This window comes from Spea bombifrons, chromosome 2, assembly GCF_027358695.1.
Source record: "Spea bombifrons isolate aSpeBom1 chromosome 2, aSpeBom1.2.pri, whole genome shotgun sequence".
In the NCBI taxonomy this organism is placed as follows: Eukaryota; Metazoa; Chordata; class Amphibia; order Anura; family Pelobatidae; genus Spea; species Spea bombifrons.
Genome location: NC_071088.1, coordinates 121,451,192 through 121,523,280, shown reverse-complemented (window position 1 = coordinate 121,523,280; position 72,089 = coordinate 121,451,192). Strand labels below are relative to the sequence as shown.

General features: G+C 41.1%; 1 protein-coding gene across 1 annotated transcript; it reads right to left on the bottom strand.

The window, feature by feature from the left end:
• Positions 1 to 17,414: 17,414 nt before the first annotated feature.
• FOXO1 (forkhead box O1) lies at positions 17,415 to 51,534 on the bottom strand. Its single transcript, XM_053456327.1, has 3 exons — positions 50,683 to 51,534; positions 18,165 to 19,500; positions 17,415 to 17,646 (listed from the first exon to the last, which is right to left on the bottom strand). Exons 1-2 carry the CDS (start codon positions 51,262 to 51,264, stop codon positions 18,178 to 18,180), a joined length of 1,905 nt encoding a protein of 634 aa, XP_053312302.1. The 5' UTR covers positions 51,265 to 51,534; the 3' UTR covers positions 17,415 to 17,646; positions 18,165 to 18,177.
• Positions 51,535 to 72,089: the final 20,555 nt, after the last annotated feature.

Below are 72,089 nucleotides of genomic sequence, written 5' to 3'. Positions count from 1 at the left end.
CTGTTATTCAATGACTTTTTTGTTACACTTTAATTTCTGTTTGCATAGGTAAACATTATATTATAACTTTATATTATAACTTTATGGAAGGTGTGGTATAGGATTGTTTTTCCTCTTAAGTAATATGTAATTACATTTTGAACCTTGTACACAATGCCCCATTGCCTATTACACATGTAGCAACTGATTGCACTTTTGTTTTCACTTTGTCAATATATAGAATTCTCTTGAAAAGGTATTCACCTAAACATTGGGCGCTGGTCTCACACAGGTCCAAACATCTTGTGGAAGCCTTTCCAGATTAGTGGAAGCGGTTCTAGCTACAAATGGGGGGATCAACTACATATTAATATCTATGTATTTCAAATGCAATGTCACAATGTTGGTCAGGTGTTCCAATACTTTTGTCCATATAGTGTATATACCTACAAAATCCCTGACTTCCCTGACTGTGTAAGTCTAACTAAAATAATTAACGCTGTTTTGAAGGCAAAGGTTGCTCACACCAAATATTGATTTGATTTAGATTTTTCTTCTGTTCACCCTCTTTGCATTTTGTTAACTTATGAAAATAAACTATTAGCATGTCTATTTTTGAAAGCATTCTTACTTTACAGCATTTTTTCACACCTGGCTAAAACCTTTGCACAGTATTGTATATCCATTTTCTTATCCATGGAGATCAAATAAAAAACTGCAAATATTTTTATGAGTGTGACCTGTAACACTAGGGTACAGCTGCTTAGTTTCTGCACAATTACTTTCTTTAAAATAAATCCAGTTTTCATGGCGTTAAGGTACAGACAGGTTAGAAAGGACGTCAGTTATCTACAGACAGAAGCTCTATTTGGCAGTTGCTTCTAGTCCAGGAAACTTAGAAAACATCTGTATAAACAGACTTATGGAAACTATACTGCTTATCCTCCCTTGTGATGGTTCTAGCTACAGTTCTGAAAGGAAATAAATACCAATGAGAAAGTAAAATTATCACTAAACATACATCGTAACAGTCTGCTCTGAATAATTGTGTTATTGTGCTGCTTGTATAATGAAAATTGCTGCCCTGGTCTATTTCTACATAGTTTTCTTTATTATTATTTCTCTCAGTATTTCTCTAAGTATATATATAAATACATATGCATGAACCAATGCAGCCAAATTCAATTATACACTATGTGACCACAATTATGTGGGCAGCTAACCATCACATCTGTATGAGATTGTTGGACATCCCCTTCCTCAGCCATGTGCATTAATAGGGAGTCCCCTCCACTCCTTGAGGCTATGACAGCATCCACTCTTCCAGAAAGGCGTTCTACTAGAGTGTATCTGCGGTAATGAATGTCCATTCAGCCAAAAGAACAATTGTGAGGTTAGGCACTAGTGTTGGGTGAGAAGGCCTGGCTACCAATCAGAGTTCCAATTCATCCCAAATGTGTTTAGTGGGGTTATGGTCACAGCTCTGTGCAGATCAGTCAAGTTCCTCCACACCAAACTTGTCTAACCACGTCTTTATGGATCCTGCTTTGTGCACAGGAACGCAGTCATGCTGAAGAACGAAGGGGCCTGTTCCAAACTGGTGCCACAAAGTAAGAACCCGTTGTCTAAAATGTACTTGTATACTGTACTGTAGCATTAATATTGCCCTTCACTAGAACTAAGTTGCCTAGCCCTAGGCCATTCTGGTAGGTAGTGTTCTCCTGGCATCTGGCAAACCCATATTTGTCCATCAAAGAAAGAGGATAGATAGTGAGAAGGGGAGATAATGAGAAATGTAATAGAGGGCAAGAAAGTGGAAGATAATGAGAAAGGTGAGAAATGGGAAAGGGGGAGATATTGAGGAGGCGAGATAGAGAAAGAAGAGAAATAATAAGAGATGAGGAAAAATAAGAGAGATGAAGCGAAAGGGGAAATAAAATTAGAAAAGGGAAGGAAAATTAGAAAAGGTGAAGATAACGAGAAAAGGGAGCAATAAAGAAAAATGGAAGAGATAAGATAAAGAAAAATAGGAGAGATAATGAGAAATGGAGTATCAAAGAAAAATGGGAGATATAAAAGAGGAAGGTTGAATGAGATCAAAGAGAAAGGGGGGAGAGATAAAGATAAAGGAAATAATGTGATATTAAATAAAGAGAAATGGGGAGAAAATGAGAAAGCAGAGGATCAAGAGAAAGGTAAAAGGTAGGGAGGTAAAGACAAAGAGGAGATTAATAGAAAGGGGAGAAATAGAGAAAACAGTAAGGTAAAGAGAAAGGAGAGATAAACAGAAAGGGGAAAAGGGAGCGATAAAGAGAAAGGTACTTTTGGGCCCCATCATACATTACATCACAATGCCTGTGATGTGCTGGTTTTAGGGACGTTGACCATAACAGGAGTTATGTGGAAGTGTCGACTGATTAATGATGATCCAGGTGTCATTATTATACCAAGCTCGGCTGGTGTCATATTTCATGATCCCGGGCAAAAGTTGAGCAGATATGACCCCACCTTCAGGATGTCCTATTCTGCTGAACCCCCTACTCCCATACTCTTGGGGGGGTAAAAAGGTGGGTAACTGGAAGGCAGAGAGAGTCTGTTTATCCTTTTTATTTTTAACAGATATATAGACTTGACTTGCATTTATACTTATCTCTCTTTTTGTATGCATTTTTTGTATAACAGCACTCATGATTTTATACTCAGATTAAATATTTTTGAACAGTTATCTTGTTCTCTAATCAAAAGAATATATTTTAGTTTGTGGTTCCTGACACGGGGAAAGTGACAAATGCACTGCAAGTCTGGTTGGCGTTTTACCCTTTAACACACAAGGAGAAATAAAGAAAAAAGTGGGGGATAAAGAGAACAAAGAGAGCTAAAAAGGGGAGAGATAAAGAGAACAGGAGAGATAAAGAGAATAATTAGATGGAAGAGATAGAGAGAAAAGGAAAGATTAAAGAGAAGGGGAGAGATAAATAGAAAGGGGAGAGATAAAGGGGAATAACGAGATGGACAGAAAGAGAAGAGATCATGAGAAAGAGGAGAGAGACAATGCGATAGGGAAGACATGAGAAAGGGTAGAGAGAGAGTATGTATTTTGAAAGTGTTTATGTTAGCGCAAGTATGCCTAAGGGCAACTGTTACTGTTTTAGGCCGTGCTTAATTGGTTGGTAGGGGTGGAGCTTAATCACTATCACTGTACCTGACAAGTGGCCTGTCTCTGCCTACAACAGTCACAGATAGTGAATGGCAGGTAGAGAGAAGGAATGCACACTCATACAGAAAAGCAGGAGACTAATAAGTGCCATTGTGTTGGAATTATTAAGAGAGAACAGGTGCAGCCACTTTTCAGATATCTATTAGGTCTCTCACAATGAATCTCTGGTTACCAATGCACAGGATATTCATGTCTCTGGAAAAAAAGAAAACTGGAACAAATGGGAAATTCACTAATTAGCCTGTGGATCTAAAGTAATCACAATGTACCGTAATTAACAATAATGCAGAGGGTAGTTGTGGGATTTGATTTGTGTTCTGCAAGCTTTAAGCACAATGGTCCAATTTAAATCTCCTTCTTTGAGGACAATCAGTCTCAACTAACCCCAAAATCATACTGCCAACTTAAAATGTACATCAAACCTTCATATCACAATTAGTCCTTGAATGTTCCATGAATGGGTTTGTCCAAATTTGTAGCATTCTGGGGTTTGGGGTGCTGGTTCCATTTCTCTTCTATACGTGGTAATTTGATCATATAAAGGGGTTGCTGGACTGGCTGCCCTAAGCCTAGTCGCTTAGGCCAATATATGCCATCGCCCACAGAAACCCATGGGGCCATTACTGCAAAGGGGAGAAATATAGGTGCATATTTAGGAGGAAGAGTCATGAAGATACTGAGAACAAGTTAAGATGGCTGATCAGATGGTATTCATATAAAGCTTCTATTTCTATTGCATATAGTGCTTACGTTTGAACACAATTAGCTTACTTATATATATGTGTATAGGGTAATATCCGAACAGACTTGCTTTAAGTTTAATTTTGTTTCATCACATGCTAACATTAGGATCCCATATTTCCATAACCCAAACAGGTCGGAACTTATTTCTTCTTCTTCTTCTTTTTTTTTTGTTGAGAAATAGAAACTACATTTTCAGAAGTAATGCAACCATAGCAGGTGACCAGTAACATTTTTTTTCATCTAAGTTCCATTTTCCTGTATTATTTGACTTTTTGACATTCAGGTGGAATTTATTCTCTACCGGTTTTTGTAATGCTTCTGCTTCATGTTTGTTGTTGATTCCAAGCAATGGGTCTGAGGTTGAATAACGCACTAGTACTGATGTGGAGAAACACTCAGGGGTGCTTGGTAAAGAAAAACCTCTTGACTATTTATTGAGAATAAAAGATGTTCTTCACCTGATATCTGAATGCTTTAAGACAGGATAATAGCATCAGAAGGGCATTGTTTATATATTTACAGAGCTAAGAGTTTGTATGAAATGATTCTCTGCTAACCGTTTAACATTATGTAAATTTATTAAAAAAAATATATATATTTAAGTGTCACATGACGCTTTTATTTTAAGCTGTATAGATTTTATACATCTGTTTTTTTTGGACAACTTTCATGATGCACAGTCGACAATAGCATCTAAGTATTTACAGCTAAACATTTATAATTTTGAGTAATAACACCAATTGGAAGATTATTAATATCCTATAACATTATGATAAATTATACCACTCATCTATGGCTCTAATAAGAAATACAAGGAATATTTCGACCAAATAGATTTAATGACAATAAAATATACACAAAGAAAATCAGAATGCTAGGACAGCCAATAAAGGCAGCATTTAAGAGGTTCCTGGAAATGTAAAAGGGCATGTGACAACCAAGATCAACATACTGGAACAATATAATACAGTAATAGGATTTAAACATGCATGTGGTAGCCATATGACTATCCTGAATCCAAGATGAGACCAAGGACTGATTAAGGTCTGAAAAATGGTTTTAGACTGTTCAGTTTCACACGCCATGTATCTCTCCTGAAAACAGAGTCATTTTTAGAGGAGGGTACATGAGGGGGCACAGTCATAAAAAGAGTGCAGACGTAGGTTGGTGGCTGTGGATTTCTAGATTAAAATGATCTAATGCAATTATTTTTCACTTTTTTCACTCTGGATCTCATGAATCTGGTGGTCCACTAGATGAGCATAGATCGTGCCGCAGATCAGTTTCAAAGGTCTCCCGCACCCAGGCACAGGCAAGCTATTATTATTATTATTATTACTATCTTTTATTTATATAGTGCAAACAATTTGCACAGCACAGTATATTCAAAGAGTATGACAAAGTACACTTGACAGCCAAGGACAAACCGATACATTACATAGAGAGGGCCCTGCTCGCAAGCTTACAATCCAGAGGATGAATTGTTTTACAACCAGAATCGAACCAGACAGTGTTGGTGGAGTTTAACGTCACCTTCCCTGAAGGCCGGCCCCAGAGAACCAACAATCAGCTACAATGCCTAGAATTTCTGGGGCATATCTGGAGCAGCCCCAGGTATACTAATCAGAAGACCTTTGCGAGCAATTGCCTAAATTCTGCCATTAGTGAATACGTCTACTCATTACTAGAAATAGCTACTACAGTCTAAGAACACCTAACCCTTTCTCACTCCTGCGTGTCAGTGTAAATACACAGGTGTATCTAACAGCTTTTACTATGAAGTACAGCTGTTATTACAGTAAATTACAGGGTGTAGGTTATCATTACGCATCTCTGATGTTTGGACCCGTCAGCAGTCATGAATAGGTTAATGTACAGTACATTTTGCTTTATAAATGTAATTTCCGTGCAGGACAGAGTCCTGTAAAATATTTTAATGGAATCATTCTGAGAAATATATGTTTGAAGCATGCTAGCATGGCAAATAAGAACCTTTTGATTCAGCGCTTTTCTTTTACACAGTGATTTCTCTGAAGAGCTCCTAACAACACAAGAGATGGAATTGGCCTTGACATACGTGTTCAAGATATGTTCTTTATTTAATGTAACCCAGAGGGTCCAGGTGAATCGCTGCTCCTCTGGGTTCCTGGCCCAGTTTCTTGTTTGTCCAGACAGAGGAACATTTGTCCACATTCACAACATCTGTAAATGTTTCTACTAGGGCCATACCAAGTCCCATTAGCTTACATGATAGAACTCGGGAACAACAATTGAAGGTCATGACTGTCTTTAAATGCAGGAATGGACTGAGAACTAAAACAGGAGAACAGCTTTGATGGCATTTGCATATGTATGAATATACATACAGTTCTAATAACGCTGTTGTTTGCATTTGGTAGGAAATCATAAGCATGAGCTTAAAAAAAACACCTCACTTTTACTTATTATGCTTTTACTTTATGGTTCTTTGAATTATCTTAGACATCATGGTGAGGAGAGAAAAAAGCACATTCAATTTAGACAACCTTTAATTATCATAGAAATAAAGAGGCAATGAAGTCCAATGACGTAATTAAAAACATGTCAGAATCCATTGCTGGGGAATTACTGGGGACTAGTGTTTTTCTCTCTCGATTCCTTTGCATATATTTGCATGAGAACATATGGCTTTTAAGATATAGACAATTATATTTATTTGTATTGTATGCTGTAGGGCGAACCTGGCACAATGCATTTCTGCCTTAAAGTGACAGCTATCAAAGCCAAGATGAGTAATTATATATATATATATATATATATATATATATATATATATATATATATATATATATATATAATATGCTAGTACACACAGGTAAAGTAGGGGTCTAGCAACCAGATTAGTATGGGGTGCGTATACAGTGTGTATCGGTCGCCGATGGAGAGCAGTCACTGGGCACATAGGATCAAAACCTGAACAATACCAAAATAAGGATTTATTGGCTAAAGTGCAAATGAGTTCTGAATCCGTAATCAGCAGCCAAGAGACATTGCAGCATGTATGACAGGAGTGTCTTGCTGACTGGTCGTCTACTTATATCTTTATTAAGGTTACTATTACATTGGCAAGATAAAAGCTAGATAGGAACAAGTCTAATACCTGTGATTTAGGTTTCGCTATTCTCAAACCTGCGTTGGTTTAGCTGGGGTGTGTGTACTCAACACTTTATTTACCAAAGGTTATTCTCTTAGTCAAGGCTTGACTATTTTAACAAAGCTTATCCTATTGCTCAAGACTTGATTAGTTTAGCATTTAATATTATCTTTCATACTCAAGGACCCGGTTAACCTTCTACCCTTCCAACAAGTCAACTTAAAGACAAATCTTTTTAAAGGGGAACTGTTAGTATAACGCTTGTTATCATAACCAGACTTGTTAATCAAAACTACCTATAGCTTGTGCTGTTTGCCGATGAGTACACTTTTTAAGATGTGATCTGCTTGTGATCTGCATTATCTAATCTAATATTTTAGAGCTTGGGTTTTTTATATTCTGTTGCATTATCATTCATTATACCTACATATCCCATATTGGCCATTTTTTTGAGGAACGCATGTATATATATATATATATATATATATATATATATATATATATATATATATATATATGTGTCACATATTGTTGTTCTGACCAGCACATGTAAAGTGTCCTGTAATATGTGTAACTAAGTAACTAATTCCCTTCTTTACACATCCTACTTTCTGCAGGAGAGCCCTGGCCAGCAAAGTGTGAAATGTGCATGTGTTCCTCTGAAAGGAGCCAACATGGAAACCCTAGTTATATTCCTCCCATATAAATGTCCTTAAGGGCCCAAGGAGACAGACAGCTGAATGTAACGGGGTGGGGTTGGGTTGCTGGACGGCTAGCAGGACCCGCAGTGACTTTCTATACACAACACACATTTCATTATCACGGAATAATCAGGATTGGCTGTGCCAGCTGTGCCAGCATCCACTGGGTATAAATAGGATTTGGCTATTAACTGAGCCCTACGTGCCACCTGCATTTTAATACTGGAACTAAGGTGGAATGATTTCAGGAATACATAAAATTGAATGGTGCAGAATTTTATATTTTAGCACAATTTTCTATTGTTGAGTAACTGATCTCTTTTCATATATACATATAATCGAACAACACTATGTACTAAAGTTTCCCATCAAACCAAATCTTTTAAACTTGTGAAACATGACGGGTGCCTGAGAGCAGTGTGTCTATGTACAGTAGTTGAAGAAAGGGGTGTCTGAGAGTAGTTTTTATTTGATGGTTTTGCTATTTTCTTACAGCCACGTCCCATTTTGTGAAGCTCAACAACCTTTTCTCGCACATGAAAACTATTTTCCTTGGTCTTACCCATTGTGATCAATGACTAAGGGCATTTGGCCTATGTGTTACCTAGTATTTATACCCCTGTAAAACAGGAAGTCATCGTTAAACAATTTCCTGTTCCTAGTGACCCAGTTGTACTAAAACTATAAAATGTGAATGGGAATATGCTTAATATATATATTTTTTTGGATAAACCTGGGTTGTGTTTGCACTTGGTTGATATCCATGAGAGCAGAGTATTTTTGTGTATTTTTTAAAGAATAGATCAAAGGGTTGAACAATAACGTTCATTTTTCACAGCATTCTTTGCCCATATTTACCAAGGGTGCCAGCATAAATGGAGGGCGCAATATATGTGGATAAATAAACAAATTGCATTATTAAAAATGTAACAATTTAACAATAAAGACCTCATATGTTACGCTTCCTTAAAGTAATATTAACAAAACAATGCTAAAATCCAAAAAAAGTGGGCTTTTGATTTTAAAACAAACCATGTCATGTGTATCGCATGCATTTTATTTATTCATTTTGCATCAGTATTACTAATGTAGGACCATCACTGAGTAACCATGAAAGATTTATCTAATTTGAAATATTAGTCTCTAATCGTGGTGCTCTTCTGGAAGCATTTCCGTTACTTTCCTGTCATTAAATCGTCTGAACTTTAACTGCATCATAATGATTATCTAATTTTCTGACAGACATGGGATTCCTAGCAGGCCTCGTTCTTCCATTTGTTTGGCATTCACAATGTTCATTATTGCATTTTTATGACTTTCCAAAGCATCCAAACCTATTTAACTCTTTTAGGGTCAGAAGATGAGGCAATTTATAGGAAAATTGTGTATTTAAAGGAAACAAAGAGCACATTACTGCCCCAGCCACTGACTGGGCAACTGAATGATCAGGTTCCCACTTACTGTTCACTACAAGGGCTCAGGGGGAAATGTACACAGAATATATTCGGCGGCTGCTACATGTATTAGCCGGGGATGGCATCAGAGGCAAGTGACAATATGTTAGCATTTACCAGTTCCTCACCCTAAACGCCACCCATACTCTCTGACCATAATGCGTTATAACTAGCCTAAGCAGGCCCAGTCTGGCCATCAGATACACCCAGTGGCCAGTAGGTCAACAAATTAAAAGATACTAAATTAGCAGATCAGGTCCAACAGTGTGCAGCCACTGGCAGAATACATGCTGCCGCACCCTACATCTATGGATGGCGGCTGGCCATAAGGTGCCAGGGCCGTTTAGTCATCCCCAGCTGGCCCTGGTCCTAAGTATCCGAATGATATACCCATCCTCAACTTTATTATTAAACGTGACTTAAAGAAAGCTTCCTCAAAGATCCCCAAATAATGATTTGTTTTATTTTAAAACAAACGGGAGCTGCCATTTCCTTTTAAGAGCATATTTTTTGGTCTGTGACCATAATTCGAATGCTGGCTGTCTCCAGACAGCATGTGTCTCTTTACTACAATCATTATCTACTTCTCTCAGCAATAAAATGCAGAGCAGTCAAGAGTCTGGGTTGTATTTCCCAGCCCAGGGGTTTGCAGAAGAGTTTCTCAGCTTCTTGACTTATAAAGGGACAGTCTGATGAGCTTCGGCAAGAACGGCTGAACTCGCCCAATATGTAGGCTTCTCTAAAGACAGGTTACTGATAAATGCAACAGATCTCCCCATTCTCTGTGCAGCAGATGTTCACCTACCTCCCAGTATTTAAAAAAAAAAAGATCACTATGTTCCAATCACAAATCTACAAAAAGGATCGGTGATCATGTAGGTTTGAGATCTCAGATTCTGCATAGGCTGAAAATTCAGGACATCAGAGCACATTTTTGTGTCACTTTTGCAATTTTTGTTTTTTAAACAATCACTACCGATGAACTGTATATCTCTTAAAATATAGCATTTTTGCACGCAGGATTTCGCATGACCCTAAAACATAACTTCTTGCAAGCTGGTTTACTATTGATAACACATCTTAAAAAACTGTTGCATCAACATAACTTCTGCCTTCAAGTTTGCATTCCGACGTTTCCCGAAATACCCATTTACTTAATTTGAAGCCTTTAAACACAAGTCGCTGAAATGTGTGTGAGAACACAGGATGCCATGTCTTGGAATTCTTGAAATATCAGTTTAAGGAAGGAAGGTTTAATGATACTCCGGAATCTCTGCTATGCCTGTCAGCTACTGTACATACAAACACTGGGTGAGAATATATTGATTAACTCTGTGTCTGCTGGAGAAAAGGGTGATGCCCATTTAAGACATTAAGTCTACTGTCTGTTAAGGTGCTGTTCCACTTACTCTAATAAATATAACACTTAAAAAATGATTTCTTATTTCACAACTTTTTTAAACCGTTGCCAGGAAGACTTATGTGACACAAAAAGCAGGCAGATTATTGTTGTCCTCTACACACGAAAAAGCTTCTAGTTATTGTTTCATGTGATTAAACAGAGGAAAGAATAAAATGACGATCTTGGATTTATTTACTAAACATACTAGAGAGCACAATTAATATTTAAAATGCAAACACTTGCATAATGTCGTTTAGTGGGGAAAGTATGTTTTTTTTTGCCACACAGAATCCACAGCTTAAAGAACATAGAGGGTTTGTAAAAAGAGTGACACGTCCACCAGGAACTCCAACTATCAATGATGGTCATCACTTACAGAGGTCCAAGTAAGAGGAACTTCATTCCTTCTAGATTATTCTAAATGCACCAGGGATAGCAAATAGGTATGGGTTTTCCAAAAATGAAAAAACACACGGTAAATAGGATGCTTCATAACATTTACTGCTTATATTGAAAATAGTCAGTTGAGGACATTCTAGGATAGCTCAGCCCAACAGCCCATTAGCATACAGATGGCTTAAAGCGTGGCAACAGTGGATGTCCCCCAGTGATGTACACACTTGAAGCCTCAGATGTATGGAGCTCTGATTTGTTACATCACTTAAATATACTATATAAAAGAAAATGGGACACAAGCTCTGCTGTGATGGGATTCCATTGAGCCCCATGCATTCTTCTGCAACAGTACCCCCATGTACCATAACATCCCACCTCTGCTTACACATTTCCTTTGGGTATCACGACTTTACCATACGGAGGATTAGTGTTACAAGAAAAGCTTAATGCATGCTGGAACCATGGCTCTGGTCCAAGAACATTGAATACTAGAGTTACAATGCATCAGTAAATATGATACATATATGGGGAGATGAAACATTATGTTTGGAAAATAATTCCTTCTACAACATGCTTACATCCTCTTCAATTAGAGTTTTATATTATAGCACCCAAAACCAATCTGAGTATACATTTAAAAATGGAACAGTTAAACTGATATTCAACCGTGATAAATACAACAGTAGAAATCGAAACTTCTTGATGTTTGGTGGTGCGGGTGGTTCTAGATTCCTTTTTGTTCTAGTGAGGATAAGAAGATTCTACTGCAGTCTTGGGCCGTGTTAGTAAAATGTCCAAGCAAACGCTTTCTAGTCTAACAGTCTTTAAGACACCAAAGCCTTAGTTTGACTAGTAATCAACACAGGGTAAACCCACAATTGTGTTTATTCATGCATATTACATTTCCTAAATTGATTAAAGTATTAAGACAGATAAAATTTTTACTTTAAAGAACATCTATAGGAGTCAGACAAGTTACCTTCAGATACTTTAGCTTATTTCCTGGTTTTTAAGAAACTCTATAAACATGGACCACTTAAAGGTGCACTCAAGTCATATGTCGTTTAAACTGTTTTCCTACAAAATGGATAAAGGGAATCTTCATGGGTGTCACAAGGCTACCTGAAACTTAATCTTTCTAAAACTGAACTCATTATCTTCCCTCCCTCCATCTCCACTCCACTACCTGAATTCTCTATCACCATTAACAACACGACTATCTCTCCTACTAACCAGGCCCGATGCCTTGGGGTCATCCTTGACCCAAACCTCTCCTTCATCCCTCACATTCAGTCCCTCACCAGATCCTGCCGCTTGCACCTAAAAAACATCTCTCGTATCTGCCCATTCATCACCCAAGAATCCACAAAAACTCTGGTTCATTCACTTATCGTTTCCCGTCTTGACTTCTGCAACACTCTTCTGGTCGGCATTCCATGGTCTCGACTCTCTCATCTACAGTCTATCCTAAATGCCGCTGCTAGGCTCATCTTCCTTGCACGTCGCTCCTTTTCTGCTTCCCAACTCTGTGAAACCCTCCACTGGCTCCCAATTACCTTTAGAATTAAATTTAAAATCCTGGCACTAACATATAAGGCCCTCCATAATACTGTTCCTCCATACATTTCTGCCCTCACAAGCAAATACTCTCCTACTCGATCCCTATGTTCTTCTCATTGGCTTAGGCTCCCTTCCACCTCTTAAATTTCCAGTCTACAAGATTTCACTCGAGTTGCCCCATATCTCTGGAATCTACTCCCAACGAACGTTCAGCATTCACCCTCCCTCCCAACATTCAAGAAACATCTCAAAACCCACTTCTTCAGAGAAGCTTAGCTGCTAGAACTTCCTTGACATCGATACAACCACCACACTACCTCTCGCCCTTACTCATCCTTATGTTTGTCACCCCATTCCCTCAAGATTGTAAGCTTGCGAGCAGGGCTCTCTCCACCTAATGTATCGGTTTGTCTTAGTCTGCCAATTCTTGTCTTGTCATACCCCTTGAATATATGTATTGTATTAATCTTCCGAATCCTTTAAGTAGATTTGCCTCTTTCACCACATCCCAGTTATTTGCCTGGTGTGTACGCAAGAGATGCTCAACTCCATCTAGTTCCAGCACTGGCTTATACAAAAGGTATACTAAAGGTACTTCCTTCTTTTAGGTAGAAGAACGTAAAATAAAATGCATTGATTATTGATGGGGCACCAAAAAAACAAAACAAAAAAAAACATCCTGTTCCATCACCCTCTGAGATGTTTAAAAATCTTCCCGCTGACCATAAACCCCCTTAGCAAGATTTAAACACTCCTATTAAATCTGAATACAAACCGTGCAGGAGGACTTGTATTAAAAAGTGTCCTCTGCATATAGAATGCATTCCCCAATTACTCTTCACTTTTGTAAGGCTTGCAATCGCCTTTATTATTACCATATGCTGCTTCCTGCAAAAAAACCATCAGCAGGCAGGCAATAAGCCTAAAGTACTGTAATTTTGTCCCTTTTGGATTCTGTGCCTTATTAGTCGCCTGATTATTCTTTTAAAAAAGGAAATAACTGGTTTTGACGTCGAACTGTTTTCTTGCAATGTTTATTTTGTCTGTCCGAGGCTACAAAATGATAAGTGATATATGCTGAAAACCCCCCACAGAATTACAAATTATGCATTAAAAATAAGTTCTGTCTCCATATCTCACTGTAATCATGCCTGCGTTAACATTCATATCAATGTGTATGTATTTTGCTTTACATAAAAGGCACCCGTTGAATTTGATAGCACAACCACAGTATTTGGTAAATGCCATAGCTTTACTGTTAACCAATTATATAATCATTTGTGTGTTATGTTATAAAACGGACAATACAAACCTCTTCCTTAACAGCACTGTATATACACACACACACACACACACACACACACACACACACACACACATATATATATATATATACACACACACGCACCATAATTCAAAGAATATTATGTATTTCCCTCTATGCCCTTTGTCTAAAATATCTGGCGTACTCTAATTCAGAAGTTCATATTCCAAAATATTGTGTTTTTGTTAAAAAATTATATATATATATATATAAAATTATTCAAAGCCTATCCCCCCCACCCAAAGTTATCCACCCTCCTTGTATCAGAGCCAACAAAGTGTCCGCTTACACATAAAACTATTTCATTGCGCAAATAAGCAGAGAGAACAGGGTGATTTGTAACATTTTATATACATTTATGGCTTCATACAACAGATTACTCTTGTGTCTGTAAGTACATCAGGCACTTGTCTGCAAATAATGAATCATGATGTATTTATAAAGGAACATGACGATTCCGCTATAACAATTAAAAAAAAAAAAATAGCAGTTTTTACATGCTATTAACAATATTGCAGGTTTATTGTATCTATGGAAAATGTATGCTGGTTGATAAGACACAAATTACTTTTTTGCTTGCATGAACCACTATAACCTCTATTTCATATACAAGATTAATTAAAATCAGTCATAAATTAAGGGATATAACAACTGTATCAGGAAAACATGATATCAGCTAAAGCACGGATACCATTTCCAGTGGTTTCACAAGTGCAAATGTTACACACAAATTTAAATTTGGTCCAGTCTACAACGTTCACCACTAATTTAAAGAGGAATGCATCTTTTTAAGCTTGTATGCAGTTAGGACTTTGCCGGAACTCTTAGCGATGTAAATGATTCAGACTGTCGCAAAGCAGGTCTGGCCATTTTAAAGCCATTTCTACTCCTGTAACACCAGCGGACTGTAAATACACAGCCATCTGTTCTGTTCCAAACTGGCTTTACATTCTCCAAAAACATACCCGCTTCTGTGTTATCAAATATGTATATATTTGGCTGCGTGGTATTAAACTGGAGAGCGTAAAGAGTTTATAGATACCAAATCAGATACCGCCGTAACGGCCTTCACAATACAACTTAATAAAAACATTCCATGACATTAAAAATGATACACTTATATCAAGAAAAATAAATTCTGGAACACAACAGCATTATAGAAAAGGGATGCAGGGTACAGATATATATTATATATATATTCACTTACACATTTTACAGGGAAATCTGTAACAATTATCCAGTAATATTTATGGATGGGACAATGAAATGTTTATTATATAGGGTATTAAAATGGTATTGAACACTGAAATAATAGTCCTTGTAGTATGACACTCAATGAGTATGCTGTGCATGCCCACTGGCAAGCAGGAGACATGTTTAGCCAAACTAATCTCCTTTAAGAAGGAGCTGGGGCATGTGGGAATAATGCAAAATAACGCATGGGGGTTCTAATCAAATCTTTCACATATTTGCAAGTGGAAAAAACAGCTATCATATATATGGAAAGGCATAATATATATATATACATACACATACACACTCCCCCTATGCATGCGCTCCAATGACTAATCAGTGTTGTAAACACCGTATATACACCACGTATGGTGAATGAAAAGGAAACCAAAGCAACAAAAATAGAAACTAACCCAACTACGTGAAATGATAAGCGTGGAAATGTGAACCAGGTCATAAAGGGAACTGTGAACAAAATATTCAGGCTTTGGTTTCAGGCGTTTACTTGTCTTATTTGAAAATTCAAACCCCTAGCATGCTTTATATAAGCAGGGAATGTGATTATGCATCTAAAAACACGTTTATCTGCGTTGATTAGGGGAAGTATTCATCTATTTAAGATAAAAATCATACAATAAAGTAACTATTGCTCCTTTAAATGACTCGGGTCTTTTGTTTTGAATCTTGCATTAAGATGTGAAGTGTTACCCTGCTACCCCTTTCATTTTTGCTGTTGCCATTGAGCAAGGGATGCCAATAAAACATGTTGTGTTTCCATAAAGGGACAGGAGGGAAAAAGTTCTAACACACAAATTAAAAAGGTAACCCTAACCAAGCATGGATTATCGACCAGTACATAGCTATAATCTTAGTATAGGCTTACTACAAAACTACATGATACTACACGTACACAAACCTTTTTCAGGACAGATTCCCTTTAAAAAGGAAGGAAAAATGAAAACTATGAGACCAGCATTAATATTACATTGCGGAACCTCTAGAAAATAAATAGAACCTGTACTGTGTGAGGGTGCGCGGCCGGTAACGATTTATTCTACGATGCGTTACAGGCCGTGCCGCAGAGGGGGGGGCTTAGCGTCATACAAGCAATCAAAGCATCATAAACACTTTACGGTATAGAAAGCTTGTCGGGGGGGGGGGCACAGAGTCTCAGGAATTTCCTAAGCTGCAGATAAGAACATTTATACATACATTTTAAGGCAAAAGGAAGAAAGTTTGCTTCTTATTTACATTTATCCTCCATTTTCCGTTAAGAATGTTCATGAAAAAAAGTTAACCATAAAAGCCCACAAATCCAGTAAAAAGCACATGATAAACAGGATAACGAGCGTTTGTGCCTTTTTTGTTTTTTAACCCCTTCATGACAATGCATTGTTTTGAATGGGTTTAAGGACAACCCGTTGTCCTTAAGGGGTTAAACTGTATAATGATGCTGGTTGAAAACCATTAAAGGGAAAAACTACATTTGGGATAAGTGCGCAGAGGTCAAAAGTATTTCTATATTGTGCCAAGAACCAAGAACAGGTCTTTAAAATCAAGACGCTCCAATTGTTTCAGGTCTGACCTTGTATGCAGATAGTTACAGATTTGCAAGACAGCAATACTACCAAATTGAGAGCGAATGTCTCTTGATAAATATCTGTAAGCACTACGCATAAACTGCTTCCTGCTCCACACATCTGTATCAAGAAATCTGGTCTCGGGTTCACTATATATAATAAGGTATAACCCTGTTTGTCTCCGTAACTAAGCTTCGTGTATTCATTTATAATACAATCCTTTTGCAACTCTGACATAAAGTGACCCAAAGTGGTGTTCATTTGTATGCAAAATGCTTTAGTCCACTACTCTTAGTTTTGAGCATATATTTTATATCTATATATCTATATCTATTTATAGCTATAGATATATATATAAAAAGCAATTTCGATAAAATGCTTATCTGGGGAAACAAAATCCCATTAAGATACAAAAACAACATGGTTAGCACCAACTTAGAATGATTTTAACGCTGGCCCAACAACATAGATTTGGTAGTCAGTGAATTATACACAAAAACACCTCTGATGTTAGCACTGGTTCTTTAAAGTTTCTGAAGCCCAATTGATGCTTGAGTCCCCTTGGTTGGAAAAGTTTTTGCAATGCCTTTAGAAAGCCATGATGTTCAACAGTCAATGCAAGCAGATGGAAATGTCGCCTGGGGGCCGGTAGGAGATGTATTGGTAAAGCTGCGAGGGACACCGATTATCCATTCCTGATCCAAGCCGTTTTCCCCCACTCTGCTTTGTATCAGGTTTGGCACTTCGTAGCGAAGAGAGTTCCGAGATCATCAAAACTTGTATACATGAAGGAAACATCCTTTAGGAGAAATCCATATTATATGTTAAGTTTGAGAAACAGAAACGGTTCCGTGAAAATATAATCTGTAGAAGGGCATCTTTGGACTTTCTTCTTCTGCTCACCACTATGACACTTACATCACCTAAATGGGGAAAAAATGAAAACAAAAATGAAATCACCTAACAGAAGATTTACCTTCAATTAATGTTTTCTATGCATTCTGCTAGATCAGCAGGTCTCAGCTGCAGGCTTTAGTATTTTCAAACAAATACAAATATTGCCTTTTCTAAGGTGAATTACACAAGTATCAAGGGTGCTTAAACAAAGACTAAACCTTACGGAGTGTATGTGCCAGAAATATATATAGTTTGGGGTCACTTAACTCTTTTCACGGAAAACAAGGACATTTCTAGCTGTTATAAATACAAAAGGGCTTTCTAATGATCAATTTAGCCTTTTAAACGTAATGTTGGATTAGCAAAGTGCCACTGAAACACAGGAGCGATGGTTGCTGGAATACTAATAGGCCTCTGTATGCCAATGAAGATATTACGTGTGTGTGTGTATAATATATATATATATATATATACATACACACACACACACAGTGTATTATATATGTGCACACATGTATTCCAAGGAGGTTTAAATTGTGCTTACCAATTTCCAGCCTTTATCCAGATACCCAACTATGTGTGGTGGTTGTTACACTGTGAGGAAAACTTTGGTTGGGTAATATGCTATCAAAGTTAAAATCTGCTTCATCCTCCATGAGGTGGTCATTGCGGATAATAGACTCCACGTCACAGTCCAAACTTTCAATAAGCATGTCATCTAGGTCACTAGGAAGCATCTCCTGGTGAATGGAGACAATGCCAACTCTTCCATAGCCATTGCAGCTGTTAACGGGATACGGACCCATACCTGACATCTGAATAGGCTGACCCATAGGCACTTGTAAAGAATGTTTCGCTGCTGACAAGTGGTTAATGCCAGATCCGTGCGTCATGGCACCCACTGTATTGGGCAAGGCACGACCGTTGATTGACGTCTGCTGGCTATGTGGCTGATGCGAGTGGGAAAAAGTCATTTTGCTGTGAGATGACTGACTGCCATATGCTGGCATTAAAGAACTGGTCACCATCATCGAATTCTTACACACTCTGCCACTGGCCTGTGAAACTGCAGGGTCCACTGGGGTCAAAATATCATTATGGGGTGGTGAATCTGATGTAAGAAGTTCCTTTAAAAGTCCAGGAACAGAATATGGACCAACAGCTCTATACGATGGTTTACTGTCAGGTACTGTTTGCATAGGCATCTGAGAGATTGAGTTCATACTAGCTTGAACATAACTATATTTTCTGTAGTCAGGGTTGGGTGATCCCATACTCGTGTTTGGTGACGTTAATAAATAACCAGACTGCTGCATCATTGAGGCAGGCGAGGACTGTGTAGAAACAGTCAGTGAGGTGTTTGGTGACAAGAGGTTCAGGTTATCTAGCAGATTTTCCATGTTTTCAGAGTTTCCCAATTCTGAAAGGCTTGGCAAAGTAGAAGTCAGCTTGGTTGATGATGTAGGGTACACCAGACTATGCACATCAGCATCCCCAAGATCGTCCTGCTCCGGCATGATCGGAGAAAGCCTCCCACTGATTGTACTTGCGTTGGAACTCGTTCTGGGTCGGAATGTGTTCCATGCTTCGAAGTCATCATTGCTGTGTGAATTTGGACTTCCAGGCCACTTGGAGAACTGTGATCCAGGGCTATCCCCGTTGCCGTCTTGGCTTGACTGGAGGGAGGCTTTTTTCTTGGCAGCTCTTCCTCTGCTTTTGGCAAATTTACTGTTATTGTCCATAGAAACAGCTCTTCGTCGTGGCGATTTCCCATTTTTCCCCCCTTCAGGGTTGAGGATCCACCATGAACTTTTACCTGTTCCTTCATTTTGCACTCTCACAAATTTGCTGTGAAGGGAGAGGTTATGCCGAATGGAGTTCTGAAAGACAACAAAACAATGTATTAAAATCCCATTCATTCACTCTTTGTGCATGTATTACATTATGTGTATCTTTCATAATAAATACTTAAAATGCAACAAATTATTGCCCTTTTCCTCCTCCTTTCTCCTTACACTCTTTAAAAAACTGCTTCCACTGGAGAAGACAAAGAAATAATGGAATAATCATGGTCATCAAAAGATAAGACACAAAACGTACACACTCATGCTAACACCCTTAAGCATTCTTAAACATAGACACTCAATGACATATGATGGGTGGAGTGTCACTTTAAATGCAACCTTCTGCCTTAACGCCTAATTACTTCGCAAAAAGTGATACCACATCTATATATCTAGATGGCTCAAAACAAATCCTCCTACGTCCAATATGTAAACGTGCTGTGCCAGTAGACCATGAAGCGTTTCATTGTTCCATAAAAAGATGCTACATATTTTCAGCAACTTTCTTACTCATCAAAAATATCCTAAACCGGTGCTATTGTAACAAGGACATCTGAGGTCACACGGAGATACTTAATCTCCAGCCAAAAACACACACACAAAGTAAATTTCCTAACAGGAAAATAGTCTGCTGGCCAGTTACACAAATTCCTGTTTTTACTTGCAGCAATCAAGGGGGGAAAATGGATTTAATAAAACACGGAGAGAGAAAATCCTTACCAAAGAGAAAACAAATTAAGAAAAAAAATTAACGTGGAAAAGAGAAGAGACGAGTGCAGCGTTTTGTTTAAAGGGACTCACTTTGCGCAGTTAGCTTTTTATGGGTCTTTTTGATATTTACAAGAAACGTTTTTCATGATTCCTGCCTCATGGAGAGACGTTCGTGCGACCCCCTAACACAATCTATAAGAGGGGTGCCTGATTTGCTAAATACCTCAAGGAACTGGAAGTTTTCCCGCATGCCTCCCCGTCCAGCTCTATATGATGGAGGAAGTAGATGCGCAAAAAAGGGATTTAAGTCTCCAAAAATAACAGCACTTATTAAGCTCATTATATCCGAGAGGATCAGCAGAATACATTAAGAACCGATACACTGAATATTTTTACACTTTATTCGGATTCTTTAGAAAGACCACTAATCCGATGCTTGGGATTATAAACAAAAGATATGTATATTTTATATTTAGACATCGATACTGGGCAGTTGTGTAAATTGCAAAAATAGGCGTTTTAGTTTATTTTTCTCATTTAACAAAATGCACAAAAATGAACAGAAATCAATAATTGGTGTGAAAAGTGATCTAGTAAATTTCCTTCCAACTCAGCAAAGTTCTATAAGGATGATTTATTTAATCATTACTAAATTCTTTTATGAATTTAGCATTTTTTGCTTTCCGATGCCGCATAGCATTGCCCATGCATTTGTCATTTTTGGTCAGTAGCCTGATAAACGGATCCGATCTGTACTGCATTTCTATGAAACAGAAAAAAAAAGAAACCCAAAAAGGAACAAAAAAGTCTTAATTTTCTAAAACAAACAAAAAGATAGCTCAGAGATAAAAATAAACGTATATTGATTTATGAAAATGAAACGGCACGTATTGCCAGTATAAACACCTACACATCATGCCACTGGGGCAGATAACAGCCTCGGATGACCACGATTGATTCCAATGAATGCAGCGCACTAGGCTATAGCAGTAAATAGTAAATAAGCATACATTGGGCATTTAGTTTCAGGTCTTTTTTTAGAGGTGCCTCTTTATATCGATGTATATTCATTGCAGCGAACACAATTCTGATAGTAATTGGTGATAACTCCAAAACTATCGGCTGCAATATGCTGTTAATTCTTCTAACTTGCTGGCTGTTCCACCAACTATACTGAATGCGTCTGTAGAAACCTCATTTTTTGGTACTGGCGTGCATCGAAAAGCCTTCCCCAGAAGTAACTCTAACCGTGTAAAAATTTGCCTCATTTATATTTTATCCAGGAACATTGAATTGTCATGCAACACAAAAAGCAGGCTCACATGGGTTGTTGCCATAGAAACTGAAAAGGCTTCCCAAAAGTTTGTGATGTTTCTATATGAGTAAACCCTTAGAGGAACAAAATAAATGACAGAGCTGCATATAAGGTTGTTTGCTTAGACAGAACATTATATTCACATTCTGTAGCAGTGGAACAGCACCTTTACATGCACACTACACTAACGTGTTATTCTGCTGTTCTGTGAATTGGATCAAATTGGTTAATCCCCGAGGGTGGCACTTCTTTTACGAACAAGCATTTATTCTTTTGCATTCGGGAAAAAAAGAGAAAAGAACAAGAAGCCTCCAGAGAAAGTCTTCACCATGCATTTAAATGTCTGGAATGGGCAGCACGTAATTAAGAATATAACTAGTACATTTACAGGCAGTGATTTATTCGCAGGGCAAGGTATGGCTGGTGATTTCGCTCTGGAATGCGTGAAAGAACTGGGTAAGATGTAGAATATAAATACAGCCTTCAGCCTGTGAAGGTAGTTATCAGTAGCCAAGCTGTTAACCCTTCCTGTTAACCAAGAATGTGTTGCCATGAATCAAACATCTGTATAACACGGGGAGGAAAAGGGGAGGGTTGGTGCCGCCTTCCTCAAGCTCACTTTTAACCCCTAGAGCAGCAACGAAAAGGGCTGCAATTCACCTGTTTTGGAATGAGCCTTTTGCTGGCGACTAAAGGGTTAACAGGCAACCCACAAAAGTTAAAGGCAACTTCGGTAATTAGAAGACTTAACTGGTTTGGCACCAGACAAGGAACCCGTCACCAAAAGGGTTAAACGCGCATCCAACTAGAGACAGAAAAATGGCACAAAACCAGGTTAGTGATGTAATCATTCCTGTTACATAACGAGCTCATTACTTTAACCCTTCGAAAGCATTCAGCTACTGCCCCTCTTTCACAGGTTGAAGTGCTAAATAATTTAGGGCTCTGTCACAGGCCACGCACATAGCTAGGCATGGGTGTAAGCTGGGTTTATATATTGATTTATAACGCATGTCACCGGGAAGGATACGTCGAGATTTATGGTTTTCTTTGGTTGGCCGCAGAATAGTTGCGCAGGGACACGGATCGGACATTCGCAATATACCAATACAAAGTTACTTGTTTCTATGGCATATTCTGCGCAGTCTAATCTGAAAGCACATAGGAGGAGGACTGTTGTACAGAGGTCAGAAAGCACACAACAGTAAAAATCACACCCTTCCTGTTCAACTTCATGGTGGATTCACCTTTGTGACTCTTCAAACATGGCCAGCACCACCCACGCTCCATCGCATGCACTGCAAAGGTAATTAAGCGATTAGCAGTTACAGCATGAACAATACAAAACATCAAGAATCGCATTAAAGATCATGATAAATTAACCGGCTGCAGCCATAATTAGTCACAACAGTGGTCTTCAGAAGCGCTTTTGTTTGGGTGCTTCAAAGACAAACGACAATGCCGCATTAGAACGGTCACATACAGAAACCGGAAAGTGCCTTTTAACCAAAGACAATGTCTAGAGGGCAGTCCAAGACCCCGAGATCGCCACTGTTCTGGTTTGTAGAATGAAGAGGTATCTGCGCCTAGAAGCAGACCCTTTTGTAGGTTATGCTAAAGTCATGTTCTTGCAGGAAATTCCTGTGTCGCAGGAAGCAGCTCACATCTTAAAGGAAAGTTTAAGCAAGCTGCAAGATAAAGACCAGCACCGACGGATGTCCTGAAAAGGGAGACGTCACCGCGCTATTCAATGCCGTCCCCAAAATCAAACAAAAAACAATAACGCTGGGGAAAAGTTAAACAGGGGGAGAAAGGCATAGAGCTACATGAAGAAGTGCTTAGATCTGGGCTTCGAACATGTTACATGTACGCCGGGGCAGCTCTTCACATGTTCAACCTACTTCTTAATCTAGGCTGATTACAGCGACGTAACATTATTATAAATCAGTCACACTTTCCTGGATAGTTTCATTAGCAAAAATAAATATGGGCGCATTTACTGCGCATACGCAGCGGGGGGTTTGTTAGGCCTCCCCAAAACGCTCGCCGAGCAAGTGAAGGAACTGGTGGTAAATATAGTATGTGTCAGGAGACGTCTACAGATGAACATATCTCCTGCGCTGCCAACTACTGAGGAGCAAACACGCAAGGAGGTATTCTGAAGAACCCCCTCCCCCATGCATTTTCAATGGGGAAAACACAGAAATGTAAAAAGATTAAAGTGCATATGATGGCTGGGTTGTCCATTTAACACCGATCCTAACTAATTGTAGGACAATATCTTTTTTTTTTTTTTTTTTATCAGTCTTTGCGGTGTTGGAGATGGATGAACCAGCCAGACCCTGACCCTCACAACACACAGGTCAAGACGTGTACAAGGAGGAAGAGGAAGGTGTTTGACCAAATCGCTGGCGCACCCCTGCTCCCCTGGCTAGTCCAGCTCTGTGGACATACCGTCTTGGGGTCCTGATCCTTCCCGCCTCCTGTGTCACGCAAAGCATGACAGCAGAGCAGGGTTCTGGCAACGTGTTACCACTCGCTAAAGCATTTCATCTTCACGTGTGCAGACTTAAACAAATTAAGTAGTTTGACTTCTGAACATGCTGCAGCACTTGCACACCGACTTTTACAGCAAACAAAGCACGTCCTACGAACTAAACAGGGCCATTTTCTCCAGGCCTCCTCCTCATACATTATGACAGTTTGATGTTGGCTACTTGGCTCCAATGAAACCCCAAATGAATGCCTTGCATCACTCTCTGATTGTAAGATCATGAATGCCTGTACTATTAAGGACAAAAAAATAGGAAGCGGACGGGGTGATGATTATCATGACTGATCCACTGGAATAATGAGATTGCTTTCAAAGCCAACTGATCATGGACCCACCAGCCCAATGTCATAAGGAAGGACTTTCTAAGTATCTATTAGGGGATCATATAATAGACATGTAGGTTAGTAAATGGGTTTATAGTTTTCCAGGAAGCAACGCCAAACACAAAACAAAATAACCAAGGGAAGCTACATCACTTTTGGGAAGCTTTAGAAAATCCCCCAGCCTTTTTCTTGTACGTATTATAGTAAAAGAATCCTAACAAAGAGCCCTTCCTTAACAGATTTCACCTGAAATATGTCAGATGAAATGAAAGCACAACTACTCTGAGCCTACCTGAAAAACTGGATTACAATTTTGAAAGGTTAAAAAAAAAAAAAAAAAAAAAAAAAAGTTATAAAGCAAAATATATATTAAAAAAATCCCTTAATAAAAGCAGCATTCTAAGTTTACTGCAAAAAAAAGTGTGCATGATGAGAATACACTGCTTTGTGAGCCTGAACGTAGATGTTTTTAAGATGGCTTAGTGCCACCCAAACATTAACAGCCAAGGCTGTAGAACAAATGGAAATAAGTGTGAATGTGCTTTAATGCGAGCCTCTATGTCCACCGATCTGAAGAGCCCTAACAGAGAAGAGAAAAAACTAAACAGAAGATGTATTATCCCTACAGACACAATGTGCTTTGATGTGTAGACATTTTTATAGGCCAGGACGGGCAGAGGAAAGCAGGTGTACAAATACTAATGATGGGATATCGGCAGGGCACAGGAACGCACTGGTATGGAATACCTACTCCATATAATTTCCTATAAAATAAAAGCTTTTTTTTTTAAACTATAAATATGTGACGCTACCTCTATGCACTTGACCAAATAACCACATCATAGCAGAGAGAGCAATAAGAAAAGCTGTGATAATAGCCTCTATAGGAAGAGATATTGGTTGAATGACATTGATACTGCTTCATGGACCACTGATGGGATCTCATTTAGAAGATGGTGTCTAGTTTTGGTGACCATGGTTCAAGTCCAATAATTCAAAAGGCCACCTAATGGTTAAGTCAAGGAATCAAGAGGAAAAAATCCAGGAAGGAATCATCTCTATACGTATAACAAGCACAGGACGGACAGGGCTTACAGCAAGTGTACGATCATAGCGGACTAGCTGCTTCGATTGCACCGTGCTCTGCTCAGCGTCGTGCCTCATGCCTTTTTGGGGTGGTACAGACTGTGATTATAGTGTTGAGGATGACCGATAATATTAAGCAACGATGGTACGTACACCTGACGGACTCTCCGGTGCTGCATGGTGAGATTAAGACGCAACCATTGCGTTGGGGTTGTTTTTGAAGAATGCGTGGTGAAGGGGTAAAAAAGGAGAAATCAGGGCATTTTGGAAGTGTTGGTAGACAACCAAAAAAAATGTACAAGGCCAAACGAGTGCTTCATCTTAAGACGGGCACTTATACTAGTTTTTAATAAAACACAGGGGTGTAAGAGTTAAAGGACACGACGTTGGATTATGGAAGATGGAACTGTAATAAAGCACCAAGACACCGGCACACACAGTAGGCTGACACTTTCGCAAAAATATATATTTTGCCATTAGTACAATTTTCAGTTGCGTAACAGACCGTGTTATAGCAAATTACACAAAAGAAGCGGTTTTATACCAGAATAGAAATCTCCCAGCAGTGTATCCCAGCTATCCCAGATCTTTCCATGGCTTTGTCAAATATTCCTAATTACAAAAAATGTCCTGAGATGACTCCAAGTATAATGAGTCCATTCGCTCATAAAAGTCTCCTTGGAAAGCGCCAAAGGGACATAATATACAACAGGACCTGCACGTACCTTGAGGGGGTAATATGAAACAAATATGCAGAGACCAATAGACTTGATGCACTCCCCATAAGACAACTGAGGAGATACATCCTGAATAAACACAGATGCATCCTGGCCATGATGTTAGGTTATGAAACAATGTGGAAAAGTCTACAGAGATAAACGTGATGGAAGACACCTTTCATAAAAAAGAAAAAGTCAAACACATTAGCAGGGGCGTACCTAGAGTATTTGGCACACAGGGCGGATCCTGTATTTAACCCCACCTGCCCCCCCACACTTGTAAATACGTAAACGCCCTCTCTCCCCTCAACATCTCCCTATCTTCTCCACCAACTGCAAAGAAGCTGTGGATCATCATCAGCAAATCAGTAAAGTTTCCAGGACAAGGTCTTTACATGTAAATGTAAACCCAAGACATAATAAAAGATGTGTTATAGGGGAGGATACATGGCATTCATAGCAGGCACCCAAAGAGTTAAACACACGGGTCACAGTTATAAACAGCATGCATATGAAAAAGCTATGTGCATTCATTCTCCGGCACCGTCTACAGCGAACTGCAAATTAGAACTAAACAGAAGAGCAATCCAACATTTACATCTCGTTAAGATGATTTAATGCGAGTCGTGCAAGAAGAAGCCCTTGCTTGTACCCATGATTGAAATAAAATACTACACACGAGTCCACCTCCAAGTTCACTTATCTTACACATTTCAGCGTTAGACAGCTGGACACGGTAGGGGAAAAAAAGCCTGCAGGTGTGAATAAAGCTGCTGTAAACAGGAACAAGAGAACTACATTATTGGATTGTCAAGGAAGAGTTTCCTTGTTAATGGGGAAAATAGTGCTTATATACCACAGGCTTTATTATCCAGTGTATATGTGTGCGTGTGTATGTGCATGCATGCATGTATGTATGTGCGAGTGTTTGTATGTATGTATGTATGTATGCGAGTATGTATGTATTCAGCCAGTGGTATGTTAGCCCTTTGCATGTGCCCTAGACCTGTATCGTAGTCCATTATTCTAGACAAAACACCCTGACTCCCTATCGTACTGCCTGTGGTAAACAATACAATGGATGACCCTCTGACCAATGAAGAAGGGAGAAGAGGACTTCATTAGTATTGCCGTAAAGAGTCAGCTCAGTGTGGTGTTTCAGCAGAGAAAGCCAGCCAAAATATCACAAATGACAACACTGTCCGCCTCCAGGTGTGCGGATAAAAGAATAGCCTTGAAGAAAACTTTGATTTAGTGTTTGCAGGTAGTGATTGTGAAACTATGCACCAACATGAATGCTTGACGTGTTCAGGACTCCATGTAATGATAACAATTGTCAAGAACCAATGGCAAGCTTTGAAATGAGAAATACATTGTTCTGCCGTTCTCTAGTATGTTACATACATAAACCACAGTAAGATCTGTAATTTTATGCTTTCCACTGGATTGATCGCATTATAAACACACTTAACAAAAGCTTTTTTGTCTGTAACTATGGCAACAACCTATCAGTGCCTCTGTGTAACATAATGAAACATTTTCTGAAAAGAAAAAAAAAATATGAATGAGGCAAAATGTTAGATCTCAACAATACTAGCAATGTGTATAACCTCAGAATTAGAAGGAGTTATATTCAGCTGACTAGTTGGAAGAACATAATTAAAATCATTCTTATACTTTGTATGTATACAAGATTTTTTTTTAACTCTTAAAATAATAACCCAACCAAAATAAGTTTTAAATTGCCATATCCCTATTTATCTGATAAATTAGGAATATATTTAGCCCCATCCCTTCTGGGGACTGATTTTAAAGGTTAGCAGGGAGCTAAAAGCCTTACGGAGCAACTCGCATCCAGTATGTGCCGCTGTCAACTTCTTGGACAAAATCAATTTCCTTGAGCATTCCAGACTAAATTGATCTTCTTTGAAGGATGGAAGGAACATATTTTAGTATTTTTAAGCATGGTTAAGTATGCCAATAGTATGGGAATAGAAAAAAATGGGGAATAGAAAAAAATGGGAATAACATATTTTATAAAGGCTCTCGGGTAGATCCTGAACCCTCTATTCAAAGTAGAGCTACCCTGGGAAGGTATGATAATAAAACAGAAACAAAGCCAGATTGGCTGGCCATATTTTAAAGAAACTTTCGTTTACTTTGAGTAGAGCGTTCAGGATTGAGATTACAATCTAGACAATGTGGCCAAACGCTGCACCTATGCTTGGAGAAGAAGCCAACTCCCAGAAACTCTGGTTAAACCTAGAGTTCCCAGGTGTGCCTATTGTATGCAACATGTTACCGTCTTTGGTTAGTCTACTGTGGTCTTCTAAGCTAGGAGAGTATCAGCCAACATGTAATTAGGATTGCTGTAGACCCTATGAAAACAAGTATGGATTATATATGTTACTGTAACACAGTTTAGTCTTAGAAATATGTCATGATGAAGATGATCCCCTGGATCAGCCAGAACATTATGAGATCCCTCGGGTCTCCACTCCGTCTCTGAGCATTTTCTTGGTTTAGGTCATATTTGTGAAATAATTCTGCTGGTACCTTGCTGAATTTGGTGCAGTATGATACATTTCATAGGTGTGTCCGCTCTGGATACTAGTTTTATGGATTTTTTTAATCAATGCGTATTATAGGTATATTATATAATAGGTATATAGGTAATAGGTACGCGATGTTCTGCTATCAGCTGTGTGAGCAGAACCTCTGCACCTCCGCGTCCCCCCTCTAAACCTACACACATACTGCAACCGGTTAACGTAGACATCAGTTTTAAAAACACTTGTGGCTTTTGGGCGTGCAACCTGAAACTCCAAGTGCAGCCATCATAAGTGTTTAATCAAAGACCACCATCAGCAGAAACCACAGGAGGAGGGCCGGCTCCTGCAAAACTAAAGGTGCTGTTCCACTATATAATAATTATGCTAAGTAAAGCTTAGCAGATCTGTAATTTTATTCTTTCCTTTGAAGGTTTCTATGGCCTAAAAAAAGAATGTGCCTGTCTTTGCGTTTGTATCACATGACAATTAGGTGTACCTTATTGCTTCCAACCGAGGTATAGGCTCTTCCAGCTTCAGAGGTTAAGACAAAACCATTAAAAAGTAATACAATTCCAAAAAACGGGCAGGAGTGGATTCTCTGACGTACGCTTTATTCAAAGTTTGTTTTCACTTTTGCGGAAATCGGGAGATCAACATGTTTTTTTCAACTACCTAAACATTGCAAAATCTGTCCAGGCATAGTCCACTCAAACAGATTGAGAAAAGAACATGGAGAAATACAGTAACGTAAAACACAAAGAGAATCAATAATACCCCAGAGCACAAACCTGGACGTATTACCAAAAACATAATACACAGCCATCACCCAGACCAAACGCTTCACAAACGCTTCAGAACGGTCGCTGAAACCCATTTGGGAGCAGTCGCTAGACAGGTGGGTTTGCTAGCTTCACTGTACATTTGGAGTGATATGAGCTTCTCCTGCTGATGGCCCCGTTCCTGATGTTCTCCACGTGCCTCGCTGATGATTCCTCATAAGATTTGTTGCAATCTCACAAGTTATGAACCCCATGAAGACTCTGCCAAGATTTGGCAACCTAGGACAGACCATAAGGCACACCTCACATGACTCCACATACAAGTGATTGACATTCAAGACCCGAGACGAGCTGCAGCTCTATCAGTCCTTCATCTGACCCCATCCATCATTTTGTTTCTTTTCTTTTCCCAAACTTTCCCTCGATGTAATCTGTCTATATTTGTGTTAACATTTTGTGATACATCACATTGTATTTTTTTTTATATTAACAAATAACTTGTGCTAGCATCTCCCGTGTCTTCTACCAAGAACATGATAATTTCAAAGCATGCAAGTGGTTGGGACTTGAAATATTTGTACAACACATAGCTGGACACAAATTAAACCGGCTTCACCAGGCTAGTTCATAGTTATTGTTGTTTTCCTAAAAGACAACAGACAGGTTGCAACGCATACACGGAGCAGAAACCACTGGGAAATATCACAAAGGATTGTATTATATGTATAGCGCCAGCAGATACTGTAGCGCTACTACAAAAGGGGGACAGTAAAAACCAACATTGACTGGTGCAGAAGGAAAAGACGGCTCTGCTCCAGTGAGCTTACAATCTCATGTAGAAATCACTCTTTGAAGTAAAGGTACTTTACCTTAAAATTGTTTGCTTTTTTGTAAACCAAAGTGAACCTGCGCAGCAGGACAGCATCTTACTTCTGTGTTAATCTTATGACTCGTGGAACGGGACCTTTAATGATTTTTGTGACTCACCCAAAACTCATAAATCTGATCCCTTTTTATTAAAACTTGGCTTTTAAAGAGCAGTGAGCAAAGTGGTAGTAATCACCGCTCAACAATCAGGACTGGTGAGTAAGACCATTCTGATTTACTATGACAAAACATGGAAAATCGCCCAATTAGTCACCCTTAAAGTTTAGATTTAAGGCTCAACGTGTGTGTTTTTTTTTTGTTTTTTTACTTTTTATTTAACCATAAATATAATAGGGTGAGTTTTGCCATTAAAAAGCAGGCGACTAGTAGATGTAGCCGGTCAACTCAGGTTGTGTTGGTGTCAAAGGAAAAACACAGATCCTCCAGCCGTATCGGGAGTAATATTTCAAACTGTACGACGACAGTTCATTATTACGACAAACACTGTTTTAAGGTTGGAAGAAGGACTTCAAACGCTCCCGGTTCCAGGGAATTATAAAAGTAAGCCAAATCTCAAAAATCACACACAATTTAAAGCAAGGGATCTGAACAAAACATTCAGAAAATCTTGCATATTTCTAGTTAACGAAACATTGTTCCAAGTCTCTTGCATTTAAAGTTCGCTTTGAACAGTTGTCAAAAAGTATTTACTTCAAGGCGTTCTCCATTATTGTCCTTTGACAATAGGCAGCGGTAACAGAAGGAAAACAAAGCCATGAAAAAGCACGGGTTTTGTGCGAGGCTACGGCGTTCGCAGCAGGCGGTTCTTACGCTCTGCACAGTATTCTCTTCTATTTTTCATGAACATGTTTGTAACAACGAGACAAGTATATGGGGTAAAAGTGTACCATCCGGTTGGAAATCGTGTTATTTCTGTTAGGAATATTTATATATTTATATAATATTTATATTCGTCCCACACTTTACTTACATGTTACTTGTGTGACGTTGGCATGTTGTACAACGCGTAACCTGCTAACATACCGTCACAGCACATTTTACAGCCTCCCATAAGCAGATTTACCCAAGCCCTGAGTTACAATGTTTCTGATCAGTCCAAGCATAAAAAAATGAAATATACAAATAAAAAAATTTAAAAAAATAATTAAAAAAGGGTCTCTAGATTTAACATGGGAATTATTATATCTGACTATGCCGTCATTAAAAAAAAAACGCACCTAAAATTCTGTTTTTACTCTCTCGGCCATGCACCTGGTGGCATAACATGGTATTTGTCATAATAATTTTTGCCAATACAGATGTCAGACCTAAACCCAGACAGCCGACGCATCCGCCTCTATGACCTTACGTGAATCCCATAACACAGACACAACCTGAAACCCAAACACTGGTTGCCACGCAGACTAACATCGAAATGGAACGCTAAACGGGACGGCAAGTACCTTACTCTTAAGCTTTGCCCAGTTTGACCGGCAATTCCCCACAGTGACGTGCCTTTTATATGTCTAGAGGAGCTAAAATTTTAGCCTTCTTTCACATTACTGCAACTTAACTCGCAGCAATATCTACCAAGGTAAGTCGGCAAGCCTAGATAAGGCCTTCAAAACAATGTGTAGCCGGTCTGTATGACCTTATGATGTAGTTTTATATTTTACTCAGAAGTAGCAAATATCTTTCATATTACCATAAACGTAAATCAAAGTTCTATTAATATTGAATCACAACCACATTCCAGGGAAAACATGAGATCCATCACAATAGCATCGTGCCTTTTAGTGAGCGGTGGGCACCTCCAACTGGTTCCTGGTGGAGAAAACTGAGGCAGTCCGGTGGGAACCAAGAGCGCTCTTACTGTTCTTCTAAATTCTTGTGATCAGAGAATCACAACAATCGCTTTTCAATCACCGTGTATTTTTGTTTCTTTTAGTTAGTTATATGTTTACGAGGAGTGGAAACGGCCATGTTCAACTGTTCTACCACTTCTGCTGGGAGACTGTTCCACTAATCCATCACCCTGTTGGTCAAAGTGATCACATAAAGCAAATAACCCTGATCAACCCATGCTTATCAAAAGTCACCTTCCCTTCATATAGGCCTCTTTTTTTAATATAAAAGGGATATATAGATATTACCTTAAGTAATCTGGGTTCAAGACTGAGTTCAGGGCTGGAAGGAAGGAAATCTGATGATTTGATTGGCTGCTGTTTCCAAAAGGCCCTCTCCAGCAGGATATCATCTTGATAACAAGCGAAGGGTCAACAAATTCTACTACTGTTTTGTCGTCAAACTGCCAAGGGGGTTTCCCATACACACACACAAATAGGAAAATATATATTGTCCAAGAGTTCAAACGTGCAGAACGGCCACATAATGAGTCTTTATAAGTAAGGACAACAAAACGGAGGCGATTACAAGAGCATAATAATATAGCCTGGAAACAAAAACAAGCCAGGAGAAGCTTGGAAGCAAAACCGGACAACTTAAATATAAAAACTATAAAGTTCCTCTCCTTAGGTGGAAAAATGTGTAAACTACTGAACAAGATGTTAACTATCCAGCAAGAACGATGAGAGGCGGCATACATTAGCAACAAAATATAAAGGGGTTAAAAAAGGGGTATAGAGAGGAGGTCATACTCTAGATAGACCTGTCATGTGAGAAAGTATTTCTTTCCTCTGTGAAAGGGTTAATTAGAGGGATATAGCCCACAGCACAGGTGTTGAGTGCGAGTGAGTATAAGGCTGTACAGGCAGACTGTTACTCGCCACCAGACTCCATGCGCGGAGTACGCTCACAAAGTACTCTGTTCTGGTTGTGAGCAGAACTGGGCCAAAATCCACTGACTCGACTCAGACGTTGCCAGTGTAAACTTACATTGGTTCAGTCAAGTCGCTGACAAAGCTGCTCAGTGCAAACCAGAACACAACTTTCAACCCGACACCACGTGCGCAAATCACTGTTTAGTTAATAAGCCCCAAGGTAAATTAGTCTCTGACACAAAATAATCAAGCAAGCATTTAAGAAATGTGAACTTTCCACATGTGTGGACTGGGTGGGATTCGGTTCCTTCTCTCCCGTCTTATATCAAGCAAGCAGGGGGCCCTTGGGGAATATTTTCTGCCGTTTCACATGGGGGGTCAGTGCATAGGGCTATAAGCCCATCAATGGCCCTGACCGGAAGGTGATGTCACAACAGGGCCAAATGGGCAACGCTGCAGCTACCCCAAACTATACACAGGGGTGTAAAGAGTTACGAACGCAATGCTCCACATATTATATAGAATTATTATCGTCATACCCCAGTCATACCCACATGCCCTTCTTGTTCTATTCCAGGAAAGCTGCCGTCACTAGCATTTATTTTCTAGAAGGGGTCAAGGTGCACGAAAACATTAAAACATATTAACGAAAGGTTCCCGCTCTGTCCCAATACTGATTCTTTGGTCTTCATCTCTGAAGCGTGCGTGAAGCGCTGTCTGCGCTGTATTTATTCCGTCTATATGCGGTGGGAAGTGTACAGATACAGATAGAAATATTAGGGCCTCTACCGTAGCTTTTCCGTTATCTGTCTTAAGGATTTGGGCACATTTCCTTCCATTAAGGGTGGAGGTGCTTTTATCGTTAAAGGGTTAAGACTGTGAGACTCTTCTCCATTCCCGTGTGTTGGAAGCCACAGTTTCAGTCTTAGTAGTGCAGAGTATCTACCGGAGGGGATATGAGAGGTTTCCATTGTGTTTAATCCACTTCCTATTCTATGCATTTATTACAATGATTTGTTTGCTTTTTGCATTTCTTATATTTGTAGAAATTAAAACACTTTAACAGCCATGCCTTCCTCAGTCTTTAGCTCTTCAGGTTTAATCATAAATACATACCACTGTGGATTCCAACCGGAAAACTAAGACAAACCGGTGGACAGACGGCCGACGGAAACACAAACTCGGAATGCGGCTGGATATGCAGCCATATAACCTGCCATTGGCCATTCTTACATCACATGGCCACTGGCCTTAAAGTGCCAGGGCCACCCCTTCATTGCCAGCTTTTGGGCCAACTCTGTATACAGAAGATCTACTGCTACAACTTAATATACATTATTATTATTATTGACACGAACACAAATCCCATGTGCCCACCTTGTGGCGCTCTGGGGGGGTCCCTTCCGGTAAGCCTGATGGGTGGCTGTGACCAGACTTCCATGTGAGTATAAAACCATTTCTGATTTTTCATACAAAGAGAAGCCGTGTCCTAAATCGGCCTTATGTACTGTACTTTGATCACACATAAATGAGATTATTAGCAGTTAAAACAAAGTAATTGTCTCTGCTGAGTGGGAATTTAAGTTTGACAAACAGTTCGGCAATTTTTGCTCTACATTTTTTCAATGGGACGTCTCTGATCCAGCGAGTGAGTCACGGCGTAAGTGATTTAGGATGGTTATAAAATGGGTCTTGCTCACGGGTGAACAGAAGCACCGTGTGACACGAAAATGGAGTGACTCCTATCTATAAATCATTGGTTGGCTCGTATAGCGACCATTTCAGAATTATTAACATGTTCCCATCTTTAAAGGGACACTCCAGCCACGGTATGCACTTTACAGGAGATGTTTCTGACCGAACGGATCTCCTGCACATCTCAGGGCACATGCACAGTCTACTTACCGCTAGCAGATAAAGCACTTTAACTTGCATAACATAACATGCATCGGTGTGGCTGTAGGGGACGTTACGGGTCCCCTCCAAATTATTTTGGTACATAAACACAGATCCAACAGCCAAAAAAAAGAAAACATACCCGCCTTGTGTCACTTTTTCACATGGCCAGAGGTCAGACATCTCATGCCAGATTTATAACAAACAACTAATGGAGAAAGAGGTCAGTTCATCTGTTAGAGGAAGAACATATTATTTCTAACCCAAGTATGACACAAACCTGAAAGGCCAATGCCCCCTTCCCCGCTTCCCTGGACAGGTTGCCCTTTGCAAGGCCAGGGCAGTCACACAAACAAGAAGTCAACGCCGCGGGCATACATAGCAGAAGAATTGTCCCATCTTATGTCGCGGTTTTCCCCTATACATTATAAAGGAAAAGCCCCAGTGGGTTCCCCCTGCAGAAAGGGCCGAGCAGCCCTTGCTATATCTATAAGCAACATGGAAGCTCCTTAAAACTGTCATCACCGATCCAGCATTTGATTATACCGGACCGGCTCAGCCCTTCCCGCAGGAGTATTTTAAATGGCATCGATGTACCGCCATGGCAAGCGAAGAATCCATGTCCAGCTGCACACTCCATGCACTCCGACACATGTGGCGGTAACGGGCAACGAGCCAAATGTGGAAGAGAAGATAGACATGTATGGGGGCTTCTCACAGCAAAGCTACGTGATGTTTGAAAGTGATTATAGGGGAAAATGGGAACTCCATCAGCCTGAAGAATGATGACAGCCCACACTGTCCATGATAGATCACGGCAGGTACTTCTGTTCAGAGACCCGATGATCAACCAACAAAATAAATCACCAAATTATATTTAAAAAATATGCTACAAATCAAAATGAAATTATTTCCAAACAGAGGTACATTGCGGGTTCCATCAGAAAAGCAATCCTCAAAAACGTTGGTCTCTCAGTATGCAATACATCTACAACGGTTTAGTAATTATAAGGAGCCGCATGCTTGCTTTGTTTTTTGCTTAGCTTCTTCTTTAAACATTCTTAGGATACAGAATCCCAGCACCAGCACAAAAAAGGTTAAGAATTACCTGTAAACAGCAGTGCCAACATACTCTAACACACACAATATATACACACACAAACACACACACACACAATATATACACACACACGCATACAGCACGAGAAGGCCTCGTTAAATGCTTCAACACCTAATTAACATTTGTTACCGTTCCCTAAAAAGCGGGTTTTCACATAAACATTCCGAAACTTGATCTCATTCCCCAACACTCAAACTTTGCGGCAGCACAATCGGCCGCTGACTTATATCACCATATTATGCAACCACATTCCTGGCAAATGCCTTAATCGTTACACTTCTATAGTCAGCACGTGCCGCGCTCAAACGTACTCGTCACACCAAAAAAAAAAATAGAAGAAAAGGAGATGAAAGGGCAACGTGAAGATCGCTGCCAGCCTTCAAACTACCCAGGACGGCTTGAAGAATAAAAAGACATAATACATAACACTTAAAGGGTCACTCCAGACATCACTTTAATGCAAATGACAGCTGCACGGTCCCGTTCAATTTCCGTGGTGTTGCTATGACGAATAAATGGGGGGGGGATATTAGGCATTTGCCCCTTTCCTCAACCACATAGTTAAAGGATGTGAAGACCCTTTAAAGACAGATCCTAAGATAAGGATTATGGCCGTCTCCATCGGCAGCACCTAAAACAAGAAAAGTGCACAACCAGGACACCAAATACGAGCAGAAAAAAAGTACTTGATCAGTAAAACGATGTATATAATAAGCAAGTCATCTCCAGACCTGGCGGCTTCCACACTTCTGTCCTAAGCTGCTCCGTATTATTATTATTATTATACCGTAACACATCCCAATGTCAGCAGGTTCATGGCGAGTGGGAGCTATAATAATAAATGGCCCATTTTCCGTGCTCGCCGAGGAAATACATCACAGCTCATTGTGGACCGGTTTTCGGGGCTGTTTTTACAGGAAAGTGTAAAAATAACCAGGTCATTCCGCTTTGCTGCTTATATTTTTTTGATTAGAGCGGCCGGCACCGAAATCAACTTAATAATAAAGAGGAACGCGTTTTCAGGACGGGGCTGGAAAAAACAATGCTCGGCACAAGCAGGAGAGAAGCATGAAAAACACACAAAAACTGGCATAAACACCTCGAAAGAAAAATGGAAAGAAGGGGGGAACAAATACGCAAGGGTGCCAAAAACAAATTTAATTGATCAGTACAGTAACAAAACAACTGCTATATTTGTTATGGAATAAAAACCATAATTAGCGTGAAATGTGCGATTGTATCTTAATGTTATTCTTTAAGACGGCTTCAATAACCGTTCAAATAGAAGTTGTTTTGATGTGAAAGAAGGTCCGTAAAAAGTCTTAGAGGTTCTTCATACAGACTCGACATAGATGTTTCATAGATTTGCCTTCTTAGTAATACTTAAACTATTTGTTCATACATCATATATATTGGTGACCCATACGGGACTGTTAAATGTTTCTGACACCCCCATTAAAGAAGAATGCACAATAATCTACTTCAAAATTTAAACAACACTTCACTGACCTACAAGGTGCAGCCCTGTTTCTGCAGCTGCCATCCTCCATGGTCCAATAATTAAGACACTGATTGGCTGCTTAAAGTAGCCAATCAGTGGCAAGAAAGCGCTCCTACTCAAGCCTGCGCTGGAGCTGACTGGAGGCAAGTATATCACGCGCCGGGAGATGTATTCAGCCGAGTGGGGTGGGGGAAGGGTTAATGCATAAGGTGGGATTCTGCAGTATTGCATATATTTGCAAAAGGAACACCACGGAAATTTAAAGGGACCCCGCGGCTATCCAGTGCTTGTGATGGCTGAAGTGTCCGTAGGGAGTAATCCATGCACTTGCCTCTGTGAATGGGTAAAAAGCCGGCTCTATAAAGTGCGCCCTGACACTTTAAAGCGATCGGTTCACATTAACATAATGAAAACACTTACCTTTAACCGGCAGCCGTTTATTCTAAACTCAGAAAAGCGAAAGGACAAAAAAAAGCAGGCTTAGCGGAAGCAAAAACATTAGGAGTTTCTCTTTTTGTACATTACTCTTACTGAGCGACGCTTTTGCCACTTTTAAACTTTGTAGCGACTTCTGCAATGTACTTTGGATAAATCCTTATATGCGTTTCTGCAATCTAATAGCACCATACACGGCATCAGTTAAATAGTCGGGGGGGGGTACATGAACCTTTAGTCTAGATCTCCTGGGCGCCGTGTTGTTTGCACTACATACCAGTATACAGCAGGTCAGCCTCAGCCGAGAAGAGAGACAGCTGGTGAAAACACGCAAAGACTACATCAGCAGCCGAGTGTGACCAAGTGTCAAGTAAGGGCACTTTAAACTGGGCATTCCCCGCGCATGGATGCTCTGCAGCTTCCACCAAAAACTAGGCGCTTTCTATTAGGTCAGAATTATGTCCAATAGTTTATTGTGACCCTGCCAAATAACCAAAAAAATAAAATAAAGGTATTTTGTGCCCCTTGCCCCCCCAAAAAAATTGTCTTGTCAATGGGACGATTCCTGCTCCTGATTGACAGCTTAAGCATCCAATCAGTGGCAGGAAAGTAATCCCATTGAAAACAATGAGAAGACTCTGGGAGAGTACGTGATGTGCAGGGAGGTGGATTTGGGCTGGGGTGGGAAAAAGTTCTAATGCTTTTGGGGGGTTTCTGCAGAACCCCTCCTCCTCCATGTATTTGCAAAATGGGCCACACGAAAATGTAGAGGCCATATGTTGGCTGAAGCATCCCCCCTTCAACCATAGAGATTTTACAGCATTTTTCATGGATCTGATGAAACTTAAACAAGAATGGGACAGACATACGACAATCCTGAATCTAACAAGACCACGGACTGGCTAAGGTCTGAGTCTTTACTACGGGATAAATAGGCTGACTAGATGGGCCAAATGGGTCTTATCTGCTGTCAAATTCTATGCTTCCAATACTCCAGTAATAAATATTGTATCATAGTATTTATTGTGAAAATTCTCCACAAAATAAGTAAATAAGACGGGAGATACGGGAATATGAAGCTTGAGTCAGCCACGCGGGAGAAGTCCTCGGAAACACAGGGCTGGTGTTTTTACGAGTTCCCGGAAGATGAAACGTAGACCGGCCACTTTAACAAACATGACACTGGCGCTAACGTTAGCACAATATGTTTTGCACATCATGTAAATACTTTAAAAAGTTACATAGCCAATTTTCCGCGATTCACTGCAAGTTAATAAGTGACTGTCCCAGTGGCCAAAGTTCGGCTCCAAAGCTACTATCTTGACACGTTACTTAAAGGGAAACATCCCCAAAACATGCAACTATATTTCAACGCAATCTGGCTCCGTGCCGGGGCATGGGGGGGATCCTTCCTTATTCTTATCTATATGCCACCCCCGAGAATGACTATGTATACGATTTTAATCTTACATCAAAAACCATAGAGTTAAGTAGCTGAAAATAGTAGGTGAATAACCTAGCGGTATATGCAACCTGGCTATTATGCATAGATTTCAGGGTCAGATGTAACAACAACCAGCTGAGTAATTTCACCATTCTCCAAGCAGTATTTGCTATACCGGGTAGTAGACATATTATTAAACACATCTACAGACACCAGACAAGCCAGAAGGCTTGTTTTTCCTCACCTCATGGTGCTGCCACAACCACAAAGGATTCTGGGTAGGCACATGCAAATAAGGTCAACAATGATCACCTTTACCTCTATATCCACTTTATACATGGATCCCTTGATAGAGGGAAGAGTCAGCTCGGGAGGAACTTCTAAGACGAGGAAAGGCAGCAGAGAATTCTCGAACGGACCATAGAATGATCCAAAATACTTAAGGAACCTGCCAAAATTTACACCCAACTGTCAGAGACTTGGGTCATAAATTATAATAGGGCCACCTCAAGATGTACTGAACAAACCCCATTGCTGAACAGAAGAAGTCTTTAGCACAGTAATAGCAGGAGAAAGAGAAGCCGTCCTATACAGGATATATCTACTTAGAATAGTCCGAAAAGTCAGCTATATTAAAAGAAACTATACAAGAATAAACACAAACACTGGCATGAACTTTCACATACGCTGATTAGGTTTGAAGGTTGCTTCTCGATTCCTGAAAACGTTTAATCTATAGAACAAGCAAACAGCTAAAGAGGACAGAGGTTACAAAAATATTTTCCGCCGCAGACTGCTTTTCCGCTATATGTTACAGAAGGCAGCGCCCGCGAAAGGGAGTAAAGACCATGGCTGCTCTCGCCAGCAGAAGACCTCCTCTATCACGTCTCCAAGAAGCCAACAGACGGGGTTAAAGGTTTCAATTAGCCTAGAGTATACCGATCTATCCCTCGTGGCTCCATATAGCTTTTAACGGAGCCTATTACCCAACGGAAAAATAAGTAGTTCTTATGTAAATTACACCTCGTTTCAGAGAATGCTCTCAGCCCAGCAGATTTCCAGCAAAAAACGCTTTAAGAACGCTCAATTTGCATAAATTGCTGTACGTCTTCTCAACAACGCAGCAATTTTTTACTTTCTGGAAAAATATACTCTTGTTCCATGAAAACCATTCAATTCTTAAAAAAAAATGTAAAAAAAAATAAAGATTAGCTTTTGCTAACACTGCAAGATCAAATGTACCAATTATAATTGGATAATAACTATACTGATGAGTAATTACTGTCTGTTAAACTTTGCAATGTGCGGAGGTAACGCGCTTCATAACTGCAAAGTTATTCATTACAGGGCAAACTAAACAGATTTGGACTGAGACTAGCAATTAATTTCACACACATTAGGATCCCTATCTCATTATAAACCGATTTTGGCTTCTCGGGACAAACGACTTAGTAATTATACGACAATTACATCAATTATTAAATATGCTTGCCGCGAGTAAACTCCAGGCACATGCCCATAGATGCCCCTAATAATTGCAGTTCACATGACGTTGGTGTATGCAGCTGCCCGTGTACTCTGTTCATTTTACGGGTTATACCGACTTAAAAAAAGAATATAGCAGACGAGTCGCCAAAAATCTAAAACCTAGCCAGACCCAGAAACCTGACGATGATATACCATACCAAGAAAATATTGTTTAAGAAGACGGCACCGTGGGGTTAATGAAACCTAAAGACCCCCGGGGGTTACCCGTTATTAAAATTACAACAGAAGATTTTACCAATTTCTGCTGTGGTCGCGATTTTTACTTTTGAATTTATTTAATTTTATTGCAATATCTTCCTCCAGTCCTCCTTCCATGTTTAATGCATTCTCTGGCCGTCTCTACTGAAAACAGGAAGAGTAGAATTAACCAACTCAATCCGTTGGCTGGCATAGAGGTCACTGGCCGCCATTACTCCCGTTTACTTTAATGGGCACGAGCCGTGAGCTAATCGGTTCAGTATGGAGAGCCAAGGCTGGTATATGTTCTGAGAGCTCTATAGGTCCCGTCACGTTGGTTATTTGGCGACAGTGAACTGTACAAGTTGTGGTTAGCAACGCCACTTACACAACAGCAAGCCACTAATTACCTCGTCTGGCAATGCTGTCAAAGCTCAGCTGCCCCGAGGGGTAGATGGTGTACGGCGTGCTTACGTAACTCGTTCAATAATACCCTTATAACACCATTAGCATTGAAATGTGACACGGGGCGGTCACATGAGTCCTGTGTTTAAACACAGACTAGACAACCATGTCATCTTGCTTAGTTAGCAAGAATAGTTGCCAATTTTAACAGAAATGTAGTTGAAAAAAAGCTGAGAAAATTATCAGAGCATGAAATGTAAGAAGGGAACCGACGACCTGAAGGCGTATCGGAGCAGGTCATTAACACGCCAGGATTATCTATACCAGGTGGATGAACGTAATAAAACGTACGGAGACACGCAATGCCGAGCACCGGCAGCCGTAGAAGCCTGCTCTGGTATATAGAACTAGCGCTGGTAAAAGAATAAAGAGAGATAAGCGTTCGGATACAGTGCTGGACCAACCACAGCAGAAGTTACGGAATTCAGATTTTCGGCAAACGAGGTCTTACACCATTATGAGGTTTCCTCCACTTCCCTAATACTCCATCACCATCAGTGGCGGAACTACCGGGGTCGCAGGGGTCGCTACTGCGACCGGGCCCTGGAGTTCTGCCAGTCAGGGGGGCCCAAGGGGTGCCGAGCGGTTGCTGAAAACGACCGCTCGGCAACTCTTGGGCCCCCCTGACTGACAGAAATCCAGGATGCCTCTGCTCCCCGCCGCTGCTGCCGCCGCCGTCTGCCTCAGCGCTGCCCAGAGTGCAGTGTTGGGAGCGCGAGGTGTTTGTCTCGGGTGCCGACGCTTCACGCTGAGCGCCGGCACGCCTCACGCTCCCAACACAGCACTCTGGGCAGTGCTGCGGCAGTAGCAGCAGCGGCGACGGTAAGTGACCTACAAAGTGGGTAGATCATGAGAAGGGGGGGTAGGGAGGGAGTGGGTAGATCATGAGAAGGGGGGTAGGGAGGGAGTGGGTAGATCGTTAGAAGGGGGGTAGGGAGGGAGTGGGTAGATCGTTAGAAGGGGGGTAGGGAGGGAGTGGGTAGATCGTGAGAAGGGGGGGTAGGGAGGGAGTGGGTAGATCGTGAAAAGGGGGGGTAGGGAGGGAGAGGGTAGATCGTGAGAAGGGGGGGTAGGGAGGGAGAGGGTAGATCGTGAGAAAGAGATAGATGGGTTGGGGGGGCCCTTAACAGATTCTCGCACCGGAGCCCTGAGGTTTCTAGTTACGCCCCTGATCACCATGCTTGCTAACTTGGGCTCCAGGTGTCCCGGGACATAAAGAGGGTGGGGCCTAAAGTAGGAGGAGTTATGCGATGCTGGGTGGCTTCTCCTGACTTTAGGCTCCACCTTTTCTGTCTCATCTAGCAGCTTTTAGGCTATGTGCCCCTCTCTGACATATACACCTTAAATACAATGTTACTCGTGCACAGCGTAATGCATAGGCAGCATTTTTTTGCTGGGACACTCCAGAATTTCAAGGGACAGAACCTAAAAAAAACAAAACCGTCTGTGTAAGGAATATTTTTGCTAGGGAAAAGTAAGACAATCTCATTTGATGTTCATGTTGCCGTCTTCTCTCTTCATTCTTCACCGGTCGCATTCTGATGTTTGAAATCTACCAGCAAACACTGTACCAGATGTACAGAGAGGATACACAAAAAACAGACACACAAAAAGTAAATGGTGCATAATGTTAAAGAAAAGGGGCATCTGAAATAAAATTAAAAAATGGAGGGGGGCACGCAGATTATATGTTGGCTTTAAAGGCCTTTTCCTTTACCGATAACTTAAGTTTGAGGAGGTTCCCTTCTATTTGAGTAAATACGGTATTTGGGATCTGCTTCTAGTTTTGAGGTTGAATACCAGCATAATCAGAGCCAAAGAAAAAATAAAAGCCGCTGTATTTCTGCTAAGCAAACACAGAACACCCGGGTTACATGTAGTTTACTGCTGAAACTGCCAATGTTAGCCATTGTACAGCGCTGCGGAATATGATGGCGCTATGTTAAAGAACATTGTGCCTTTCTGCACAACAAGCACCATGCACATATATCAACCAATGTTCATGTACAGCGGTCTCAACCCCCCATAAAAAAACAAAAACATTTTCTACTGGCATTAAGGTTTCCTCCAATAAGACCCCCTGAGGTTTATTTTGTATAACATTGGCGTTCTGCGAGCCATTAACCCTTTGTGTATTGAAATGAAACAGGTGTGAGAGGAGGGAAGCAGATGTATAGAAGCAGGTAAAGTGATGGGAGCGTGTGAGTAAGGGAGTAGGAGTCGGGGCACACCTATGTGACATGCCGGGTTTCACCTGAAATCGTCAATTCACAGGAATGAGGGACCGGCTGACTCACGGTGAGTCACTCGCCTGGGCGTATAAAAGAATATCCAGCACACAAAGAGTGCCTCGAGCCAGTGACAGGGGATCTGCCTACTCAACGGCACGCGCGTTTGTGTTGATTGATACACGATATACATGGATTTAATATATTCCTATACCGGTATATTGAGAACTGTAGGATTTGGGAATGGGGCTGCATCACCTTAATGCAAACATCATAGAAAATAAGTGGATTAGCGACGGGATACAAGCCAATAAACCTATCATACGGGTTCCTGATAAAAATGATTAAAAGCCACCCATGTACAGCGTGGGAGACGTGATCACTGGCGTTTGTACGATTATCGGATAAACCCAGGGGAACGTAATAGGGAGAGGATGGACAGGAAAAAAGGGGTCATAATCTAGGACTAGAAGAGCAGAGGTTTAAACGTGACGTAAGGAAGTGTTACAAAACAGAGTGATTGATAAGTGGAACAGCCTCCCAGCAGATGTGGCAGCAGTTAATACAGAGAGGGAGTTTAAACACGGATGGGACAGGCATCTAAGACGGGACCAACGACTGACTAAGGTCCGAGTCTATACATCAGGATAAATGGGCTGAATGGGTCTCATTCTGTGCTTCTATGAAATAGTTATCCATGTTTAGCTTATTGTGGAGGTGACAAGATGTATAGGGGGTTTAATGGAAACACACCGTAAGGGTAGCCAGGGGCTGGGTGAGCATTATTGGAGTGGTGGTTCCAGTGTAGCAGGAATGCTTGACGCTGGCACAGAAAGTGAAGTATTGCGGCGTGCAGCAGTTAAAGCCCTTCATCCCTTCGCTTGCGCTGTGAATGCTCGTGTGCGTCCTTGATCGAATGAAGAGTTCCTGGAGAATTTACACGTGCGGCTCCACAAGGAGAAAATATTTGCTTACAGATTTTTTCCAGGTATTACATAATGTCTTACAGTGAAAACAGGAATTTAAACATAGACTTCCCCACCGAATCAGAAGGAAGTGATTTATGGTCAATTTCCACTATCCACACAGAAAAACATATCCTGTGTGTGGGACTGACGTGGGAGCAAAGCATCCAGCCGCCAGCGTGAGCACCGACGACCGCTTCCTTTGGCAGCGATGGTAACCGGGTCTTAAAGGGACAACCCAGCCGTCACGCCTGTGATTGGCTGCTCTAATCCTTACGTTACAGGTAAAGAACGTACATTAAGGAGCTCACAAAGTAATATGCATTCATCGTTGGTGGGGCTGTATGGTCACTTTAAATCATGGATCACTTTATTTACTTCTTCACCAGTACTTGCGCAATAAAATATATCATTATAAATGCAGCAGGATGAGAAAATATATTCTCATGTCCTAGACATAGTTAGACAGGTTCTGTGTTTCAGGGCTAAAATGTCTTAAAGATAATATTTTTGACTATTCACATGCTTCCAGCAGTCACGCCGCCTAGTAACCTGGCCAGGGCTGAACTTAATGGAAACGGGGCACACGTCACTAGTACACGTCTGATGAACATGCCAATGCGGCTGATCATGGAAGGGGAAACACTCTGCAGGGCACCGTGTGTCGGGGGAGGGGGGGGTCAATCTGTAGGTAAAAGGACCAGTCATGTCAATCAAGGGATGTTCATTTAGGCCAATGAAAACATTACCTCCATGATCTGCTTTAATGTTTCTAATAGCATGTAATGGTTTATGCTTGTGACACGCCAGTGACATTCTCTTAATATTGGGGACACATATCCAAAACAAAAGCAACTGCTGGCCTAGACGTGTGCCGATACACGGGACCTGTGTGTCGATACACGGGACCTGTGACTACGCCGGCAGCTCTGGATTCAGCCTCACTATAAGAGAGGTTATGTATGTATGTATGTATGTATGTATGTATGTATGTATGTATGTATGTATACACATACACACACACACACAGATAGAGCATTCTCAAGTTGAGACAGATTCATTAGGGGAACCCAAAAGTTTATGGGTGAAAAGAATATACGACAGCAATAAACAAAAGAGACACTTCCTCTGGGCTAATTAACACAACGGTGTACCACCTAAAATTAAACATGTAAATGTGACAAAGCACCGTGAAGCACGCCATCTGTTTCATGTTTACGAAGGAGAGCGTGTTGTTTTTGATGTGACCAAAGCTTTATTATTATTGTTATAGGAGCAGAAGCTGACTGCCAGAACACCTAGAAAACGATTGCTAGCTCTTTGGCTGTACTGCGGTCCTTTGTATTACAGAAGTATCGCTCTATAGATACTGATCTCAATCGCCTACATTTGCTTGTCCTGTGGCCCTATGTCATACGTAAACCAGCGGCGGTTAAAATACCTGCATCGCTTTACAAAATATATATACACAGACATATGGAAATATATCGTCATCAGCAAGAGAATGCAGCCATTTACAGAGATCAGAGAAGCGGAGATGATCAGGGCTAATTAGTAGCACCGGGCCTGAGAGCTCTTTATTTATAAGTTATACAGAGCACGTGGCTTATCACGGAATGTAAATAAGTCATTGAACTCTCATCCCTGCTCCCTACACGCATGCACAGCCCTTAATAAGGACCACGGAAGCGATTAGGTGGTGTAGAGAGCTGCGAGAGACGTATGAAACTCCGGGACCTTAGTCATATTACCAGCGAAGCGACTGCTATTCACATCTGTTACTTCTGCGGCTTTTTGGCAGTCTGCTCCACCCCAGCTATTTCCTCTACCGAAAAAGGCACGGCCACCTAAACCTGCTTCTTCTAACCCTTTCGTTAAAAAAAAACTTCCACCTGAGAACAGAAGAAAATACCAGCTGGTGATTTATTCTAAGAAAACAAAAATCATGCATTAACATACACATTAACAAAAACGGTGACAGGCGGGGGGGGGCATGAAAGTGTTATGCATTGTATGTGGTATACGGGTATATCTATGATGGGCACGCGGATCATTGGAGACGGGTATAAGGAGATAGTACGACCGACACGCGGACCACTGGAGACGAGGATACGGTCCGGCTCATTTCACATACATAATGTAGGAAGATGGGCTCCGAACGCCAGCTGCCCGCTGACAGGACATGTCCATCCGTTAGAAACTAGGAAAATGCTAGGCAAGCAACCAAAGGTCGTCTACAACACGTGTCTGAGAACTGCACATGCGCAGAACACACGCTGGAGGGAATGACAGCACAATATTAAGTGCACAAGTTACATTTTTTTAAACTTTGTTGTTACTTAAAATGTTAAAGTTACGACCAAACAAGTATGGGTGTCTATCAACTACACTGTGGCAACGGGGCGCTTTTAAATAAGACAGAAGTTACAAAGTCCACAATTCACAAGACAAAAGGTGTCAAATAATAAAAGGCAATGAATTCCCTCGAAAAAGTCTTACCCGCTGATTGCCACATACAGTAACACGTTACTATTCTAATGGTGTCCGAATGCAAAAAAAAATAAAATAAAAAAAAAAATCACTCCCATCACGCTCAGGCATTTCTCAGGAATATGTGCTCGGTCACAGTTAAGTAAAGGATTGTGGAGCACAAGAGCCGGGCAGCAATCATACGACGTTTGCTTACAGACCTCCATCCAAAGTAAATCAATTACCAACAGGCCCCAAGAGCGGTTATAAATCTCCTCCATGCAAACAGTGCCGGGTAAGTCATGGCCGGACCCACCACACACAGGTGGAAGCAGCCGGTTCAGGGCCAGCCATGGACTCTGTCTATCTTATGTCACAATCCATTAAAAGGAATAAACCGTCGCGGCTCTACAGTATAATGGTCATACTCGTCATGTCATCCAACACACTCTATACCAAGACTGCTCATACTACGAAGCGTTAAACGGAATGGTTCCCGCGTTTGTAACCCAAAAAAGCCATGAGGATGCATTCTCAATAAGCAGCCCATACTGGGACTTAACCCTTTCCAAACCAGAGGTCAAAAACAATCAGGCACTGGCATTCTTTCCATACAATATTTTAATGTATAACAACAATATTTAGTACAAAACATAGCAATGACTACAGTACTGAAATACACCGCGGGCAACCTAACCACAGTGGTGCAACAAAACACTACCTAGGAAGATACTTGGACTAATAAACATTTTGCTAACATGCTAAAAATCGGCTGTAACCTATATGAAGCCGGGGAGGAGCGCTGCTGCCCAATCATACAACATACGCAACGTGCCCAATGCACGCCATTACTTCACACAAAGGGTTAATTACGATGCAGGGATCAGGGATATAAAAGTCACTAATCATATTTTTATGATCGTTATTTGCATGCAGAGCAATTATTTTCCAGTTACGATCTCATTATTTTTACAATACATTTTTCATCGCAGCGATTGTTCTCCGCGCTATTAAAACCTCCCCGCAAGCCTTAGCCTCACTTTATGGGCTGAGTTTTATGATGCGATTTGCACACACACCAGAAAATCAAGTCATTACAGGTCGCAACGCTGACAAAATTACTTCGTTATTCTTCATTTGGCAGCAAAGGAATTGCCCTGTAAAGCACAGCTGACCCTTTTGGCAATGAAACGGTTAGCACACAATTTGCTTTTTGTCTTTGGGATGGCGTGTGAAGTTTAATCCCCGGAGGAATGTGGAGGAACTTTGGTACCAAGATCAGGCGTATTTCTCTAGGAGACGCGCTCGGTGCAGTTAGCCGGTGGGATTTCTGGTTGGCATTTCCCAAATAACTCATCGGGAAGTAGGCTACCGAGCCCGGGGGCGGCTCTCGTCCTCTTTTAAGGGCCACATCTCAAACACAAGCAATAAACACTCGCCCCTACCATGTCCACTGAAGGGACCCCATAGACCAATAGGACCCCTAGGCAGCTACCCAATGGGTCTACATAGTGGCAGCACATGGACATGACAGATTCACCAAAAGCCCGTAGCCTTCAGCTGCTCTGAAAATAATTTCCTATGACTCATTGTAATGCAAGGCTGTCGAGAACACGTAACAGGAGGAATCCATTTATCTGAGCAAGTGGCACTAATAGCAACCGTTACATATGAAAAGCAATTAACATCGGAAATTAAGCAGGTATTGATGAGCACGGCAGGAAACATGGCCCATGGGTGCTACCATCTAACCTAGTTTTGCTGTGATTTCACTACTTTGAGGCGAGATGTTTAAACCATTAATGAAATGCAAAGAGAGAAAAAGAGAAAAGTATAATTTCAGATGGAAAGTTAGTGATGCTTGAAAAACAGATTCATAATTTTCTCGCTGACCTCAGCAAAAAAGCACCCACACTAAGCCTAATATGAGTAACTTCAGAGAGGCATCACCTGGCCTGTGCTCATTATAAAAGGAGGAAACATTGATTCACCGTATTTTCCAAAACCAATCTCAAGAGTTTCTCAGATTATTTCATTCTATAAAACAAATGTGACAAATCCCGGGTCGTTCTGTGGCTACATTTCCCTGTCTTTCCAGCAGCATTGAGTTAGACATAGAAAAAGCTTACTGACAGTCCAACTACTGGCTAACGACGGTAGCTGCAAGGACTCTTTGGAAAAGCCAGCTTCCTGGGGATGCCATTGTGATCATACATTTAAAGAAACGGCCCATTTATGATGAGTTTTATGACTGTTTAGCGATGTGACCCATGATGGGCATCGTTTTCAAAAGAGCAGCTAACCAAGGAAGAAGCCAAAATGCCATGGCCCAAAAACTGGCAAAAATTAAAGCCACCCCAGATGATTTGAGCGCTCCGAGTTGAGGTGTCAACAAGTAACATTAAGAAGCAAACTTTTCAGAGCAGCAAAATTATCAATACAAGGAACCACCATCTGTTGCATAAGGTGCTTTCTTTTTTGATCCAAACGAAGTAAGATACTAATGTTTCTTGGCATGGTTACACAGAGACTACTGGTGAAAAGTGGGAGGTGGTAACAGAATTTGGTATGAGTAAGAATCAAAGAATCACATTAAAAACACACTCGCAGTGTAATGTCCAAGGAGATCTGAACACTTCGGCATTCTCAATTGTCTATTGTATGTAATGTATTAAGTTTAACCGGAGGATATGGTCTTCCTCAGGATGCACTCAAGAGGAAATGGACAGTGGAGGGAATTTGTCACTACATACAATGCACCATTGAGGGGTCACGATGAGGCCCACCATCCACACGCTCTCATCTAGTTAGAGCTTTAAATCACTCAAGTGTGAAATTACCTAACAGAGGTAACAAAAACTCTCAGGAGTCTTGTTAAATTACACCCAGTAACACCATGGGGGCAGCTACTGTAATCAACCCTGGAGCCTGTCTGGTAGGTGAACAGATGCTGCTGTCCCAAATGCATCATCATCATCATCATCATCCAACACATCTCATAACCAATTCCCTTGGCTTGTCTGCAGCCAGATCTAAAGGCTTAAGACCTAGAGGCAACACCATGCTGGCCAACTCCATATATGATGACCGCTGCGCAGCTCTACACCTTAAATTAGTAGGTAAAGCATCATAGGATCGAATTCTTAATTGAAGCTGAGAGGCCAGAATGTAACAAGCACCAACTTCAAGATTCTTAAGTAAAGCTAGAAAAGCCTTGGCATGACCAATGTACACAGAATGCTGAAGACAAGGAACCTGGTCTACTGAAGCCACCACAGACCCACCTTCCATCCAGCCGAGCTGTTGCTGTCCCCCTTGTCCTTGAAGTAGGGGACGCTCTTAACCATCCAGTCGTAGATCTGGGACAGGGTGAGTCTCTTCTCGGGAGAGCTCTCTATGGCCTGGCTGATGAGGTCGGCGTAGGACAGGTTGCCCCAGGCATTGCGGCGGGAGGAGCTGCTCTTGCGGGGCTGTTGGGCTCCCAGGGGGGACGGGGAGGAGGCCGGTGACAGAGCCGGGAGGGCAGGTGACACATGCAGCGGGCCGGCCTGGGGGTGCTGTTGCTGTTGCTGATGAGGGTGCTGCAGCTGGCGCAGGTCCCCACACGGGAAGTCACCGCAAACTCCCAGAGCCTCGGCCGGGTCATAGTCCTCGCTCTCCTCCAGCAGGCTCAGGTTGCTCATAAAGTCCACATTGCCGGCCGCTGGGTCCGGTTGTAAGGAAGGGGCCGGGGACGAGTTTGCCGAACTACTCGGGTTAAAGTCAGGACGGGGTAAGGGCCAGGTACAAGACCTGGGCCGGGCTAGAGGTTCAAAATCCGGGTCTATCTCCACCACTGGCGGAGGGGGCTGCGGTGCTTCAGCCATGGCACCCTACTTACCCCCTGTACCGGGACAGTTAAGTCGGAGAGCGGGTCACAGTAGCCGGGGAACACCAGTAAACTGCCCGCAAACACCACACAAAGTTTCAGTCACTTCATGAGCTCCTGGCTAAGGTCCTGCGGCCGCACCGAGGTGACTGGGAACGGACACTCTCCGAGGTTCCAAAAACCAGCGTTGCCCGCAGAGTTCGGAGCCCCGCTCTGCTCGGCAGCCGCCTGTTGAATGTCTGAGAAACTCCGAGCGGCCCCCGGCAACAAGCAGCAGTTTACTGGAACACAGCATGCATGTCACGCAACGGCCCCTCCTACCTCCTTTAAACAGTGGGCGGGGCCTCCCTGTCTGTGCAGGGCTAGGACTCGTCCAATAGGAGCCCTGTCTGTCAGTCCCCTCCCTACTTAAGCCACTGTGTGGGCGGTAACGAGCGGTAGAGTTGAAGTGAGGCTTTCTACGCACCCTTATGCTCCTGGGCGCTAAAAATTATTCTGGCCGTGGCCGGACTGCAACTCCCATCATCCGACTGGCCTCTGCATTGGAGGCAGCGTACCTGCAGTAGCACGCAGCCATCAGCTGAACGGACCTATGATGAATGGCGATGCCACGCTTTGTTGATGCCCCCAGCCGTGAAATGGTTAGCGGCCGCTCTGGGTGGCTCTCTGTAGTAATCCCGTCAGGTTTGTTTATACTCCTGCGTGTTGGAGTCTGACGTGGAGCGTGTAGCAAACTCCACTACTCATCATCACAACACACGGCGGGAAAACAAACAGAGCGGTTTGTGTCATAAACCCTCAGCCTTGGAGTCAGAGTGTCGGCATCAGCCGCAGGCAGCGAACGAGCGCTGAGGGGAATGACACCGGCGGATAACAACACGTCGGTGTTTATGTGCCTGCTTCGTGTGGAGACTTACCCCTCACCTCATGTCTGCCCTTCGGTCCGTGCTGAATAAAGCAAACTGTGGCTTCTATTATTATTCTTTATTTATGTATTAAGCGCCAACATAGTCCACAGCGCAGTACAATTTAAATACGGGGTGGTTAACACGCAAAGTGCCAGGCCAAGTGCTAGAAGCATCATATAGCCCCCCAGGAACCATGCTAAGTCTCTCGATACATTTAGTGTCAGTATAGATATAGACCTCTTGTGGATGTGCTTCTTGTATTGCGGAGGCTTCCACTGCGCCTCTGTCAGCTACCAGGTCAACTTCTACACGTTTAGGGCACAGTTTCTGGCTGTCCGGGCCCTAGACCGGCATGAACACCAGCCCTGGTAGCCGACATGAAATGATAAATATAATCAATAAATCAAAAAGTTGTTAGATCCGCTGTACAACCTGTTGGAAAGTAGACCTGATACTTTTCACTGTTTGTGGTCCCATCACCGAACTAGAAGTAGGCGCCAACATTGCTCATGGTGGACATTTACTGGGGTCTGTGGTGGACAATTTAATGATGTTCTATAGACCTTGCCACGGATGGACACTTGGCCGGTCCCAGTACTGAAGGAAGCAGTTAATCCATTGACAGGGTTCCTTTCCATTGCTCCTGCTGCAGGTTGCCTGCCCTGGCCATTGTGATGAACAAGTGACCCCCTATGGTATTCTGGATCATTACATTCATATCAGCCGTGGCCACCAGTGTCTCCTCCAGCCTCCCCGTCGCCTCTGAGCAGGTCGTTGTTGCCCCGAAAATATTGTGCAACGTTATCCGGAAATTTCAGCATTTTTCTCATCATGTTTTGATACTATAAAGTGGACATTACCTCCTATGTAAGTATGGGAGGGGTAGGGAAAGATGTTATGATTGTTTATAGAGTGCCTATAAAACATAGGAACAGAAAAACAGAATTTGAAGGCAGATAAGACCCATTTGGCTCATTTTTCCTGATGTAAAGACCTTAACCAGTCCTTGGTCTTGTCATATGCCTGTCCCGGTGTATTTATGTCCTTTAGTTAATGTTGCTGGTTTGGGTTATGTTTGGAATAATCTGGGAATAATTTTCCCTCACAGCCAGCTTTACTTTGATGAATATTCCGACTAATCTTTTTTGGCTTTCCGTCCAGTGCTTCTCTCATCTGTAGCTTCCTCATGCGATCTTATAGCCTGTTATAAAGACCCCAAAACTGAACTGGTACTGAAACGCAAATAACTCATACCAACTGGCCCAGAACATATTTGTCAACATTATGTCATACACGATTGTAGTGATGTCATTACTTGGAAGAGTTGTGGTATCATTTCCATATTATGTGGCAGTAACACAGCACAACCCAACTCTGTTATGCCAAGCTGTGCAGGACAAATGAGACTTACTGTCAGGACTCTCTTGCTCAAATCAGGACAGCCGGTAAATATGCTAGAGAATCACACACATATTGATCCGTATGGGAGTTCGGCACATGGATTTACCATGAAGCCTCATCAGAATGTCTCCAAAACTAGGAGAGGTCCATTGTTGTCTGTTAATATCTGCAAGAAAAACCCTGTTACATCTGCAACAAAATAAATAAAAGGTGTATTTTATGTAAAATCTTTTGGAACAAATGATGGATGATGAAATGTGGACAATCCTCATCAATGGTCGATTTTTTTATGTTACACTTGGAATTATTTGTAAACTTGTACAGAAAGTAACAACTGTGCATTTATCCTTCCAGACACTCCATGCCATGTGGTTTCATAGAATATTCACCATTCCCTGAGTTATTGTAGTATAATATATTGTAGAATATATCTGCTGATTTTAGGAAGCACAAAAAACTTTATTTTGTATCACTTTTTGTAAACCCAAGAGGTTTGAGGACACAAAACATAATCCTAAAAATAATCAAAAAAAGTCAGTGCCATGTGTACTGGTTTTGCTATATACGATTATAAATTATGAAAAGTAACCAGTCTGCAATACCAAGCAATATAGACATCTGATATCATGAATCTAAGATGAGACCAAGGACTGATTATGGTCCAAACCTTTCAAGCAGGAAGATCAGGCAGACTAAATGGCCAGAAAAGGTTCTTATCTGGTGTCACATTCTATGTTCTGTAATAAAGCTACAGATAAAATGGATTCATTCATTAGCTTCTACCTGCCCTACAAATTGTTTTGATTGAGCCAAATGGCTCTCCTGGGAGAAGGCCCTTCCCACACTAACAAACCTCCTTAACTGACCAGTCTAACGTCCTTATCTAAAGGAGAATGCAGATTCATTGAGAGTACTTTAATATACATGCCAAAAGAAAAAAAATAAAATGAATGTAAAGCTTATCTGACACAGAAGAGGTTTCCCCATAGCAGCAGTGTCAGGAAAGAGCTCTCATTGAACTCAATGGCAGCCCTTTCCACACATGTGCCCGGGGGTCTGAACAGATCCCTGCACACAGCACTCACCGAGCCAGCGCCGGAGATGACTGGCGGTGAATATATCACGTGCAAGGAGATCAGCCAGGCATATAGGGCATTTAGCTGCAGGGTTTGGGGAGAAGCAAATACATATGAGGGGATTCTGCAGAATCCCCCATGCATTTTTGCAAAACAGACCACATGAAAATTTAAAGGGACCACATACCTATCATTTGCAATAATGTGCATATGATGGCTGGAGTGTCCCTTTAAGACCAATAAAACACTAGCTGCAGTGGACCGGCTTTAAAACATACTAACTGCTTTTCCAGTCTGTATTTCATAATTCCTTGGACAGGTTTAAGGAACATACATTGGCCAAAAATTTTAAGAACTGTGGGTCTACCTCGGTCTACTTGCCTGAGTGGTTGGCACAACATAGGGGGTGACAGCTGCACAAGTCATATATTTGGGGAAAAAATGAAAAGGGTGGAACTCTGTATTCCTTCTTCTTAACTGTTAAATCCATCAATAATCTAAGACTCTGGGAATGGTCAGCGGTGGGATCTTGACTCTACAAAGTGTACCTATAGCCACAGAGTCCTTGGGTATGAAAATATTTTGTGTGCCCTGTTTTGTGCTCTATTTTCAATGGAGCCAACATTCTTTTTGTGGAATACATGATGTGACGTTTGCATTAACCCATCTATTGGTAGGTGTCAGTATATTGCCAACATAAGGTAGAGTGCGGTATTCTTTCATTAGTTTTTTTTATAACCATCGGCGTGCTAAAGTGGTGTGCAAAAAAAATCACAAAAAGGACTTAAAATCAAATGTTTGCTACATAGTCATTAAATTATGGTGTCTCGCTGCGTTATCGAATAATGGAAATATATTGTATTTTTCACGAGGATCAGTTGATTACAGACACAGCCCCCTTCTTGAAATTCTTTAAAAAAGATGTGTCTGTACACATTTGAAAAAATGCTTACTGGCAACTATGCCACAATAATATATTATTTTTTTAAAGAATATTATGCAGACGTGTAGCATTCCATAAATATTTTTATGGCATTACAGTTCTACAGTATCCTACTCACCCCGGGTATATTAGATACAAAAAGCTGTAAAAGGCAACATAAAATCAGAATATCAGAACACTACTCTTATATAATGGTAACAAATACATAACAAATATACATTTACACATACAGGGCCCTGTCTGTGAGCTTGTTATCTGGCCTTATGATACTTTTATACAGGAATGGTGGGCTTTTGAGAGCCCCGCTCAAGATCTTACAATCCAAAAGAGTTAAATGGGTAATTGAAACAAACGGAGGGGCAAAAAATGTAAATAGTAGCTCGCTTGTAGCAGTAATTGGGGGTAAATGGGTTAAGGATGCAAAAGAGAATACTTAGAGCCAAACACTTTCTGTCCCAAAATGGTATAAAGAGTAGCTGTTGCTGGTAGGAAGCTGTATTCGCAAAGTATGTGCACATATTATCAAGATAAAGGTGACGATTTTTATAAAATGATGTACCCACAAATTTTTCATTTTGTTTTGGGCCATTCTTGAAGTGGAAATGAGCCAAAAACGATTCAGACAATTACGTACCCTGCCCATTCAGTTTAACCGAATATTAATGGTAATTTTTAATTGGGGAAGGGAATTTGTTGCCTGTTGCCCATGTTCACTCTCCCTCACGCTCTCATTCTCTCTCTCTCTCATTCTCTCTCTCACTATCTTCGTTGCCAACCACTTCTGCCGACCACTTCCGCTTCCGCATCTTGTTCTTCATATTTTATCTTCTCACTTCTCTTCTCTCTTCTAAATTCAATCTGCTACCTTTAATGTTCTATATTCGCCCGCATTTCCGCGGACATAACCAGACGGGAACTTCCACTGTAGTACCATGACGGTACTTCAAAGGATGGAAAAGACGTCACTGTAAGCACCATCCGCGGTAGCGGAATTCGAAGATGGCCGCACGTCCAGTGGCCATCTTTGAATATTGTTTTTAATAAATTTTGTTTTGGATTTTATAATCAACTAATTTCCCCCCAGCCCATTTTCCCCACTATATCCTTTATCCCCTCCACTACACTACCTATCGCGTTCACTAAAGCACCTGTCCCCCCACAGTGGGGGGGGGGGCAGTGGTGGTAGTGGGGGGGAATAGAGGCTAGTAGTGGGGGGAACAGGGCTAGTGGGCCCTCCACTACAAGCCCCCTGTCCCCCCCCACTACAAGCCCCTGTCTGTCCCCCTACTACAAGCCCTGTCCCCCCACCTATAGCCCCTGTACTCCTCACTACAGTACCTCCCCCCCACTTCAGGACGGGAGGGGGGCCCACCATTATATTGTTTGCCCAGGGCCCACCAGAGTCTTGAATCGGTCGTGGGCGTCACCGAAGGTACTGTTATTTTGCCCTAACTCTAACTCAGGGCAATATGACAGCGCTTCCCCTGACGTCCTCTCCCCGACCCTCTAATCTGAAACATGCAAATTTCATTAAAATTCATATGAATCGGAATGCACAAGTCTACTCACTACATTATCTCATACTGTAGGTCTTTTAAAGTCCAAAAATACTTGCCAAAAAGAGCAAAGAGACACCTTTCAATAAGGAGTGTATTCAAGTAAGATTCCTAATCCATCCGAGGAAGTTTGCAGAATCTTTCACCGAAAGATAGATGTCACCAGTGATTGTCACCTTTCAGAAGTCACTTTTGTGCAGGTTCACAAAGCAGAAAAACCTGTTTTGTTAGTATTGCTACTAAAGCCTAAATTGAGATGTTATAAACACCATGAATGGGCCTCAACTTTACTTGTGAAAAGAACTTTTTATTGTGACCTTGTGTACAATATACCCTCAAAGGAGTGTCTTTGTGTCATATGTCACAGAATGCCACATTTGCTGCCTGCCCTTTATGACCTTTGCTTTCATATGTTAGTGTTTTGTTGCACGTTACATTCATAGCGATGAGTTAAACAGCAAACCATAGAACTGAAACCATTAAGGATACCGTATATATATATATATATCAGTGATGGCGAACAGGAAGGGAATTAGTTAAGAACTATTTTACTTAAGTATACACCCAAAGCCAAAGAGGAGAAGGCTGTACTCATAGCATATACTGATGCAGCCAGGGCCGGCCTTAGGGGTATGTGGCCGCACAGGGCGCCATGGCAGCAGGGGCGCCTGCCCGGGACTTAAATTAAAACATCGTTTTTTTGTTTGTTAGTTTTTTAAACTTTAGTTAACATCATTCATGGTAAATAAAGTTAAAAAACAAAAGAAAAAAAAAAACGGTGCTTTAATTTATGTCCCGGGCAGGGGCGCGCGAGCGGTTGCTCATGAAGTTTTCAGCAACCCCTCGGCGCCCCTCACTCTCGGTGACTCCGTCGCGGTGCCGGCATGATGTCATATTCCAGCACTCAACATGCACCACGGCAGAGCGGGAAGACGAGGCAACAAGGTAAGTGAGCATAATGAGAAGTAGGGAGAGGGAGTAGATAGTTAGAAGGGGCAGAGGGGGGATAGTTAGAAGGGGCAGAGGGGGGATAATAAGAAGGGGCAGAAGGGGGTAGTGAGAAGGGGCAGAGGGGGGGTAGTGAGAAGGGAGTGCCAGAGGAGTGGTCCGCACAGGCTGCCAGAACGCTTAAGGCCGGCTCTGGATGCAACGTGCGGCTGCACATGTCCATACCTGGGAACTCTCCGGGTCACTAAGGGGAAACTCCGGGTTGTGGAAGCGGCCCACTTCCCCATTAAAAATAGCATGTACAACAATGACGACGGGGCCACATGCTGACGTCAGAGGGACCTCCTACCCACATCACACAAGAGGGTCTCGGGTAGCCGGAACCAGAAAGCTCCCAGGTATGCGAATCTCTAGCCAGCGGATGATCTTTTGTTATTTGTCAGCAGCTGGAGATTAAGTACCAGAGCTGCCAAGTCTAGTAATGGGGAGAAGTCTCAGTCAGGGTATTGTACAGCGGAAACTCAGACACTGGGTCATTCTACAGCAGAGGAAACAGCCTATGTGATTATATGTTACGTCCACAAGTCCTCTTCACACTGAGAAGAACAGTATGTGACATTTTTTTTTTTTTACCAGAAAGTCAGGGACAATCTATTCACAGGATACGAGAGCCAGCTGGCAAACTCCTAGGACTGCTTCACACAGATAGGGCTTTCATAGAAGGCCTCTGGTTCCACTTGTGGCTGAAGTTACTTGCTGAAGTCAGACCGTGTAAACTCACTCCTGTCATAACTGGCAACGGAAAACACACGCAGAGGAGAGCTATATCAAAATGCGGCCTGCCCCGGCCAGCAGAGCCAAGACTCCGCATATATTTCATTTCCCAGCAACAGCTAACATTGATTTAACAAAATGCAAGCGGAACACAGAACGCTGTCAACATTCAAAACATATTTGTTTCATAATTCTATATCATTTTCTAAAAAGAAATAGTAAATTATTGAAGCTTCTGAAGAATAATAACATTCAGGCCATCAGGCAAATATGGCAAATTCTCCATGACACCTCCCTCATACCATCTTTATATACATTTATATATCATTTTATCTGCTTCTGGCCTTAAACTGCCGATTTATATCCCCAGTCCAACCCCGCTAACATTTAAAGATATATGCGCACAATACGAATGTATCTCTCGCCCAGATTTTTATGCCATATTCTCCAATCAGAACCACTATAAAGGCCAGATGAAATGACTGATTGTTAAAGTGGTGTTTCATCTGCCCTGCTGAATTTATCATCAGAAATATCATTCCTGGTATTGTTGATTGCCCAAATCATGAAAAAAAATTGAGCAATTCAGATTTTTTTTGCCGGGAATACCTAATTGTGACACAAAAACAGCCACCGATTGGCTGTTGCGAAATAAACCAACGCTTCTTAAAATTGTTGTTTTTGATGATTAAGTATTATGAGGAAAAAAAAGAATACAATGACAAATCTGCTAAAATGTATTTGCTTAACATATATTTATGTATACGTAGCCTCGGCCCGAGATCCCTCTTCAGGTCTCTTGGTCTAGCTCTGCCCACCCATCCAAGGTGACAATAACAGTCCATGGTGAATATAGTCCTGTTATAGACTTAGTATCTGCTCAAGTTTTTCGAATTAGCCAAATTAAGAATTAACTTCAGTTAATATTATACAAAATGAAATTTAAAGAAAAACATTATAAGTAATGATCAAAAAATAGCATACTAACAACTGTTCGCAGATCCTAAATGAATCTTTAGATTGAATCACTTATACATATTATGACTGATATGTGGTAAACAGTGATACATATTCCTAGAAACTACATATAGGTTATTGACCGTTCTAAGAAGTTCCTTCTTTGTTTTGATGTTTTCATTTCATTTCCTAGATTAACGTCTAAGGATCCTCGTTAGCTGGCTGGTGACCCATGCACGCTAAGTTCTCATGCATGCTTAGGAGGACCTTTCATTATTTAGCTGGGCTGCGGAGAAAGATGTTGATGTCCTTCAAATGTGTGTGATATCTAAATTGTCCCATTAATGTCTTTACAATAAGAAATTCAGATAAAACCAAGAGTGAAGAGAGTATTATAGAGATAAGAAGCAAATAAGATACTACTTAGGGTAAGTATGGAGCTCATTCTAAACAAACAGGAGTGAGGGTATGGTGTTGACTTATAAGATACTGCATGATTCCTATACTGTGATTGATAGTTGAATTCAAGGTTAATATGAAAGGCTTGTGATATTATGTGAGATGCTCAGAGCGGAGTCATATTGAAAATGGATATAGAATAATAATAATAATAGTAAAACTAATTTTTTAACTTTAAACATTTTTTTGGTGAAGGCAACATTTTAATTAAGTTTTAAAGTATGTATCCATTCAAAAACAACATAATATCAGTCGTAATTCAATATAACATACAATATTCCCTTTAGAGGTAATACATTTGTACACACATGACCAACAAACCAGGTAGGGCATGAGAAACATCCGCAGGTAAAGTTAATGAGTGGTGATTCTGATAAAAAAAAAAAAAAAAACACAACTTTTTTTTCCCAAAAACTCCCATTGATGACTCGAAATGATAGCTCTTGCTCACAATTGACTCACTTCTTGGTGATATCAGATGTAATGTGTAAACTCCTCAGAATGTGGTCGAAAGCTGTTTGTCTTCTCAGGAGATACTTGCCCTATTGTTTGTATGACCTATTGCTTAATTGGGAGCCAAGGCAAAATAAGGTAAGATGAAAGAAGGAAGAAGCAAAGAAAGACGAGCTAAAACTTGGTAAGAAATGGCAAAGGAGACCACGACAGTAGTAGTTAAATGTTTAATAATGATCAGTGGTTATGACTAGTCGATGGGCTGGATAAAACGGAGAGCACTTATCTCCCCCCACCGACCCATTAACGTTTTAGAGGGCTACGCCGAGTCCTCCATAGTTTCCTTCCACCTCGCGCTTCCTTTCTTCCTTTAAAACTGGAACACCAGGATATGACATCATAGCCCAACGCCCACTAGGAAGCCCAGATACGCGAAGGGGGAGGCAAATGGCGCTGCTGTGGGTTAGGCCTGTGGCAGCTCTGACATCAATATCCCAAAGATTAGGATCATTATCTGTTTTTCGAATTTGTATTATGTTTTATAATTACAAATAAAAAAATGCTAATTCAGTGCCTATCAGTACGTAACGGAAATCCCAACTGTCATGATACCTTCCTGTGATCGAGGTGACGGCATGTCTCCGGTCAAGTTTCTTTGGCTGTGTATTAACTCAGATGCTTCCATTTATAATCTGTAATAACACATAGTACCATTTTCTACTGAAAGGCTATTTACCAGCCAGTCCAGTTAACAATTATATATATATATATATATATATATATGTGTGTGTGGTGATGTGTGTATGCGTGCGTGCATGTTTGTGTGCGTGTGTGTGAGAAGCTGGCCCCTTTAAATCTGTCTATGGAGTTATGGGGCTGTGTTAGACCCGTCCAGTGCATGGAAAAGCTTATCAGCGCTTGGCCTGGCTGGAAAACACCTCAGTGGCTATTGCTTTACAGGACATGCTGTCCAAGGACAGCTTTCAGCCAGAGGAAAATATTTGCATGAGGCAAAAGGTCAGCTGGATCCGAACGGCCACAAGCCTGGCCTAAGCCCCATATTGATAATAATAGGAAGACAAGAAAACAGTAACCTAATGTGGGAAGTATCAATGATATTTAAAACAATGGATCAGTTGCAGATCCAAACTCACATGGTTTCTACTTTACTAAGAGGGTGGTAGATATGTGGAACAGCCTCCCAGCAGAAGTGTTAGTGGCTAATACAGTGAGAAAATTTAAACATGCATGGAATAGGCATAAGACAAGACCAAGGATTAAGATTTACATCAGGAATATTGGGCAGAATAGATGGGCTCAAAAGTTCTTCTATGTTTCTACTTTTCTTGGCCAACTCCTGTTTTTACTCCCCTCTGACTACTTTCTTTTTTTTTACAATACCTCAGAATGTTTGCTGTGCATGACAGAGCTAAACTACACGGCACAACATTAACGTTTCGTGACTGCAACTCCCATTATGTTGAGTCAGCAACATTGCTAGTGGATTATTATGGGCATAGTAGCTATAACTGTACATTGGTCTTGGGGGGTATAATAAGTATTCACTACAAACGCTAACCTTTGTGGACTGCATCTACAATAAGCCTTATTGCTGGCTGAACTTCATAGGAATGGTAGTTATAGGCTGGGGTTGTGGTGGCCGACACTACACACTAACTGCAGCTCCCATCATATACAGTCAGCCATTACTACCCAAACACAATAGGAATTTTAGATTGGGGTCATTGTGGCTAATCTTTCCCACCCCAGCTATTGTAAAATAAAATTCTCATGTTGCGCAGGTACATGCTGGTCTGTAGCTACTACTACTGTGGTCATATCATTTTTCCTATTAATGAGTGACTGGTATTTGCTCCCATTCCTGAGCCAACAAAGGTAGCCTATGGGGAGGAGGTATTGGGGTGGGAGAGGGGAAAAATAGGAAGGATATTTTGCCCCCCCCCCCGAAAATATCTGGCAGACACCCATGCCAGTGTTATTCCCTCTTTTGGATTTGAGAATGACCTCAGCAGTCTTGTAACCCTTGGGGCAATCACTTATTAGGCAGCCTATGGTGGTAGGAGCGGCAGACAGACATAGCTGAGTATCTCTGCAGAGTATTTCACATAAAAAAGTCACTAGGCACAGGGAGCCTGTGGATATTGTTTTAGGCGAGTCAGCCTCGGCCACAATACGTTCCTTCTTGGGGATCTAAGGGCACCCAGGGGTTCCTCCTACCACAAGGGCTGCAGGGATCTGTTGTAATTACTCGTTGAAATGCTTGCCTCCCACTCACTTTCAGGCATTAGGCGAAACCAACATGTCAGTCAAGAAACCCAGCCATGTTTGTGAATGTGTCAGCCTGCATGCTCACATGAGGATCAGAAACGTGCATGCGCTCCTGGACTACTACCCCTGGAGGCAGATTTTTGGTATTGACCCCAACAGGCTCTCTGCATACCAACAGCACATAAGCCTGTAAAACAGGCTCAAGTGCTTACGTGTGGGCTAACCACAGACCACTGTCAAAAATCCATAAGCACAAATCAAATCTATAATCTGAATGGGGACGGCTCCTTTAAATGGAAACTCATTGTATCTCATTCTACTGCCTGGGAATGAGCCGTATGACGTTATTACAAGAGACGCACTCCTTTATGCTCTAACTTTATTAGTTTTCACAATCTTTACCATCTATCATAACTGCCTGCCGACAGGTGGTTTTGTTTGGCTTCTCACCTTTAACCATTTTTTTTTCAGCCTTCCAGTGAATACACTTTTGACAATCTTGAGCTAAATGTTAAATCCATTTAATCAGTTAATTCAATTAAAGATGGTACGAGCGCTATCATAAGAAAGTTAAATGAAGTTTGAAAAAGGTTCATAAATAGAGACACTAAAACATGGAAAAATCAGATAAAAAATTCTAAATGACTAAAACTTTAATTAAATATATATTTTGACAGGTATTTATGAATTTAACTATTTCCAGTGTTAAATGTAACACATAATGTATGTCTGGAGGGATTACTAATTAAGAAATTTAAAAAAATACCTCTTCACACAAAAAAAAAGTGTCTTCTCCACACCATATGAAGATGTCATTATGAATAAATGAATGTTCGAGGAATCATGTTAAGATACAGCTTTGACCAGGGCTATCAGTTGGCAAAACGCACCAGCTCGGTGTCTTACCAGCTCAGTCCCCATAGGCAGGGACGTAACTAGAAATTGATCCGTACCCTAATGCGAAAATTCCCCCCGTGCCCCACAACCTCAACAGCTAGTCTGTGCCTTCTTTGCCCCTTGCGCCACCTCCTTCCAACATAAAACATATGTAAACACACAAATTACACACACTTACTCATATCCACTAACATACACTCCATCTCACCCCACTTACACATCCATGCTCACACACAAATACACATCCATGCTCAAACACGCACAGGTACACATCCATGCTCACACAAACAAAAGTGCACATCCATGCTCACACACACAAAAGTACACATCCATTCTCACACACACAAAAGTACACATCCATTCTCACACACACACACATAGGGTACACATCCATGTAATGGCCTGGTGGTACGGATTAATACAGCGAGGGAGTATACCTTGAATATATCTTCTTGTGACCCCTCCCAGGTTCCCCAAGTACATCCATCCCAAGGCGTCCCTTACTCCCCACAACGCCTTATCAAACCTGAATAACCTAGGTGGAAGTTGTCGGGGAGTGAGAAAGAGGCAACTGACACAGGTAACCAGGGCTTTACCAGGAGAATCCAGATCAAACACACTCTACTTACTTGGGTGTTGTGAACAAGAACACATTGATTACCTGAGACGAGAGAAAAGTTGCATATATTAATAAACAGGGGTAGGCCACAACGTTTTTTGTGAAGGACATTTGACTAAATGGCGCATAAAGAACAATGACTTCCTCAAGGCTTATCATGGACACTGGTATATAGATACTTTATAAACAGATTGCTAGTAAGTATACACATTAGGGGTGATCTAGCAATAGATAGACATTGGAGAAGTAGAAAGTATTACTCATGTAGATATTTTTTAATTACTAAAATAATAATATACTTAATAATTCAACTCTGGCTGTCCAGTGTCTGTTTTAACATTATGCTCATGTTTTGCTCTACGAAATGGACCACAAGCTCGTTGTTTTGTTGTGTTTGACACTAAGTACGCAGAAGTGATTGTGGATTGATTGCTAATCTCCCCATTTTTTGCTTTTATCAAACAGCACAAACCTGTTATTTCCACACTTTCTTCTTCAGCTGATGTTTAACATGGCAACAGTAATCACAAGTACGGATATCTGCCGAAGGATGAAACAGAAAGCTTCAAGGATTAGCGCATGTTAGGCTGGCTAAAATTCCCAGCTTCTTAAATAACAAAAGCTGTCTGCCTTCTGGCTGATTCTACAAAGATGAAGAAGATAAAGTACTTAATTCTATTTTATTTGACATTCTGTAATTTCATTTTACTCATTGAGGGCTTAATTAAAATAATATTGTTGCTTAGCAGATTAAGTTTAATTTTATTGTTTATTAAATAAAGATATTAAAATGGATTATTTTATATGAGCTGTTATTGAAACATGTTATGTTTTTGATGGAAGCTACAGCCCAGTTACTTGTTTGGTAGATTCCAGACGATCAGTACAAAAAAATTATAATAATAATAACCCCCTGTCACCCATAACACCCCCTCAACAAGAAAAAAAGGAATTCCTCCTAAATCCCCTCCCCATCAACATTTGTCCAGCAGTCGCCCATTCACCCCATTCTCAATTATGTTACTAGAGGGCAAATTCTGTATTTTAGATTCCAAGGGGCAGGTCACACAGTGACTTCTCTTAATTATTTCATCACTTCAGTTGGACTAAGAAGTGGAATTAAACCTGATACAAAATGTACTAACTGCACAAGACAGAATGTTGGCCGAGGAACCTTGGACTATATTGATAATGTCATTAGAAATCAGATATCCAGCCGATCTCTTGGCTACGCTGCTAGGCTTTCTCAGTTATTGGCACATAGCTACACTGCCAGCACCCACGATGATGGCATTAATGCCTCATAAATCTTGACATGACTGCCGAAATGTATGTATCTGTTATAGGAGGACTCAGTCACCCTTTGTTAAGGGACGAGCCATCCTTGGAGACCCTAATCTGTTTGTTTCTTTTAAAACATCAGCATGACTCATTTATATCTTGTTTTTATTTGCCGTAGACACATCTTAACATTTTTTGACATAGCTACAATGACAGACCCACTAAGCTTATATTGTTTGGCATAGTAGGGTGAGGCAGTTTCAAATCTAAAAACAGGTGTGTCCAGTTTGTGAAGCTCTTAAAGAGTGAAAACTTGTAATCCAATCGTTTTACAAAGGACCCCAAACCAAAAATAAATAAAAATGTATTTTATCTGTCAAAGTGCAAATGTGACTACATAACAATCCTATATATTTTATTACATTACTGTATATAAATGAGCATTTTGCCATTCAGACTGATATTTCACTTTTTGTAGTCTTCCTACAGGGTCATATTGTTTTAGAGCCAATCAATAAATTAACTCAATTGCTGCATCAGTATTATGATGATGGCCATGATCTGATTTTAGGTTGGGATTAAGTTTCTTGCTGGCTTGCTGTTTTAGTGAATGAGGGCTCCTATAATGTGATCCTATAGAAAGCGACATCATCTGAGGTCCCGATTTTGTTATATTTTTATTGTAGACTATAGAGAAATGCCTATCCCTTACCACGGGGTAAGGGAAACAAGTAGTGATTGTGTCTGCTCTTTTGCAGTATGACATATGTAGAAAGTATGGCCTTGTTTTACTCTGACATGCCATTTTTAATCTGTGACATTTATATGAAGTAGTGATCGTGTGCGGGTTTCGGGGCTGTAAATGTTTTGTCATTCTGGATACCACTTGACACTGGATTCCAATGACACATAGGAATTTTTCTACATAATAGTTACAGGATGATCATTATTATTATGGAACACGCACAGCTGCTTTTTTTCCTGGAAAAAAGAATCATCCACAATTTATATGTCTACCAAAGGTCACTGTCTCATCTTACCTCTCAACGATCCTGTTTTCCGTAGGGCAGTCCTACTTTTGTGGACATTTTTAAGGGCCGGTCGTGACATAAACCTGTAAAAGTTGTAAAAATCCACCAATACTGGTAAAAAAAAAACAAAACCAAAAATACTGCTACTTCTCTGAACCACCTTTGCAAAAAGAAATACTCCCGACTTTTACTTTTTGACACTTCTGAGGTGGAACAATAAAGCAGGATTATACAAGCACAAAAATAAACACGTGAAGCACTCCACCAAATGTAAAAAAAAATACAAAAATAATCAATGTTTAATAGTGCAGGAGTTATACCTGCGATAAATTTCCACAATTATCTCGGTCAGTGACTCAGGTAGATCAAATAGAAACACAAAAAAGTTAAAAAAGTAAATATCCTTACATATGTCTTGTGTGAAGACAAAACCTCACTTGCGGCCACAAATTATATTAAACAATGAAAGAGAGAGAAATAATAATATAGTATGATAGCTGAACGTTAATCTTATATTAAAATAGGAGAGCCACTTACTCTATAGAGAGCAATCAATGCTCTGGTAATCAGGGTTGAAATGAATGTGGAGCCCCTCTTTGGTCAGCGTCCACTTTCAGTTTCCTCGGTTGCTCAGTAAGTGGAAGTCTGGAGGATAAAATAATAATAGCTTTTAATAAATTCAAAAACAGTAACCTTACATTAAATCCCGGGGAAAGAGTCCTCTACAGTCCAAAAATTTACAGCTCAGGTCGCCGTAGCGTTGCTGCTGTGTATGCAGTTCTTACGTTGTGCTCCCGTGTGTGGCTCCTCACGTAAATACGTGAAACGGGGAATCAATATAACCCAAAAATAAACTAACTAAAGCCGCTTTACAGACTAAACCAGGTCTGTAAAGCGCATTGATTCCAACTATGCCCACCTCCTAGCTCTGTCAAGGTCATTGATTAAATATGGAGGCCTCATATTATCAAAAGGCCTTATTTTCCGCATTATGCAGCCTCACACTGTGCAGTTGCAGAACTAATGTTCTAAGCGCCCAGCTACATCCTCTATTGTTCCTCCCCTGGGTGTATGGTATCATCAGAGGAAAGTCTCTGTTGGCATAATGGTCAGACGTCCCAATAGTTTTGTCCATACAGTGTATATATATGTAAATCAATAAGGGACCATGCACACAACCCTAATACTACCTGCAAAACAGAATAAGTGAAAAAATATGTATGTAACATTACATGTGTTTAAAAGAGTTAATATTCATCTATTACAACAAACCCTTTCACTGCCAGGAAGACGAGTGTGCAGTTGGAACACAAATAGTTACTACATCTCTACAGTTAATTAGAAATGTGTAAATGCCATCAGTACATACATGTCAAACATGTGCTGTCAATTCCTTGCTAAAAAATAGTAAACAGCGGTGTTGGCACAGATACAACAGCGGAGAGATGAGTAGTTATCAAGTTACAGGTTACGGTAAACTGTAAGGCTCCGGCGGGTGTTACTATGAAGCACACGGAACAAACACATGAACGCAGGTGTCAGGTTATATTTTGTTGTAAAATGTAAAAACTAAAACAATACAGTCATAAAACACAACTTCATTCTTCTTCCTGTGCCTGTTTATGATGTTTGTCAGAAGCTAACCTTCTACTTTATTGCTACTTTTTATATAATGGAAATGACGATTTGGTAGGTTTTGCAGATGTATCTTTGCATGCCAACCTGTTTCGATATCTTAAAGTGATAAAGTACCGTTCCTTTCAAGCGAAGTCCCATCCCATTTTAGCAAAAGATGCATTGGGAGCAGGGCCGGCCGAAGACTTAACGCCGCCTGGGGCGAAGTTTAAAACGCCGCCCCCCCGCCGATGCCCCCCGGTACTTACCTTTAAACAGTCCTGCGGCGAGTCTCCCTGCTCTGCCACAGTGCCGGCTTGTAATGCTGAGCGCCGGAAATTGACGTCACTTCCGGCGCTCTGCATTACAAGCCGGCACCGGGACCGAACAGGGAGACTCGCCGCAGAGGAGAGAGAGAGAGGGGCGCCGAGCGGGTAAGCGAAAACCACTCGGTGCCCCTCTCTCTCTCCTCCGCTTCAAAAAAAAAAAAAAAGCGCTTGGGGCGGCAAAGTGCCGCCCCTTCTAAAGTGCCGCCTGGGGCAATTGCCCCAGTCTGCCCCATTATAGGGCCGGCCCTGATTGGGAGCTCAGTCAGTCAAGAAAGGCTAGGAGAAATCGATAATCAAAGCCAAGGTCATGATGCCAGAAATTGGATCATTGAATGCCAAAGCCATTGCACTTGCAATCGAAAAGGTGGTTGATTGGGACGTGAGACAATAGAAGAGGACCACTTCGAGTTGATAGGGTCTGGATGATCTGTACAGATTGTTAGTCATTCAGATGGCTTGATTAGGATGATGGCTGAGAGTGTTAGGTGGAATAGTTGTATACTTCTCAAAACAGCTGGGTTTTCAGAGAGTTTTTGAAAGTTGTGTATGAGGGCCAACAAGCGGCCCGGTAAGAGAGATCATAGGTTCTTTCTTCATTGGTGTAATGGAAGCTCCTGCATCGCTGCCATTGGCTTACTGAGTCTGAGCGTTGATGTGTATGTGTGTAAGTATGTTTGTGTAGGTGTCTTAGTGTATGTGGAAAAGGAAAAGCAAGTGTTAAAAATGTTTTTTTTTATGTAATGTATTTAGAATTGTGTTTATTGCAAAATAAATTGGGAGGTTGGGGCTACAGCTACATGCTCCCATTATGTGCAGTAAGGGCTGTGCACTCTTGACACCATAGTTTAAATGTCCCAAGCTGCAGTTTACAGGCGCCCTAGTGTGGTCCTCAATTTATCTTGGAGATGTTGGCCTGTTTACTAAACCCAGGTTTTTTTCTACCTGTCCTGTGTACCAAGAAATGCATCCTGGGACTGTCCACTTAGTGCAGGTATCTGTCCTTCTTTGCAGTTAATTTGCCACTCTACCACATAGTCTCTACAGTAATAGCCTTCTACACTCTTGGAATCATCTAAGTCTTTGGCAATTCTATCTTGGGGCTCAGCCCTTGGGTAGTTTGTCAGGGTAAATAACACCCGTGGGTTCAGGCATATTGTGGCTCTTCTGTGTTGTGCCATATATATGGGATTATATACAGTGATTCTGTTCAAGGCTTCTCTGGAACTGGCTTACTATGAGTTAGTGAAGTACCAATAAACAGCCAGTCAAAAGTAGAGGATCCCATCTTCCATCACGTGTGCTGCCAATCAGCAGCCAACCTTGTATGTTCACTAACTGTCTGAATTATTGCTGCCTAACTGTCTAGTAATTATCATGGACAATCAATTATTTAAGGTTCTGAGTGCCAGTTAGCGTCTTAGTTAAGTTGTTGCCCCCCCCCAAAAAGCAATTCTTATGTGAAGCAGTGTATGTGATGGAGTTACCATAGAAATCAATGGATGAATGAATTTGTTTGCATATAGCGCCACTCTGCTCAAATAAACCACCCACAGTCACTCGGAAAAAGTTGGGACAGGAGACCTAACGAGACCCCTGGCGCGTGCATGGAAAGTATTCCCGTTGATTTCAGGCAGCCAATCAGTGGTCAGAATCAACAAATCACAGATGAGAAAGGGAGCTGCAGCTTCCTCCTAATATAAGCATTTTTGTTACATTTGAAATTATGCATGTTAAAATACTTTCATATGCATTCTTCTTTGGTGATGCTGCCTAGGACATTAAACTGTCCCTTTAAGAGATTTTATATGAATGGCTTAAGTATTCAGGTATAGATGTTTACCAGTGTCTCCCGGTGTCTGTCTGTTTCATATGTATCTAATCTCCAAGGCAATTTCTCAGAAGTTGTTTAATCATTGGTGACCTGCCACAGGGAAGCAGTGTTTTTAAAGTTTAATGACCACAATATGCAACAATATAAGCCTCCACACCCCTCAAATGAAGTCAAAGGTGATGCAATGTATGTACCAAGACTAGGTTCAAATGACACCATTTAAAAAGGACACTAACAGTACTTTTGTGTTTAGAATTAAGACCCCTCCACATAAAAAATATGGTTGTGCATGTAATAGATCTACAGCACCAGGGGGCAAGTGTGGATGTGTTCTAAACAAAAATACCGTATCATCCACTCAGAAATAAGTTTCCATAATGTTTTAGAACATTTGGAACCGTATCCTATTACCCTTCTTTCTCTTATACATAGATCAGTCATCAAGATGTATGTATGAAGGAGTTATACCCCTATGATTAGTGCCGAGGGAGCATGAGTTGTGTGCAAGAAATGACACATATGTTTCTTATTACACCTTTCAGTGCAGTGCGCTGTACAATCTCTATATATCATCCTTCTCTGTCCCGCTACGAGACCCGCAGTGTGGCATAGGAGAAATGAGACAGGGTAGGGTTGGCACACATCTCCATTTCTATCCAATTGCCATAAACATAATGAAGCCCTTTCCCTACAATAAAGGGTAGTTAGACAGGAAGGGGTCTCAAAGTATGTTTTTTTTATTGTGTATTTATGGTTGTATATGTGAGTGTATCAATATATTTTGTGTCAACGTGGGGACTTTAGGCCCAGATAGCGCACAGCGAGACTATTGTCTATCAAATGTGTATTGCGCTAACACAGCTCTCACATCAGATCATCAAGAGCTTTGGCACATGTTGGCTCCAGCTCAGCTTTAAAATGCCTTGGATGATTATGTCACACTGGAAGCCAGTTGTCAATCAAGTCTTCAATTTGTATTGCTACAGCCATATTGTATAACATGGTTATTCTGTCCATAAATCCATAAGAAACGTGTTTGTTCTAGTATAACAGATGAAGCACGGAGGAAATTTATACAATATGCAAATCAAAAATCATGGGAGTTAAATGCTTTTTAAGCAATAGTATTACCCATTATAGAGCAACAAGAGAGGACAGAGCATAAGCTCCAAGTGGTTCTTATCCAGGACTGGTCTGGCGCTGAAAATCGGCCCTGGCGCTTTAAGGCCAGCAGTTGATAAATGGCATGTTTCTGCTGGATACACATGGCTGCATGCCACTTTTAGGTTAAGCAAACATTCTAAAGCAGGCAATGCGGCCGTCCCAGCCAACAAGCAAGTGAGGAGTACTCATGCTTCTTTCTCATATATGACTTGCAATTCCACATTCAGCCATCGGGGCATCTAGAGAAACATAGAATTCAGACATCCTTTACACCTTTGCTGTGCCTTTTTTAA

Bases quoted from the DNA above. Each gene is read 5' to 3' on its own strand.
- FOXO1 (XM_053456327.1), bottom strand. From the start codon at position 51,264: ATGGCTGAAGCACCGCAGCCCCCTCCGCCAGTGGTGGAGATAGACCCG. The intron at 19,501-50,682 runs GTGGGTCTGTGG...GTTGTCTTTCAG, and splicing joins ACAGCTCGGCTGGATGGAAG to AACTCCATTCGGCATAACCT.